This window comes from Sceloporus occidentalis, unplaced genomic scaffold (assembly GCF_023333645.1).
Source record: "Sceloporus occidentalis isolate IW3139 unplaced genomic scaffold, rSceOcc1.0.p SCAF_4, whole genome shotgun sequence".
Classification (NCBI taxonomy): domain Eukaryota; kingdom Metazoa; phylum Chordata; class Lepidosauria; order Squamata; family Phrynosomatidae; genus Sceloporus; species Sceloporus occidentalis.
Genome location: NW_028316984.1, coordinates 5,205,674 through 5,277,762, shown reverse-complemented (window position 1 = coordinate 5,277,762; position 72,089 = coordinate 5,205,674). Strand labels below are relative to the sequence as shown.

At 40.6% G+C, this 72,089-nt stretch overlaps 2 protein-coding genes across 2 annotated transcripts; both read left to right on the top strand.

Moving 5' to 3' along the window:
• The first annotated feature begins 14,520 nt into the window (after window positions 1-14,520).
• LOC149313453 (cysteine-rich venom protein triflin-like) lies at window positions 14,521-33,707 on the top strand. Its single transcript, XM_089522474.1, has 7 exons — window positions 14,521-14,580; window positions 15,501-15,611; window positions 16,170-16,260; window positions 18,331-18,476; window positions 19,968-20,062; window positions 20,260-20,348; window positions 33,583-33,707. The coding sequence occupies exons 1-7, from the start codon at window positions 14,521-14,523 to the stop codon at window positions 33,705-33,707; spliced, it is 717 nt and encodes a 238-aa protein (XP_089378600.1).
• Window positions 33,708-47,733: 14,026 nt separating this feature from the next.
• LOC149313452 (cysteine-rich venom protein-like) lies at window positions 47,734-65,381 on the top strand. The gene is made up of 7 exons (XM_089522467.1): window positions 47,734-47,793; window positions 48,730-48,840; window positions 50,690-50,780; window positions 58,228-58,373; window positions 60,324-60,415; window positions 60,979-61,067; window positions 65,248-65,381. The coding sequence occupies exons 1-7, from the start codon at window positions 47,734-47,736 to the stop codon at window positions 65,379-65,381; spliced, it is 723 nt and encodes a 240-aa protein (XP_089378593.1).
• Window positions 65,382-72,089: the final 6,708 nt, after the last annotated feature.

Here is a 72,089-nt window from a genome sequence, read left to right as displayed (position 1 = left end):
ATGTCAAGAATAGACATGTTCATAATATCAAAAGCATTTATTCCGGTTACAAAAGAGATAGAAATTCTGTCTAAAACACCCTCAGATCATAATCTGGTAGTTTTAAAACTAAATGAAAGAAAACAAGAATGGCTTTGGAAATTAAATGAAACATTGCTTAAGGATGAGGATGACATCATATATATTAGAGAAGAGTTAACCTGTTTTTTAAAAAGAAAATGAAACAAAACATTAAGATTAAAACTATTTGGGACACGTGTAAGGCAGTACTAAGAGATTTATTTATGAAAATAGGAGTAAAAAACAAGAAAATAAAAGAGGAAAAGAATTCAAAAAATGAAAAAAATAGAGAAACAGAAAGAAAACTAAGAGAAAAACTTACTGATAATAGAATAAGAACAGAAATTGCTTTATTGCAAAAAGATTTGAATGAGGAATTGAATAGTGAATTAGAAAAGAAGCTTACATTCTGTAAACAAATTTATTGAGGAAGCAAATAAACCAGGTAAATGGCTTGTGCAAAGATTTTAAAAAGGGGATAAAAGAAGGTTGATAATGGAACTAAGATATAAAGGAAAAACATATAAGGATCAAGGCTTGATAAAGAGAATATTAAATGGAGTCATCTTGTCCAACATGATATAGACATAGAGAATGGGAATTTTTTTTGGCAGAGAACAAATAAATTTACTTTAGCACAAAATCTAAAGGAGAATTACTACAAAATGATGTATATGTGGCATTTATTGTAACTGAGGCTATCAAAAATATATACAAAAGCAAATAAGATATGTGGATATGTAAAAAAGCTGAAGGCTCGTATTACCACATGTGGTGGACCTGCAAAAAAGTCAGACTATTCTGGGATATGACAGACAAAGCAACATCAGAAATATTAACAATTTTCAGAAGAATTTGAAGTTATATTTACTGAATATGACGCATAGCTTAGGTAAAGAGATGGGAAAAAATATTCAAAAATTGTATTATATATGGTAACGTCAGCTAGATTGCTTTACACACAAAGGTTGAAATCATGTCAAACCTCATTGTTAGATGATTGGTTGAGAAAACATTTAGACATGAGAGAGGCTGACAGATTAACAAGAAATTTATAAGAAGAGAATGAAATCAGAACAGAAGAAGATTGGGACTTAGTAATTAAATATTGGGGAAAAGAAATAGAAAAAGAATAGCTACCGAAGCAAGTAGTGAGGGGAAAGTAAGAAAAACAAATAGTTTAAGCTATAATAAGAGAAGGAGGAAGTAGTTAGAAAAAACCCCAAAACAAACAAAATTAAAATTAGAAAATGATTAGGAAAATTCAAAGACTAGGAAGAAGCATAGGCTTGAACAAATAAGTATTCACACATGAATTTAGATAAAAAGAAAAAGAAGAAAAGAAAGAAAGAAAGAACAAAAGAAAGAAAGAAAAGTTTGCCTATTAAAGGACAAACACACACACACACACACACACACACACACACACACACACATATATATATATATATATCTCTCTGTGGAATAAACTGTTAATAAATGTTGGATGAGAGTAAATATATTAAGTATAGTAAGTCTATATGCCATATGTTATAATTAGGTAGTAGTACATGTTCATTTTAGTAAGAGCGTTTAGTGTATATGTATGTTTTTGGTAATACTTTTTGTGATTTTTGTAATACGTGTATATTAAAAATAAAATTTTAAAAAATTGGGGTAGGTGGGATGTATTAAAAATAAATGTAGCTAAAAATCTACTTCATGCAAAAGTGTCAAATGTAATTAAACTATCAATAAAATTAAAAACAGTTAAAACATGACCCTTAAAAAGAAAACAACAAATAGACAAACAGTATGTAAGGCCCATTCAGCAATCAATCTTCAAAGGCCTGTTGGAACAAAAAGTCTTCACTTTTGAGAAAGATAGCAAGGTGCTAGCCTAAACTCCACAGTCTGGGACCAGCCACTGAGGAAGCCCTGGCCTGTATTCCTACCAGCTATCCCCAGGAGTTCTCAAAATACGGGCAGGTTGATAATGGAGAATATGGTCCATATATGTTTACAGGTCATAAGCAGAACTTTAAATTGCCAGTGTTCTCCCTGCAGCCAACTCAGTTAACAATCTGACCACCTCTCTTTGTACCAACTAAAGTTTTAAGTACTGTTCAAAAGTACAGTGTGTCACTAAACAAGATGTCACTAGGAAAGATTTGATACCCACAGTTTGCACAAAAGCACTTCTGGCCACTTCTGAAACTTGAACTTCCATGGTTAGAATTTTATCCACAGATAAATCTGTGTTTTCAGCTGGAATATAACCCCATCCAGAAGACAGAGAACATTACTGCACATGACTTTTAAACCATGAGTACACTGGGAAAGAAGTGGCTTTGGTAATATCCTGGTATCCCAGCCCATAGCTGCTCTGTCCCTGACATGTCCCTTTTCATTCACAGGTGAAACCTGTGAATGACCTGACAATTATGCAAAGTCACATGCGTGAAATGTCTCTCCCAGGGCAGTTGCACGATTGCTAGATACATGGTGCCAGGGTCCCCTCCTCCCCCCTCCCCTTCCCCTCCCCCTTGCTATTCCAAAGGACCCAGATTACCTTTATTATTCTTTTCTATTTCTTTTCTTTCCTTTTTCTACTTCTGAAGACATCACTCAGGACAGCGAAGCTCTAACACTAAAACAATAAAGGCATTCTGGGTAGGGCATAAAGCATGGAGGTGGGGTTAAGAATAAACAGAATAAAGTGGCAATATTACTTCCCTTGATCTAGACCCTATACTTTTATTGATACAGCCTAAAACTGCATAGGCCTTTTTAGCTGCCACATCACACTGTTGACTCATGTTCAACTTGTGGTCTACTTGGACTCCTATAGCGGAGGACCATAAAAGCCTCGTCACTTTCACTCCAACCATGGTCCCAGACAGGAGGAAAAGGAGGAAGAGTAAGAGGCCCTTTAACAACTCCAGGCTCCCCTCCTTCGCAGGACCAGCAGCGAGGCTACAGCTACCTCGGCGTGGGCGGAGGACCATAAAAGCCTCGTCACCTTGTGTGACATTTTGTTTTAGCTTTAACAAATTTGTATTCAGTCACTGCAAAAACAACAACACAATTTCAGCACCTCATTGGCAAGACAGCTTTCTATGTCACTTGCTAGACTTTTCCAGTGTGAAAATGTACACACTCCTGCTGTTGTTTTATTGCACTTATAAAGTAAAACAATAGCACTTTTAGAACAACAAATTTCAGAAGGAATTTCCTGCCCCTGATTGGAATGGGTGATTGCTGCCCCTTGTGAGGGATGAGACATTGTAATTATTTCACACTTCTTTCACAAGGAGAACAGTAATTTTGTTGACCATCATTTTTCAAGCATGAGAAGAAGAATTCTTTATTTCACATTCCTAGAAGGAGCTGATGTCTCAGGGAAAGAGGAGAGGGACAAAGGGTCTGCTTATTTGCTCTGCTGTTTTTGCAGAGGAAAGAGTTAATGTGGCAGAAACTTACTCCTTGAGCTGGAAAGCCCAAACTGAGAGAATAGATAATATCCATATAAATGTATATTCAAAATTTGGTCCTGAGCTATCTTGAAAATGGTACCATAATAGGTACCATAATAAAGGATGCCTTATTTTTAATTAATCTTATTGGTAATGACTCCTCTCATTAAGGAACTTAAGCAAGAACCTCTGGGAGATTCTAAGCTACAACATTCCCTAAAGTAGGATTAAAGTAGGTAATAAAGGCTAGTTTATTATATTAAGCCCATAAGGATGTAGAAAAACTGTAGAGGAATCCCTATCATCCTCATACTAATGGCACCAAATCCCAGTGGTTTTCTGTATTTGTTAGTAGCACGGGGGACAAAAGTGAGTCCTGAGTCCACAATCCAATGGCTAAGGAGTGGAGCATGCACGCCACAGCACCACCTTCTGGGTCCAGGAGGACTGGAGCCATAGAAAAAAACTTCAGATACGGCCTAGTCCATCTTCAATTAGACCAGCTCCAAATTTTCTGCCTATTTCATACTCCTCACTGCCTCACATGTTTCAGTACCATCAGCTTCCTGGAAAATCATGAGGCATGAACATAGAATTATGGCCATCCCTGATGTTGCAGTCCTACAGAGTCCAGACTCCTGAATGTCCAGCTTCTGATGAGGATTTGGATTATGAAAAGAGACTGTATATACACAATGTATAAACATAGGCGCATTACAGATGGGCCCATAGCGGTGCCGTCGTTACGCACAAGGGGCGGCGCTTCCTGACACACCTTGCCCCTCACACGTAACAAATACGTCAAAATGGCGGTGCCGCATACAGATGGGTGCTGCCATTTTGACGTCACGGACGCGCAGCATCCGGACATTGCGCAGTGGAAGTGGTGCCGCGAGTGTGCACTTCGCACCTTGCGGCATCTCTTCCGGGACCCAGGAAGAAGTGCCATTTTGGCGCTTCTTTGTTGCTGCGCCCGGGAACCGCATGGTTTGGCTGCTGTGGTTCCCGGACGCAGCAACCGGCAGTGGCGCAAGACTGCCCGTTTTGGGCGGTCTGTAACGCGCCAATGTCTTCCTTTTTGTACTCATCCACATTGATTCTCTGTAGTTATCAAAGCAGAGATCAAGTCCTGTTGAAAACTACCTACTCCCCTTGGATCAGTAAATCAGTGCTCTGTATTTGAACAGCAAACTTTATTTCAATAATCAAAGAAGTTAACAGTATGACTGCTGCGGACAGTATTACCACAATCACCAAATACCCACATAGAGTTAGCAGTGTGACTGCCTTATAAACTTCAGGCTTTTTTCCATTTGATCATAAACTAAAATATTTTTACAGCCAGTGTTATTCAGCTTCAGCTCCCACTTCCCTTCACATCTCTTTCAGGCTCTTTCAAGCCCTTTCAAGATGCTTACATGGCTGACCATGGTGGATCCTAGTGCTACCAGCTTCCCCTACACATCTAGCTAAGCAATTATTTTACTTAGCACAGGAACCACAAATCCCATAGATCTTACCAGTGAACCTTTCTTCCATTCTTATACTATTCTGCAGATCATAAACAATAACAGTACAAACAGTAATAAGCAAAAAGCCAAAACCAAAACAAATGACAACATAATTTCACGGCAAAATCTGTTAGATTCCTCCCAAGGGAAAAACCAGCAATCAGAGGCCTCCTCCCTGTTGTCAATTTTTTTTTGTTGTTGAGTGTGTTCAAGTAGTTTCCAAGTTATGGTGACCTATCACAGGGTTTTCTTGACGAGATTTGTTCAGAGAGAGTTTGACTTCGCTTTCTTCTGAGGCTGAGAGAGTGTGACTTGCCCAGGTCACCCAATGGGTTTCCATGGCTGGCTGGGGATTCACTTTCTTGCATTCCAGAGTCATAGTCCAATGCTTAAGCCACTACACCACACATTCACAGTGTGCTCTTCCATGGAACCTTTTTTTAAAATGAAAACACTAGGAAATTATTTTATTTTATATTTGTCAGAAATGAGTTGAACTTTACCCGCAGACTCAGAAATTCAATCTGCAGCAAGCTTTATTCAGAGGTCAAGGAGATGTAGCTAGCAAGATGTATTGGATAGAACTGAAACCTATCTATACATACATCAAACACGAGCCTATCAAAAGCAGTAGCTTCACCTCACAAAACTGGCAGACTCAATAATTTCACTGTTCTCAAATCAGCAGGTTCTTCTTCGGTTGTTTTCCCTTCTTTCCCAAGCCTGTCTTGCTTAGTTGTTCTAATTGTTGAAGCCTGACTGGATCCTTTTGGCAGTATCATAGATCAACAATGGATCTGTACCCATGCATATGTGAACCCTATATATTCTATAAGCAATAAAAGCTGTGCCCATTTTCCCCCACAAAACAAAATAAATATATACTGATATATTGGACATGCACATGTTTACATTGTTCTGATGGTAACTCGTTGGTTTGAGAGCTATAACTTCAAGTGTAGTATTTCAAATGATTTTATATTTTTAAAAATTAGAGAGCAGCTTGAAAAAACTAGACTAAATATTTTTTCATCATTAAATTACATGTTTGTCACAGGGATTTTCTAAAACTTTGTTGTTGTTGTTGTTGTTGTTGTGTGTCTTCAAGTTTCTTTTGACTTATGGCAACCCTAAAGTGAACCTATTATAGGGTTTTCTGAGGACAACAGTGTGTGACTCACCCGAGTGGGTTTTCATGGTTGAGCTTGGAATTGAACTTTGGTCTCCAGAGTAGTAGCCCAGTGTGCAAACCACTATCCCACGCTGGCTTTCTCAGTGGTGCTAGCTCACTTTAAAAAAGAAGTCTACCCCTAAACTTGTTCCAGACTTAATGTGTGAAATTAATATATATATATATATATATATATATATATATATTGATTTGCAATGTAATTGTTTTTGGTTTTGCAGACCAACCCACTTTCTTGCCTATGAATGGCCCTGTTTTGTTGCCCTGGGGTTATCAAGTTCACTATCAGAGAGAATGAAAAGATCTTAAGCATGGTTTATGAGTGCAGAAATAAGGATTTATATATACAAAATGAAGGAGGGTCATTACTTAAATCTAGATAAGAATATCCAAAATTGCATATGTAATATATTAGGGTAAATGTTAGCTGGAACAAATGGGACAGCTTAGGTTGATCAAAGCACTGCTGCCTTGAAATACTATGTTCCTATCAATATGTTTCATTGTACCTTACCACCATGTACCCAGCTTACAAATGTCTTTCATCTTTATATAACTAATGTAGCTATCCTAATTGGCCAAAAGCTCTGGCATCACAAAACAACACACAATACTGTCAGAAACTGCTAGTAAGTATTTTGCAGCTTATCAAGGAATCCTTTGTGTATATAATATGCCCGATACATCCTCCAATAATGAGAATTGAAAGTTCAACCTGGTCTTCAACTCTTGCAGTCCTGAAAAGAAGCAGAATTTCTTTATAATCAAAAGTGTATGAAATTAACCCAGAAATTCAAGGGTAAACAGTTGTATAAAATAGTATTTCACCCAAATTTATCTAGCATTTTACTGATTTGCCAGCCTGATTAACTTGCATTTGAGAATAGGTTCCAATGAACTTGATGGAGTTGATTTCTAATTAAACACAAAGACTTTGTATGACCTAAAGCCAACTGTTACCAAGAACTTGAGCAAACCATTTGAATCAATGGGAAGTGGTCAAAACTAGATTTCTATGGGCAAAAACTTCACATTAGGTTGTTGAGTGGCTTATATTCACCTCTGGACCAGGTCGTAATAGATTCTGGACCACTTTAAACAGATCCCAGACCAGTCAAAACAACTTAGTTGAATAGTACTGTGAACTTTAAGCCAGAAAACGTTCTGTTGCTACCTTTATTGTCCTACCATAGATTTTCAGGTAGAATCATAGAATCGTAGAGTTGGAAGAGACCGCAAGGGCCATCCAGTCCAACCCCCTGCCATGCAGGAAATCTCAATCAAAGCATCCCCGACAGCTGGCCATCCAGCTTCTGTTTAAAGACTTCCAAGGAAGGAGACTCCACTACACTCTGAGGGAGTGTGTTCCACTATTGAACAGCCCTTACTGTCAGGAAGTTACTCCTAATGTTGAGGTGGAATCTCTTTTCCTGCAGTTTGCATCCATTGTTCCTGGTCCTGTTCTCTGGAGCAGCAGAAAAAAAGCTTGCTCCCTCCTCAATATGACATTCCTTCACATGTTTAAACAGGGCTATCATATCACATCTTAACCTTATCTTCTCCAGGCTAAACATCCCCAGCTCCCTAAGTCGTTCCTCATAGGGCATGGTTTCCAGACATTTCACCATTTTAGTCGCCCTCCTTTGGACACGCTTGTTTCTCAACATCCTTTTTAAATTGTGCCCAGAACTGGACACAGTATTCCAGGTGGGGCCTGACCAGAGCAGAATACAGTGGCACTATTACTTCTCTTGATCTAGACACTATACTTTTATTGATGCAGCCTAAAATTGCATTGGCCTTTTTAGCTGCCGCATCGTACTGTTGACTCAAGTTCAACTTGTGGTCTCCTTGGACTCCCAGATCCCTTTCACATGTAGTTCCATTCAGCCAGGTGTCCCCTATCCTATATCTGTGCATTTTATTTTTCTGCCCTAAGTGCAGTACCTTACATTTCTCCATGTTGAATTTCGTTTTGTTAGCTTTGGCCCAGCTTTCTAGTCTATTCAGGTCATTCTGAATTTTGATCCTGTCCTCTGGAGTATTAGCTATTCCTCCTAATTTGGTGTCATCTGCAAATTTGATAAGTATGCCCCCAATTCTGTCATCCAAGTCATTGATAAAGATGTTGAATAGCACTGGGCCCAGGACAGAGCCCTGTGGGACCCCACTGGTCACTTCTCTTCAGGATGAAAAGGAGCCATTGTTGAGCACCCTTTGGGTTTGACCGGTCAACCAATTACAAATCCATGTAACAGTTACCTTGTTTAGCCCACCTTTTACAAGCTTGTTTGCAAGAATGCCATGGGAAACCTTGTCAAAGGCCTTACTGAAATCAAGATATATTATATCCACAGCATTCTCTTCATTTACCAAGCTCATAATTTTATCAAAGAAAGAGATTAGATTTATCTGGCATGACTTGTTTCTCTGAAACCCATGTTGACTTTTTGTGATTATGGCATTGCCTTCTAGATGTCCACAGACTCTTTGTTTAATGATCTGCTCTAGAATCTTATTAGAGTTTATTTCAGACTCATTCTGGGGTTTCTGCCACTTTTGCTCTAATCTCTGTCTTGTTTCATTGCTGCAAGCTTCTTAGAAAACCAAGGGGTTAGTTTAGCTTTCCTCTGTATGACAGGATGCTTAGGAGTGATTGAGTTATGGTTGTGGTGGGAGACTCCTTACTGAGGGATATAGAAACAGTGATTTGTAGGCCTGACAAGATGTCTCGAGAGGTGTGTTGTCTCCCTGGGGCAAATATCTGTGATGTGACGGAGAGGCTGCAAGACACTGCAAGACACAGCCTTCAGAATATCAGAAGGGATTTCAAGGCTCTGGGTAGGAAGCTGAAAGAAATGGATGCACAGATTGTCATCTTGTCTCTTCTGCCAGCTGAAGGGCATGGTCCAGGAAGGGAGATGAAAATAGCAGAGGTGAATAACTGGCTCCACAGATGGTGCCACTGAGAAACATTTAGATTCTTTGATCATGGTCTACAGTTCCATGAGGACGAACTTCTGACAAGGGATGGGTTACATCTCACACCATTTGGCAGAAATGTTTTTGGTTGTTTTTTTTTTTTGTTGTTGTTGGTTTTTTGCCAACAGTCTCAAGAATTTGGTCAGCAGGGCTTTAAACTGAGCTATGTGGGGGAGGAAAACAGTATTCTCGAAGGCAAAGGGGCTGGAGAAAATAGACAAACTGTCATAGAGGAAACAAGGCAAACACTGCAAGGACCCAACAGTGGGATAAAAAAATGTTTGCACAGGCAGCAAGTCAAGGGGACCCATGGTCTAAGATGACTCTACACTAATGCACAGGATATGGGAAATAAGCAAGATGAACTGCTAGTACAACAAAGCAAATATGATATATAAGAGGCATCATTGAAACTTCTTGGGATGAGTCTCATGATTGGGATGTATAAATAGAGGGGTATAACCTTTTTAAGAGATACAGGCCAAACAAGAAAGGATGAGGAATAGCATTATATATCAGGGATATTTACACCAGTGAAGAGATCCAGGACATCAATACTGGAAGCCAGGTGGAGAGCATCTGGATAAAAATTAAAGGGCAGGGAAACAACAAGGATGTTATTGTGGGAGTCTACTACAGACCTCCAAGTCAGACGGAGGAATTGGATGATGCCTTTCTAGAACAGATGACCACACACTCAGAAAGGAGAGATGTAGTAGTGATGGGTGATTTCAACTATCCTGATATTTGCTGGATGTCAAACTCAGCTAAATCTTCAAGGTGTAGCAAATTCCTCACTTGCCTTGAAGACAATGTCATTGTCCAAAAGGTGGAAGAGGCAACAAGGGGGTCAGCTACTTTAGATCTGATTCTAACCAACAGGGATGACTTGTTTAATGGGGTGCAAGTGATGGGATCATTAGGTAGGAGTGACCATGTTCTCCTGTAGTTTGTTATATGGTGAAAAGGAGAAGCCAGGCATAGTCAGAAACACCTTCTAGACTTTAGAAGACCAGATTTCATTAAATGTAGAAAAGTACTTGGGGTGATTTCATGGTCAGGAATACTAAAAGAGAAGGGGATTCAGGATGGATGGGAGTTTCTTTAAAGGGAGATACTGAAGCACAATTTCAAACAGTTCCAGTGAGGAAGAAAAATGGAAGGTATCTCAAGAAACCAGGAGGGATGACTAAGGAACTTTCAACTGAGCTAACTTTTAAATGGAACATGTAGAAGAAATGGAAAAATGGCAAAATCACCAAAGAGGAATTCAAACAAATAGCTAGCATGTGTAGGGGTAAAGTCAGAAAAGCTAAAGTGCAGAATGAACTCAGGCTTGCTAGAGAGGTTAAAAACAACAAAAAGGGCTTTTTGGGATATGTCCGCAGCAAAAGAAAGAAGAAGGAAATGATAGGGCCACTGCATGGAGAAGATGGCAAAATGCTAATAGAGGACAGAGAAAAGGCAGAATTACTCAACACCTTCTTTTGCCTCAGTCTTCTCAGAAAAGGCAAAGGGTGCTCAACCTGAGGAAAATGGAGCAAAGGACAGAATAGGGGAAATTAAGCAGAGAATAAGTAAAGAGATAGTACAGAAATATCTAGTTAATCTAAATGAATATAAGTCTCCAGGACCTGATGAACCACATCCAAAGGTATTAAAAGAACTGGCAAAAGTAATATCGGAGCCATTGGCAATAATCTTTGAAAACTCCTGGAGAACAGGAGAAGTCCCAGCAGACTGGAGAAGGGCAAATGTTGTCCCCATCTTCAAAAAGGGGGGGAAAGAGGATCCCAACAATTATCGTCCAGTTAGTCTGACATCAATACCAGGAAAGATTATGGAGCAGATCATTAAATAGAGAGTCTGTGAACATCTAGAAGGCAATTCCGTATTCACAAAAAGTCAACATGGATTTCAGAGAAACAAGTCATGCCAGGAAAATCTGATCTCTTTTTTGATAAAATTTCCAGCTTGTTAGATGAAGGGAATGCTGTGGATATAGTATATCTTGATTTCAGTAAGGCCTTTGACATTCTTGCAAAAAAGCTTGTAAAATGTGGGCTAGTCAAATGGATTTGTAATGTGGGCTGGACAATGTAACTATTACATAGATTTGTAATTGGTTGACTGACCGAACCCAAAGGGTGCTCAACAATGGCACCTTTTCATCCTGGAGAGAAGTGACCAGTGGGGTCTTTATCTTTATCTTTATCTTTATCAATGACCTGGATGACAGAATTGGGAGCATACTTATCAAATTTGCAGATGACACCAAATTAGGAGAAATAGCTAATACTCCAGAGGACAGGATCAAAATTCAGAATGACCTGAATAGACTAGAAAGCTGGGCCAAAGCTAACAAAATTAACTTCAACAGGGAAAAATGTAAGGTCCTGCACTTATAGTGGAAAAATGAAATGCAGAGATGGGGGACACCTGGCTGAATGAAACTACATATGAAAGGGATCTAGGAGCCCAAGTAGACCATAAGTTGAAAATGAGTCAACAGTGCGATGCAGCAGCTAAAAAGACCTATGCAATTTTAGGCTGCATCAATAAAAGTATAGTGTCTAGATCAAGGGAAGTAATAGTGTCACTCTATTCTGCTTTGGTCAGGCTCCACCTGGAATACTGTGTCCAGTTCTGGGCACCACAATTTAAAAAGGATGTTGAGAAACAAGCGTCTCCAAAGGAGGGCGACTAAAATAGTGAAGGGTCTGGAAACCATGCCCTATGAGGAACGACTTAGGGAGCTGGGGATGTTTAGCCTGGAGAAGATAAGGTTAAGATGTGATATGATAGCCCTGTTTAAACATGTGAAGGAATGTCATATTGAGGAGGGAGCAAGCTTTTTTTCTGCTGCTCCAGAGAACAGGACCAGGAACAATGGATGCAAACTGCAGGAAAAGAGATTCCACCTCAACATTAGGAGTAACTTCCTGACAGTAAGGGCTGTTGAATAGTGGAACACACTCCCTCAGAGTGTAGTGGAGTCTCCTTCCTTGGAAGTCTTTAAACAGAAGCTGGATGGCCATCTGTCGGGAATGCACTGATTGAGATTTCCTGCATGGCAGGGGGTTGGACTGGATGGCCCTTGCGGTCTCTTCCAACTCTATGATTCTATGAATTACCACCCTGGTCATTTCCCAGTCCCAAAGATCAGAGTCACCTTCACAGGAGCCCTCAGAAATCCATGTGGGTCCATAAACCTTCTGGGTTGGACCATTTCAAGGGTCCCTCACCTCTATAGAGTTTCTGAGTCACAGCAAGTCTACGTCTGACCAATGACCTGTACATGACAATGATTTGTCCATGAGAATACCACATTAGAAAGCACCACCATTCTCAGATCATCACCCTTTCCTCCTGCACAGAAAACAAGATCTAGCTTGTGTCCAGCAGTGTGAGTAGGGCCAGATATCAGTTCAGACAAACTAATGGTTGTCATGCTGGCTGTGAACTTGGGTTATGGATGCAACAATATTTCATTTTTAAAAAAAAAATACTTTTTATTCATAATTCTTACAGGATGCTGTTTATATAAACATCTACTCAGTACAGCTTCTGTACAGTCCTTACAATCAGGCCATATTCCCATTATGGGAAACTAGGCAACCAGGGTCATGTGGACTGAGGACAAGTAGCTCTGCCCCACGTGGAATCTCAAGCTTGAGGCTTGATGGCCATCTGTTTGGGATGCTTTGATGGAGATTTCCTGCATAGCAGGGGGTTGGATTGGATGGCCCTTGTGGTCTCTTCCAACTCTAAGATTCTATGATTCTAAGTGTCCCCAGTGAGTGAAATTGGCCAGTTAATTTCCAGATTGGCTGACTAATGCTGACATCCAGATCCAGATGCCTCTTCAGCTGCAAAAAATAAAGGTGTGCCCAGTTTTATCCCAATAAATTGTGGTTTGTGTCATTGTTGCTAAGCCAATCAATTCCCACTGGATCCACAAATCACAATTAAACCTGTAGATTTACAGATAGATTTTCTGTGGAACTCCCTGTTATTTTAACAAAAAACAGTTTTGTGCTGATTTCAATCTATTCATTTACAAAGCAGGAAGTGTTTCTGTGATATAAATACCTCCTCAGTGCAGCTTCTGTACAATCACTACAGTTCCACAGAAAAGAAGATAGTGGAGGAAGAAATGGAGAAAGGTAACTTACTGGGGCCAAACCTATGTTCCCCAAGGCAATTCCAGCCAATGTCTGTGAATAGCACCTAAATTAATTTGTTAAGCCTTATATAATATAATAATAACTATAGGGAGCTGCATTTGAATTAACTGTCAAAAGGAAAAGTCTAAGGATGGTGGGCAATGACACCTGGAATGAATGAATGAATGAATGAGTGAATGAGTGAGTGAATGAGTGAATGAATGAATATTAGATTTCAAGTGTCAGAAGGGTGGTTACTGGAAACTAAGGGCCTGAACAGACAGGTCAAATGAAAGCTGCTTCAGGTCACTTTGGAGATATGCTGTTTGAATGACACACACATCTTAAGAGGCCAGAACCTGCGCCAAAGCTGCATTCCAGTCCTTAGGACTTGAGCATGGCTTTGGCGTGGCTTTTGGACTCTTAGGGTGCATGCATCATTTAAACAGCATACCTCCCAAGTGACCTGAAGCAGATTTATTTTGGCCTGTCTGTTTGGGCCTTAACTGTCTAATGGAAGTTTTTTCTTGACATTAGAAGGTTTTCTGGCACCTGGGACCCTGTTTTAATATTACTTTTAAAAATTTACTTTATATGACTGTACTTTACCAGCCTAGTACCTTTTTAAAATCTAGTGGATGTAGGAAGAAAAAGTACGCCTACATTGTTCTAAGTAGGCCTGAAATTTTAATTGTCCTCAGCTTTAGCCCTCCTTGCATTGAGCTGAATGCCTCATCAAGCTAGAGTATTTTTCTGCATGATTGCAGTGTTAGATTGCATAATAATAATAATAATAATAATAATATAATTAGGCAAAAAGTCCTATACTCCGTCCTCATACATGGCTTACATTTGACTAAAATCCTTAAAGTACAGGCTCATAGAAATGGGAAAGGACCCAAGAACTAAGTAGTACAATTCCCTGCCAGCACAGGAACCCACAGCTAAAGTATTCTTGATAAGTGGCCATCCAATCTCTATTCAAGCACTTTTGTCCACCACTCTCCAAGGTATTCTACTGTAGTGCCAGAGTGGCATTCTCACTTGCATAGTTACTTCTGTATGCAGTATGGGGAAATATGAGTCAAATGTGCAGGATTTTGTTGTTTCAAAAAAAAAAAAAAATCTAATCAAAGTTCCTCTTTGTTTCTTCAGAAATGTCTCTTCAGATCATGTTCCTACTGCTAGCTGTGGTGCTGCAGCAATCCCCAGGAAAGGTATGAGCACCAGAATAGGTCCAGAACATCTGTCAGGCATGGCTTGGCCACAAAACAACAATTCACAGTGGTTTCTCTGAGATGTAATTAATCTACAGTGATGAAATATTATCTACCCCTGCTTTCTAAGTTGATTCTTGGGCTTGAAACACTTATATCTGGCCCCTGGCAGTGCTCGTTTAGGACCATGATGGTGGGCTGCTTTTGGAGCAGGCGGTACGGTCACCGTGGTCCCAGCCAAATCTCAGCCAGAGTGGCCTCCAGACATCTTTACCAACCTGTCCTTTGACCCATTTCTTCTGGAAGATACCTATTAATGCTGGAGGATCCCTTAGAGCTCCCTCTTTCTTTTCCACCTGGGAAGTAAATTATCAGAAGCCATTTTCAGCTCTTTCAAACCTTGGTGAATCTGCAGATAGCCAAGCTGAAGATCTGGTCCTCAATTTTCATCTCATTTTCTGGGTTGCACAGCCTCTCTCCTTTTGGACACCATTACTGGCCGGATACTCTGTAGGAAAGGTAGAGACTGATCTTTCACTGACATTTGGTTGTTGTTGTTGCTTTTCCATTTCTGTTTTGATTTCTGTTTTATTTTATTAGCCCCTTTGATTTCTTGTTGGAAAAGGCAGCTGAGATGGAAAGTAGTAAGTTGTGGGTGAATGGGAAAATGAAAAGTACCAGCATCCAAGGAAGGCAGTAGAGGGATCCATTTTCACTCATGCATTAACATTATGCCCAAATGGTTTCTGAATTTGGAAATTTATAAGATGAATCAGAGTTTATGTTGGTAACTTGAGGCAATGTTAAAGATGAAAATTTCAGCAACCTCTGGCAATGTAATGTAATATAAACATGATTATTGTTTACTAGAATCACAATTGGTGAAAATCATATAAATAGCCATTTTTTTTAATCCTTAGGCAGACATTTTGCTAAGTGAAATTTCTGAAATGCAGAAGGAGGAAATTGTTGACAAACACAATTCTATAAGGAGACAGGTGCAACCAACTGCTAGCAATATGATGAAAATGGTAAGAGACAATAAAGTTGGGCTGACACCATACGGGAAAGGGGATTGTGTGGCGCTTGGTGTGTAAACAGCTGGCTTGGCCTGATTTGGGCCTGATACAGCTGTTTGTATCCACAAAGCCCTGCTTACTTTGGGTTTGGGGTGAAACTCCAGGGAAAAGTTGAGTTAATGGGGAAAGTCTGCAGTATTCCACCATAAGTCATTGTGCATTGTATAAACAGGCAGCAGTGGCCTTGGGGTAGAAACAAAGTTTTTCACCTGTGTGAAACCCCTTTGTCCTCAGGACTAAATTCTCAGACACTGATCTAGATAAGAGCAATTTGTACATGGAGTTTCCACACATGTACTTGCACGTCTACTGATGTGCAATTAGGGTTGCAATTGGGTTTTCCTTTGCTAATCAATCAGCTGGAATCCCTTTTCAAAAAAGCAACATGGTTGTTTTTTAAAAAGCCATATGTATGGGTTGGGACACTAAGGATCTGAATTTTAAGCAGCTCCCTACATCCCATCCCACCCCACCCTACCCACTTATTGTTTCTTTGCTTGCTTTGCCAAGATGTGGAATGAGAAAGCTGCCATGAATGCTGGAAGATGGGTTAGTAAATGTCAAGCAATATCTAGCTCCAGAGAAGAACGAATGGTGGATGGTAAGTGAAGGCAATAGACTGCAGCCCCTTTCACATATTATAGAGTGGGGTGGGGATGGAAGCACATCTTTGCTTATTTTGAATGGAAAATCACTGTGGAGCACAGCCATTTGGTTATAAAAATTCTCACTCACTGAGAATTCAATCAGAAAACTTCTTACTCAAGCATAGTGGTAGCTTCTTGAACCCCATCTGAATCCTTTGGGAGATCCTTTCATGTGCTTGCCCTATAATTTGGTCTATTGTTCAGTAAGAAATAATCACCTTTTGACATTCTTTGTTCTGACCAAGAAGGACAAGATCTCTTTTTAGTGTCACCCTGTGTGTATGTGCCTTTAATTTGACTTTGAATCTATGGCAGCCCCATTGATTTCATAAGGTTTTTTTAGGCAAGGAACAGTCAGAGGTGGTTTTGCCTGTTGCTTCCTCTGGAATGTAGCCGGTAGCACCTAGTATTCATTGGTGGTTTTCCATCAAAGTCTGACCTTCCAAGATCAGACAGATCTGGTGCCTTTAGGCCTCTATTTAGTATTACTAGTAGTGAAAATGTATACAGTTAATCTTATTCAATCTCCCCTCAGGGCAATCCACTAGCACCAAATGTTTGTCTTTGGTGATAGGAATATTGTGAAGTCGAAGGCTTTCATGGCTGGCATCCATAGTTTTTTGGGGGGGTTTCGGGCTATGTGGCCATGTTCTAGAAGAGTTTCTTCCTGATGTTTCGCCAGCATCTGTGGCTGGCATCTTCAGAGAATGCTTGCCTGGAAAAAGTGTGTGTGTGTGTGTGTGTGCGCACACACACACACTGTGTGAGCATGGGAATGCAGGAGTGATTTGCATGTGTATTGTTCTGTGCTGATGGTGGGCCTCAGGCTGGGAGGCTAATGCAGGATTAGTGTCTGCTAATTGGTGATCATTATCTACTGGGAAAGCCTCTGACTCTGAATGGTTTCACATTTGCATTTGCTGAGTCCTTATTTTGCTATTCCTCAGGACTGGTAGCCAAATTTTGTTCACTTTAAGGGTTTCTTCTTTCCGGTTGAAATTTTCCAGGTGTTTGTGGATTTCAATGGCATCCCTGTGCATCCTGACATGGTAGTGGTTGGCATGGTCCAGAATTTCAGTGTTTTCAAACAGTATTTTATGCCCAGGATGGTTTGTGGCATGTTCTGCTACTGCTGATTTTTCTGGCTGGTCCGGTCTGCAGTGTCTCTCGTGTTCCTTGATTCTTGTTTGCCTCGTTCCCATTGGCAGCCCAGCCAGGGGAGGGGGGGCAGCTGGCCTGGCCTGGCCCATCCCGGCCCCCAAATCCTCAGCCCAGCCTCCTTACTGGCTTCTTGGCCACTGACCAGCTTCCCTGAACCTTCCCTGCAATGGAAGCCTTGCAGTCTTCTTCCTGGCTCCCCCCTGGCTTCTCTGCAACTTCCTTCCAGGAAATTTAAAAAAAGGTTGCAGAGAAGCTGGTTAGTGGTCAAAGCAGGTAAGGAGGCTGGGCTGGGGATTTGGGGCCAGGGAGGCCAGTGATGGGCCATGCCAACAAGCTGTCCCCCACCACTTGCCAATTCCTGAACTGATTCCTGAAATCGGCACAAACATAATGGGAACTACGTTTTTTTCTGAACCAGTTTCAAGAATCGGTTCAGGAAACAGATTTTCTGGTAAGTGGGAACAGGGTCAATAAGTTCAAGAATTCATTTCTAAATTTTTGGTGTATATATGATTGTCTGCTATTGTTCTACTGCACTAAATGCAATAAACTGAAAAGCAGGGGCAGCTGATGACCAGAGGAACTGATTAGAGCAAGGAAAACTGAGCCATTCCCTTTAGTGAAAATATCCGAGGTGAAAAGTTAAGGCAGGATGAGTTTGAGGGTTAAAAATTACTCCAAACTCCAAAGTGAGAATAAAAAATGAACACAATTCATTAAAATTGAATAGAAAAAAACCAAACAAGAATGTCTATACTGCTGCAACTAATGAAATCCTTTTCATGGCTAATCTTACTGTAAATTAATTGGGTGAATTTGAGCACCCAACCTTTGATAATGCATCCACATTTTGTTGAATGCAGGCAGCGTATGTGGTGAGATTACTCTGCAAACAAATTATCCTACTTCGTGGAATGAGGCAATTGAAACTTTTGCAAGTGGACAGACTTACTTCCAGTATAGTACTGGGTCAACTGACCCAACAAAAAATGTTTATGGCTATACACAGGTATGAAGAGAAACACCATTTATTTGTGGTAAGGTATCTGGGTGACTAATGATATAATTTTCAAAATACTTACTTCTTTATACCAGCCCTTGTGTTAGGAGTCTATAGGTTAGATTCCAAAGGGGTGCTTACTTGGAAGGATGTCAGATGTGATTGGATGAAGGGCACACTCCTCCCTTCATTTTGAGAGCAAGATTGAGTTGAAAGCTGAAATCATTCACCTGAAACCAACTGAGGTGCAGAGTATGCTCCAGGTTTTAGTCCTAAGTTAAAAGGATGTGTTCACCTTATTTTGGGATATATCTGGCACTGTGAATAATACTTCAAAAGTTGAGAGCAAGGTCCAAAGGAGCTTAACTGCTCTACAGCTATTGTATTTACCGACTTCTTCTGCAGCAAGGGCTTCAGACACTCTTATTCTCTCTCTCTCTTCCACTCTCTCCCCCCTCCCTCACTCTGTGTATGAAAAGAGCTCATTCTCCTGTCACAGGGACAGGTGTTGTTGAGACTTCCAACATCTCTGGTAGGAAAGTGACATTGCCTGTCCCACTCCTCCTTCAGAAACAGCACCTGTGGGGTTGTTTTCCATTGTCATGATGAGATATAGTTCCAACCTGCTGCAGGAGCTACAGAGAAGCAACTCCTCCTCCTCCTCCTCCTCCGCATTTCTCTCTGTCTGCACAAGACCGAGTTTATTATGTTTTTAGTGCAAGTGCTTTTCATTCTGTGTGCACTGGCCTGGAACAAACCCACATGTTTGCCATTTTGTTAGCACAGCAGTGCTTGGCCATACCTACCATATATACTCAACTTAAATTGACCTCATGTATAAGTCCAGGGCAGGTTTTGAGGTCAAAATTATGTATTTTGATATGACCCATGGATAAGTCAAGGGTAAAATTTAGGGGCATGTAATGAAGGATGTCAAGGACAAAGCAAAGGAAAACAATGCCAAAGAACTTACAAAATTCCATCAGACATAACTATTTACCCCCATAAGGTTAGATGGATGAGAGAGCAGAAGAGAGTCGATGCTTCCAGGGCAGATTAAACTGTTGCCTTTCACCAGGGGATGGTTATGTGTGTGTGTGTGTGATTTAAAGTACAACACTTACATTGACCTGTGGATAAGTCGACTCAGGTTTTTGGGGTCAATTTTTTAACCTCAATTTGTAGACTTATACATGAGTATATAAAGCAATTATTGCAGCCACATTTACAAGCAATTCTGTACAAACATTAGGATTTTTTTCTCCTCATTTCTCCTTCATAGAAAACATATGCAATACGTGTGCCATGTGTATGAAGCCGCATATGGAATGGTAGAAAAATATTTGCTTCTTATTTCTTTACAAATGTTGCCATTTTTTGGTTGATTTATTACCATTTTTGTCAAAATCAGAACTATCCAATTTATGTTCAAACCACAACTTGTGTTTTATGCTTCTGAAGACACCATAGTTTTAACGTGCACCCACTTTATGTTCTTAGATTATCTGGCACAATTCAAAGCAGGTTGGATGTGCACTTGGCTTCTGCCCTAAAGCAACCAACAGATTCTTATATGTTTGTCATTACTGTCCCAGGTGAGTTGGCTGCTGCAACTGTATTTTAAATACTTTTTTCACTTGTGAACTGTGTTACCCTTCCTTTACTATGTTAGCTTTTTGCTTACAGCTCCCCCCTCCCCAATTTGAATGGTAAGATCTATTATATAAGCTTATTTGTTTCTTAAAAGTTGCACTCTGATGAGAAATGTTATTACGTTGATTTGTAATTTCAGTGGAAACATAGACGGACAACTGAACACACCATACAAATCAGGTCCACCATGTAGCGACTGTCCTGGGAGCTGTGAGGATAAACTCTGTAGTAAGTTATTGATGATACTATGTATTTATTTATTTTCCCCCAGTTCAGGACTCAAAGTGTCTTACAACAGTTAAAACAAAGCTAAAAATTTACAACAATTTGCAAGGCCTATTCTCCTGAAAGTCTTCATCTGCTTTTAAAAAATAGCAGGGAGGGTCACAGTTTAGCTTCTCTGGGAAGGGAGTTCCAGAGCCTGGGAGCAGCCACTGAGAAGGCTCTCATCCAGTTGTGTCTATGAGGGTAGTGTCCTTCCAAAAGACCTCAAAGCTTGGGCAGGTTAATAAGGGAGAATGTAGTCCTTCAGATTACCTGAGCCTGAGCTAGATAGGGCTTTATAGGTCATAACCAGAAAGCATTTCCTCTGAATAATCCTCTTTCTCCTGCAATTTCATCATTTTAATTTGCCCACAATATATAGTCCATTTGTATCCAGAGGGATTTGGTTCCAGGACCTGCCACTGATAACAAAACCCAGGGATGATTACATCCCCTGTTATTAAATGGCTACATCACTTGTTATTAAATGGTAATGATATGTGTGTGGATGCTTCAGCATATGTGACTTCACATTGCTGCCATTTTAAGTGTTAGACAAAATGATCCAAGGTCACTCAAAATCATGGATCCAGAGCCTGTAGATCAGGAGAACTCATTGGGAAGCATCCATTACAGATATTTTACTGCTGGAAAACTGAAATAATCGAAGCAAACCTGGCTGACTAAATAGTACCATGTGTCAGTGTCAGTGCTGCTGCCAACTTTCTCTTTTTCCTTCAAGCAAAAGGCAGGACACTATAATGACAGGATGGTCAGGCCTGTTGAGTAAATTAATGGTGCTTGTTCAATTAATTACAATGGGCCCTCGGTATCCATGGGTTTGATATTTGTAGATCTGAGCAACTGTGGATTGAAGAGAAGAAACATCTACTTTTTTAAAACCTGCAATGGCCAGGCTGAGACATAGTCATCTTTTTCCTGATTATAGGGCTAGCCCTAAGGGGATGGCCTATGGTGCTCAAATATATAAACAAGCCTCCAAGGGCCTCCCCTTCCGCTACCCATACCCATATTCCTAAAGTATTTCATGTTCCTGAATCCCTTAACATAGCGGCTGTGCACACTGGCCTTAAAGGCCAGCCTGGGGGAAGAGTCATGACACATGCCCTGACTCCACCCCTAGGGTGGTGTGATGCTGTGTGAGGCTCCACATGGCATGTGGCATCATGGCACTTCTCTGGTGTTGTGTCTACACGACATAGCGCCAAAGGAGTGCCTTTAAAGCTGCAGCTCAATGACTATTGTGCCCTTTCCAGGGCGCAAAAGGGAGCTACTTTTGGTGGCTTCTTTTTGCACCCTGGAAAGTTGCCACGGTCCTGATCCAGCACAGCTGGAGGCAGCTTCAGGCCACCCCCTAGGAGTGCACAGCCTCTTAATTTCCCACTTGTGACATAAAATCATCCAGAAAGCTGTCCAGTCATATCTACAGTCACAGTTTCACAGAGCTGCCTTAACATTCTTCCACTTATTCCTATTCCCCTTCTCTAGGGAAGACAATAAATGTCATACTGATACACAAAAATTCCTTCCTGACCTCCGAGGATGACTGGCAACAGTCTTGGGATACTTAAATGGATGTGGTGGGTGTGTGCCAGTCCTAGCTGAGAAGGCTAATATGTAGCCTGCTCAAATCTTGTGAAAGGAAACCCTCGTACATTACCAAATGTCACAAGACGAACTGAACTCATGAAATTACACCATCTGCAACATAATGCCATAGCTGCAAATTGCAGGCATCATGAGATCTCCTCCCCCCTGCAGTGCTGATTGCCTGGCCAAGTAAGCAGTTCAGCTGAGCACAGGGTGCCAGCCACTATGCTGCAATGATCTCCCATCACTTAAGGGATGTTCAGGGGGCCAGACCATTAACTGTTATATTTCAAAATTTCATTTAAAAAAGAAAAGAAAAAAGAAAAAGCCAATGGCTATTTCTTGTAGAAGTTGAAGTACTGGACAAAATGTCCTGTCCCCTTTCTATCCAATTGTTTTACAATTGGTGTGTTAAAGCAATGAGTGAAATCTCACACCTATGATTGACCTTTTCAATGATATATAACCCATGCTTTTGATCTATATTTTCCGAGTTCCAATTCCCAGTTAGAATTTACCAAGTGAAAGTTAATCTTTTTTCCTTTTTCCTTTCCTTTTTTTGTTTGTTTTTGTTTTGTTTTTTGTGAGTAGTGGTGGTGGTAAATCAGCTGAGGTTTGTTTTGCGGAATTCCCTGAAAGACTGTATTGAAAGCAACGTAGACATTGGAATGAAGGGGGTGTGTGTGCAATAAAGCAGGGTAAAAACGACTGTATTGTATCACAATACTGTTATTGGTATTTAAGGAGCCATGGAAGAACACGTTGGTTACTTGCAACTGTGGCTGTTCAAGTGGTCATCTGTGCCCTCACACAAATGGGGTTGTGCCTGTGCAGAGATCACCAATTGAACATTCTAGAGCTGAGTAACTTGCCAGGAATATCCTGTGTCTACCACGCATGTCCCAACCCACCAAGCTACCATCTCCTCAGTTTCTTTCATTATAATAATATAAAAATACATATGTAATCTTATAACACATTTTACAGCACTTTTATATCTGTAGCACTATAATATAATTGGTATTGCTGTCTTGTTTTCTTATTAAATTTTGCTATCCCTCCCCTTCCACCATTTTGGATTGGTTTTTTTTGGTTTGGTATCTACTGAGCTTAGTTTATGCAGAATTATTCTTTCTTAACTCTATTACATTTTAATCCATTTTTCCTGTATTATTGTTATAGTAATGTATCTGTGCGGTTCAATGATAATTGTACACCATCTTATAATTCTTTTTTAGTATGTTTAACCATCTTTACTACCAATGCATAAATTAACCGTTTATCTTCAATATTAGATCTTATTTACATTATTATTGATAGACAGAGGGGGAAAAACACCAAATAGTATATATAAATCATATGCTCATATAAAAATCTCTCTTTTACTCACAAATCAGAATAATAAAATGTTATTAAAATAGACCATTTTACTTTACACAAATTTATTAGTACAGTCGGCCCTTCTTATACATGGATTTTTTATACACGGATTCAAGCATACACGGTTTGAAAATGTTCAAAAAAAGTATAAATTTCAAAGATCAAACTTTGATTTTCCATTTTTATAAGGGACACCATTTTGCTATGTCATATTTAATGGGACTTCAGCATACATGGATTTTGTTATACACGGGGGATCTTGGAACCAAACCCCAGTGTATAACAAGGGTCCACTGTAATTCCCAGTCTTTGTCCCATCCTGTTTTCAAATTCTTTTTTAATGATCAGCCTATCCAGTTCCATCATGTCTAGCCATTTACGTAACCCATCATCATGTTGGTATCTTGTCATCTTTCCAGTTTTGTGCATATGAGAGTCTGGCGGTTGTCACCGAATATAAAATAAAATTTAATTGTCTTCTTTCTCTACTACAGTGTTTAATAAAAAAACACTCAGGTGTCATTTTAATTGAAATTTGAAGTATTGTCTGTAGTATATACTGAATTTCTTTCCAGAATTTTACTGCTGCTGGGCAGGTCCACCATATATGAAAAAGAGATCCTTCATTTACACCACATTTCCAATATTTTCCTTTTTCATGTCCACAAATTTTTGCCAACTTATTCAGGGTGAGATACCACCTGTGTACCATTTTATAATTTTTTTTTTATTTTGGGTCCATACATAATGTGTATTTCAAATTTTGTCCCTATGCTCTTTCCCAACTTTCCATTTGAATAGAGTGTCCAATATTTTTCGGCGATTTGATGGTACATTATTTTACTGTTTCGGCTTCTAATTCAGTTTTCAATAAGATTTTATATAATTTAGGTTTTTTAGATTTTTGTGGCTTCAGTAAACTTTTGTCTAATTCTGTTTCTTTCTCTTTTTTTGAAATCCCTTCTAACTTTAAATCTTTAAATCCATTTTAAATCTTTCATTACATTGTCGGTGAGTAAACCAATGACATATATGGAGCCCTGGTGGCGCAGTGGTTAAATGCCTGTACTGCAGCCATTCACTCAAAACCACAAGGTTGCGAGTTCAAGACCAGCAAAAGGGCCCAAGCTCGACTCAGGCTTGCATCCTTCCGAGGTCGCTAAAATGATACCCAGACTGTTGGGGCAAATTAGCTTACTTGCTAATTAGCTTACTTGCTGTTCACCGCTATGATCTTTGGAATAGCGGTATATAAATAAAACAAAAAAATTAATTATTATTATATATGTCCCTCTTCTTGTAATTCATTACTCGATTTAAGTTTTGGTTTTTCACTTTCCCATTTTAATAGTGTCTGATATTTTAAACATACATTTTTTTGTGTCTTATGTCCAATCATCCAAACTTCTTGGGGGGATAACCATACTGGTAGTTTTGTATAAAAATTCTGTTTAATTTTGTTCCAAACTGTTATTAAAGATTTTCTAATTATGTGGTCATTAAGTTATCTGTTAACTTCTTTTATACCATAAATATCCGTGCCAACCATATCTTTTATTAAATCCTTCTAAATTTAGTAATCTTACATCTTTGAAAGTTATCCAAAAATTGATCCAATCTAAGTCACAGGAATAAAAGTATGTTTTAAGATCAGGAGTTCCCAGACTGCCATGTTATCTCACATCTTTCATTATCTTCCATTTTATTTGTGGTTTTTTACCTGCCCAAATGAATTTTGAAATTTCAATCTCGCATAATTTGAAGGGTTTATCATTATTTAGAACTGATAGGTTCTGAAATAGAAACATGAATTTAGGCAAAATGTTCATCTTGATCATGGAAATTCTGCCCATTAATGATAGATTTAAATTAGTCCATCTTCTCAAATCTTTTTTGACTTATATCCATAAAATTGCATAATTATTGTCAGAGTTCTGAATTTTTCTTTGATAATGTTATGCCAAGATATTTTACTTTTTTACTGATTTGACATCCAGTCTTTGTGATTCATTATTTTCATCTTTTGACATGTTCATAGTTATGATCTTGGATTTTGTTTTATTAATTTTAAAGCCCACATATCTTCAATTTTTTTCTGAATATTTCAAATTAATTTATATTTTCTTTTTGATCTTCCAAGTTGATCACTAAATCATCAGCATATGCTCTAATTTTATAGGTATGCTCTTTTATTTGAGCCCATTAATCTGTTCGTTATTTCATATCTGGTTGATTAAGATTTTTAGAGTTATGATGAACAATAGAGGAGATAAAAAGCATCTTTGTCTAGTACCCTTTGAAATTTGGCATTCTTTCTATCCCCCCCCCCCCCCCCATTCATTATGATTTGAGCAGATTGGTTTTTGTAGATTGCTTTGATCCAGTGTATGAAAACTTCACCTAGGTCCATCGTTTTCATGTTCTCTATCATAAAATCTACTTTGTCAAATGCTTTTTCTGCATCCAGGAATATTATTGTTGCCTTCTTTCCTGGATTTTTATCATAGTTTTCTATTAAATTTGTCATTATGTTTTGTTTCATATATCTTTGGGGTAGAAATCCACATTGGTCCTCTTGTATAATGTCCTGTAAGATCTTCTTTAATCTTTTGGCTAGAATCGAAGCAAATAATTTGTAGTCCAAATTTAATAGGGAGATTGCTCTATAATTTTGTGGGAGGGATGGGTCTTTATCTGCTTTTCAGATAAGAGTGATAAATACTTTTGTCCAAGATGCTGATATTCCATTGTGTTTTACCTCATTGAGCAATAAATATAAAAGATAACTAAATTGATTTTGTAAAATTTTATAATATATTGCTGAGAACCCATCTGGTCCAGGAGCTTTATCACATTTCATCTCTTTTATTGATTCAATTATTTCCATCACTGATATATTGGAGTTTAATTTTTTTCTGATGTTCTTGTATTTTATTTAAACTATCTTGTTTTACATAATTTTCAAGATCTTGTTTTATTTTTCTCCTTTTGGTTCTTTATTAAAGAAATGTGTGTACTATTTTTCAAATATTATTTGATTTTTTTAATATTTGTGGTTCTCTTATTACCATCATTCATCTCAAGAATTAATCTTTTTTCTTTCATTTATGCGCTAATAGCTTCCCAGTTTTATTACCTAGTTCAAAATGTTTTTGTTTCACCAATTTTATCTTTTTGTCTATTTCTTTTGTCGTTAACATGGCTAGTTGACTTTGTAATAATTTGATTTCATTAATAATTTCTTTCTTATATGTTTTTTGAGATAGTCCTTGTTCTTTAATCCTGATTTTTTAAAAGTTATTTCTTCCAGTCTTTGATTTCAAACATCTGGATAATTTCAACTAGAAAGAAGAAACCCTTAAAGTGAACAAAATTTGGCTACCAGTCATGAGGAATAGCAAAATAAGGACTCAACAAATCCAAATGGAAAATCACTCAGAGTCAGAGGCTTTTCCAGCAGATAATGATCACCAATTAGCAGACACTAATCCTCTTTGCATTAGCCTCCCAGCCTGAGGCCCACCATCAGCACAAAACAATACACATGCAAATCACGCCTGCTTTCCCAGACTCACAACCAAGAATGGAAGGGAAGCTCCAAAACAACAAGTAACGACCCAGAGATGGCAGAGAGAAACACTGTGTTGACACTCGACTCCCCAGACATTGTGGCTTCAAAATGGAAGGTGCTGCCAGAAACTGGGATAGACTGGATCTCCCAAAGAGAGAACACAGTAAACCTAAGATCACAGCAACACCCAGAGGGAACCCCAGAACCAGAAAAGGTTTTCAAAAGGGCGTCTCTGCAGGAAGGCTCAGAACTGGTGACTGCCAGTTGGGACCAGCCTTCACAGATGAACAGAGACACTAGCCCCCAACTTTCTATCCGGGGAGGAGAGAGTTGTTTGGCGGAGGCTACTACCATGAACTGAAGAATCATGAAAAACCCAGGAGAAAGATAGACAATTCCTAAGTCTAACTCCAAACGGGGAGTTCAGCTTTCCAAAACGAAGGAGGGGGGCTCTGACCAAAAGAGTCCAGACTTAACCAAAAAGGCTGAAGAAAGAAAGGAACAAGAGAAAGACGCCTTTGAAGACTTCAATGCTTCACCGGAATGTACACCGGAGCCTTATGGATTACCCCACTGGACCAGACAGCAGAAAACCTGTCTAGAACTTAGGGAGGGAGGACTCTCTCCCTTGACTCCAAAACAGGAACCAGATACTTTGAGACTCCAATTCTGCTCAGCAGAGAAAATAGTGGATCCTGAGGAAGGCAGTCCTTCGGTTGGATCCAAAGACAAAGTTGGAGAGTTACCAAAAGGGAGAAATTCAGACAGAGACAAACCTAGCCCAATGAGTCCAGAAGCAAAGGGGGGGGGGGGGGACAACCAGCCAGAAAAGTTGCCAAACCACCCATACCCATCCCTCCAAGACACAGGACTAACTCAGAACCTAGCCCAGGAGGGAGAAGGGAACCTTTTACGCAGTCTGGGGGGAGGGAAACCACATCTGATTCCCCCCCCCAAGGGTTGAACCCTATGGAGAGGAAGCTCCAAAAAAGACTAATTCAGGAGCTTTTAAAAATGAAGGAGGTCTAGACCCCAACAGGTCTACACCCTACTTGAGAACAAGTCATGTCATAGAATTAGGAGGGTTGGAACAAAGTCCCTCCCTACCAAAGGATCAGACCCATTTGCAGGAAGTCAAAGACCAGAGAAATTTAAATCCCAGTTTGAGGGAGATTGGAAATGCTAGTGGGGGAGAATTGCCTCAACATCAGAAACCCCCCCCCCCCCCCAAAAAAAAGAAAGTATTACCAAGACCAATGGGTTGAATGCCTCCCACGGCTGGGAAGAAAGAAAGAAAGATAGAAATCTTCAAATACGAAAGAACTGGCCAAAAGGGAAAGACTCGGACTGCCCAGATTCAAAGAGGAGAGAACTTTCCCCATACTCAAAAGAAACTAATGCAGGCGGGTTACAAACCGCCATAAAGTACACGCAGAGCGTGTACTAGGGTTAGGAAGGTGCAGTGCTTCTGCACCCCCTAACCCTAGTATGTGCAGAGCGCGTACAAAATGACGGCGTCCAGATGTGTCGTGGCAGAAGTGATGCCGCGAAAGTGCGCCTTGCGCTTTGCGCTGCCACTTCCGGGGCCCAGGAAGTGGCCCCTTTCTCCTCCTCCCCTGCCGCTTGAAGCCCCAAGGACACCCCTTTCCAGGCTGTGGGGAAGTGGCCCTTTGCCGCTTCCCTGCGGCCTGGAAAGTGGCGGATCGGGGCCTCAGCGGCTGCCGCTCTAACCACTGAGGCCCAGATCTGGCAGGGAAAGGGGCGGGTACAGGCCGCCGCTTTTCGGCGGTCTGTAAGCTGCCGCACTCCCCAAGACTCCAACCTGGGTGGGGATTGGAACAAACTTGTAGTACCTGGGGAAAGGGGGGGGGGGCAAGCCTTGCCCTGGTTGCAACAGTTTAAAGAGTTTTTACAACACCCCATACCCGCGATTATGCCTTTGCCGCAAAAGTTTTTAGTTTAGACTTCTGTTCTGAAATTTGACTTTGTTGATGAAGACTTTGTTGGACCAGATTCTGACAAGTTCTTATTAATTTTAAACCTCAAAACTTCTCCATGTTATTTAAAAATAGTCAATAGTTTTTATACTTTCCAGTGGATTTGCTATGGACAACATTAAATCATCTGCAAATGCTCTTAATTTACATTCAAAATCTTTAACTTTCACCCCTTCCATTCCTTTATCTTCCTGTATTTTGTTATTCAATATCACTACTGATAAAATAAATATCCACAGCATTCCCTTCATCTACCAAGCTGGTAATTTTATCAAAGAAAGAGATTAGATTTGTCCGGCATGACTTGTTTCTCTTCTAGATGTTCACAGACGCTCTGTTTAATGATCTGCTCCATAATATTTCCTGGTATTGATGTCAGACTAACTGGACGATAATTGTTGGGATCCCCTTTTTTCTCTTTTTTGAAGATGGGGACAACGCTTGCCCTCCTCCAGTCTGCTGGGATTTCTCCTGTTCTCCAGGAGTTTTCAAAGATTATTGCCAATCGCTCCGATATTACATTTCCCAGTACGTTTAATACTCTTGGATGTAGTTCATCAGGTCCTGGAGACTTATATTCATTTAGATTAACCAGATATTTCTGTACTTTCTCTTTACTTATTCTGTGCTTCATTTCCCCTATTCTGTCCTCTGCTCCATTTTCCTCAGGTTGAGCACCCTTTGCCTTTGCTGAGAAGACTGAAGCAAAGAAGGTGTTGAGTAATTCTACCTTTTCTCTGTCCTCTATTAGCATTTTGCCATCTTCTCCACACAGTGGCCCTATCATTTCCTTCTTCTTTCTTTTGCTACGGACATATCCAAAAAAGCCCTTTTTGTTGTTTTTAACCTCTCTAGCAAGCCTGAGTTCATTGTGCACTTTAGCTTTTCTGACTTTACCCCTACAAGTGCTAGCTATTTCTTTGAATTCCTCTTTTGTGATTTCCCTCTTTTTCCATTTCTTCTACATGTTCCATTTAAAAGTTAGCTCAGCTGAACGTTCCTTAGTCATCCATCGTGGTTTCTTGAGATTCCTTCCATTTTTCTTCCTCACTGGAACTGTTTTAAATTGTGCCTTCAGTATCTCCCTTTTGAAAAACTCCCATCCATCCTGAACTCCCTTCTCTTTTAGTATTCCTGACCATGGGATCACCCCCAGTATTTCTTTAACTTTACTGAAATCAGCTTTCCTAATGTCTAGAATGCTTGTCTGACTATGTCTGGTTTCTCCTTTCCGCTGTATAACAAACTCTAGGAGAACATGGTCACTTCCACCTAAGGATCCCACCACTTACACTCCATTAACCAAGTCATCCTTCTTAGTTAGTATCAGATCTAAAATAGCTGACCCCCTTGTTGCCTCTTCCACCTTTTGGACAATGAAATTGTCTTCGAGATAAGTGAGGAATTTACTAGATCTTGAGTATTTGGCTGAGTTTGACTTCCAGCAAATATCAGGACAGTTGAAGTCGCCCATCACAACTACATCTCTCCTTTCTGAGTGTATGATCATCTGTTCTAAAAAGGCATCATCCAATTCCTCCATCTGACTTCAACAAATTTAGTTGCATATCCTCAAAGAAAAAGGAATGGAGAAAAGGCAGTGATTCTGAGCGGGTTGGAGTGACAACCAAGCTCTGAACTGAGGGGACCAGAAAGAGAAACAGAGAATCGGAAAGAACATGATAGATGCAGAGGTAGAAGCAGAGAGCAGTTGGTGAGCATTGTTACTGCAGCCACCAAATGGCGTGGCAACGATGCTCTCCTTCCCGGGAGCAAAAAGAAGCTCTCTAAAGCAGCTTTCTGGAAGAGGTGCGCCCCAATTGTGTCACTTCCTGCCACCATCATTTGGGCACTGCGCAACGCTCACACCATCATGGCACCGCCTTTGTGGAGGGTGGCCAACCATGATGGTTGCCATCCTCGTGGACTAGGGCTGCTGGACATCTAAATGACCAGCCTCATCTAGCCCTAGTTCGCAGTGAGGATGCCGTAAACTGCCCGTCTGTACAAGGACTGAGAAAGAGATAGAGGAGGAAGGCTGAGAAGCTGAAGATCAGGAAACTGAGGCGCGTTACAGACCGCCCCTTTGGGGTGGCCTGTAGGCACTCCTTTCCCCGCTGGATCAGGGCCTCAGCTGCCACAGCAGCAGCCCTGAGGCCCCAATCCGCTGCTTTCCAGGCTGTGGGAAAGCGGCAAAAGGCCGCTTCCCCGCAGCCTGGAAAGGGGTGTCCTTGGGGCTTCAAGCCCCAAGGACCCCTGGTGACAGCAGGGAGGAGGAGAAAGGGGCTGCTTGGCCCCTTTCTGCTTTGCATCGCTGGCGCAGCCATGTAAAGGCTGCGCCCAGTGATGCAAAGGTGGAAGGAGCTCTGAAATGGAGCTCCTTCCGGAGCTGCGGAAAGGGCGCCCCAGGCGCCCTTGCGCAGCCCCACTACGTCACTTTCGTGACGCCCCATTTGGAGGCAGCGTGGTTGTGACGTAGTCATGGTGGCGCCCATGCGTATACGGCGCCGCCATTTTCTACGTGCTCCGTGCGTATTAGGGTTATGGGTGTCCAAAAAGGACGCCCCTTTCTAACCTTAGTATGCGCTCGTCATGTACTAGGGTGCCCGTGTGTAAAGGGCCTGAGATAGCAAGGACTGAGACAGGAGACTGATAAGGAGAAGGAGATTTGAGAGCAGCAAAGTGATAATGGTTGTTGGTGGCAGTGGAATTTATGGCAAATGGTTGGCGAGCATACATGTAGTAGATGGACAGAAAATTAGAGGATGAAAAGTTGGAGTGGAAGGCAACAGGAGAAAGAAGACTGAGAGAGTGGAGAGGAGATCAGACTTAACAGAGATATATATATATATAAAAACTCAATTAAAACTATAAAAACTATAAAGACGTTTTGAGGAATAATTGACACTAATTGGAAATAGACATGATAGCAAGAGAGTCCTGATAGATAAAGACTAGTAGTGCTTTAGAATTTTAGAGTTTAAGTTGCGTTGAATTATGTGGAGAACAGAGATGGTGGATGGCACAAAAAGAGACGACTTGAAGAATTAAGGAGCGGATAGACCAACAGATTATTGGAATGTGTGGAAAACAGAGGAGAGTGGGGTTTTGGGGGGGGGTAAAGAGGTTATATTGAAAGGGTAACTGTCTATTAAATTGATCTAGTTAGTTAAATTTCATTTAAAATTTTCAAGAAAAGAATCAAAAAAGGGAAGCTGGGTAAATGATTCTGTATTAAGTAATATTTACAAATGTATACGTCTTAGATAATGATTTACAAACTTACTTATTACAAATAGTTAGTTAACACAGATATAAGTGTGTTTTTTTTGTTTTGTTTGATATTTTGGACTGGAGAAATTAAATGATAAGTTATGATTATAAATAATCATTAAGATAGAAAATGCATTACTATAGACTACCAGAACTGAATTAAACTGCATATATAATTTATTTACAAATAAGTGTTAATTTATATTTAAAATAGAATCTGTGTGATATAGAATATTTACATATTTGGATATTATTTGGTTGAATAAGAATTTAATTCTGAACATTCTGTGACCACTGAAAATAACTTTGAACACCTGAATTTTATACTGCGTGGGTCCAAATCAAGGTGCAGAAATAATCCAGTTTGAGACCATTTTAACTGCCCCAGCTCTGTGCTAGGGAATCCTGGAAATTGTAGTTTATTGTGGCACCATAGCTCTCTGACAGAGAAGGCTAAATGTCTCACAAAACTAAAGTTCCCAGAATTCCCTAGCATTCAGCCAGGGCAGTTGAAGTGGTCTCAAACTGGATTATTTCTGCAGTGTGTTTTGGACTAAGGTTTCTTTCTATTTCATTTGTAAACATCAATAGGTAGGGATATTCATCCCCCAATCTCATTTAGATATGTGGAAAGATCTATCTCTATCTCACTCTTTCTTTTGGATGATGATTTTTGTCTTATTCTGTGGATATTAATTTAACTCCAAATCACTGAATATGGTATATTGTACTGATTACTACTTTTCCTTTGGTTAAGTTTATATTATATAAAATAATGAAAATAAATAAAAATATTTTCTTTAAAATACAAGAAATAATTATATTGCAAATGAGAAGAGTAACCAGAATTATTTGTATAATGTGCACTATTCCAAATTTGAGGAGCATGGAAATGGCAATCCTCTCATTATGGCTTTCCATAAAAATGTTTGGATTCTGGCTGTATTAGCCTTTGCTCTAATAAACAGCTCTTTCATGCAAAAAACAGAAGTAAAATGGGGTTTGCAAGTTTACTATGAAATAAGTAAATAAATAAAAATGTATATAGTTTTTTTGTAAATGTATATATAATTCACATATACATCATTTCCTCAAATTCTGCATGTGCTCCAGCTTCTGGAAACTTTCAAGGACAGCACTAAATCATGTGTATAGAAATATTTTTTAAAACCTTAACAAGGCCTAAATGACAATGGCAAGAATCCTGTTTTCGAGGACAGAATGCTTTCATAATCAAACAAGTGCTTTGCCTCCTTAGCTTGACTGTAGGTAGTACAATAAAATAATACAAACCCAAGGGAGTATAAAAAAAATTAAGCAATGGGTCATTTCTTCTCTAATTTCATTTTGGATTTATTTTTTTCAGACAGCTCTTGCCAGTTTACAGATAAAAATAACGACTGTGAAAACCTAATAGGAAGTTTCACGTGTACATATCCATTTGTTCAAGAAAGATGTCCAGCCTCCTGTAAATGCCCCAAAGACAAATAATATAAACACAAGAATTACAAGGTAACTGTTCTTTATTGGAAGAAAATGAAAATTAAGTATGAAAAATGATTTTTCCCTTGAAAAATTTAAAATTTGGAATTTGTAGTGTAAAAATAAAGTATGTTAAAAGTCACTTGCAAAGAGCATTCTCTTTATTTTAATCATTTGCCAATCTATTTATTCTTTGTTGTTCTGCTTCAGAAAATGATCTGTACACTTCCAACATAAATCTTCGAATATTGCAAAATGGCAATTACGTTTGTTTCAATTTTTCCACTCCTTTCTCATTCACATTCCAAACAAAGCACAACCAGAAATGACCGTCCAAAGCTTTTTATGCTAGGCTCTAACTAAGCAAATAATATCTCAGATTGGTACAAATGTTTATGGCACTGAGGATGATCAACTCAGAATAAGGTGAAGATATAAGCCCAAATGTTATATCTAGAATATCCTAGATCGCATTGACCTCTGTTTGATCTAAGGATTTTGTTTACTTAGGAACTGAATAAAATAATAAAGAACTGAAGCTCTGCACTGCAGAGCAATTTGGGACCCTGGTCTTTTGAACAATCTTCTATTATATTCAAGAAAGTATGGCGCGGTGTCATGCCCAAGTTTGAAAGGGCAACTTGTTTAACCTGAGAGCGTGTAATGAAAATTTCTCTTTCTGTGGACTTATTCAGTGCAGGGCTGATACAGAGAGTGAGACACCAAATTGGTTTTAAACACTATGCATGTAACATTTATTAAATCACAAAAGTAATACAGACATTGATTATCAAGAGCTCTTTCATTCACTCACACATTCATACAATACTCACACACACCTTCCTTCTGCTGGACAATAATCAGTTGTCCTGGAAGGCTGGGGATGACACTGTAGCCGCGTGGTTGATGCCAACAAAATTAGAGTGAAAACCAAGGGTCTTTATACTTTTCTTCTCTCTCTGGCTTCTTAGCTGCTGGAATTTGCAATAATGCAGCCCATTACTCAACTTCTTCTTTCTGGAGAAGACATGCTGTTCAAAGCGGTCCATGCTGTTCAAAGCAGTCTTTTGTCCTGTCAGTTTCACTTCATTGCAGCTCAGGAAAACTCGCTGGCCATTGTTGTTCATCAGCACCTTGCTTCAACTGAACTGAACTGAACAGCACCTCGCTTCAACTTCCAGCTTCCTCAGCATTCTCTGCTTTGGCTGCCAAACTCCACCTTCACATCAATGCTCTGCGTAGAACCATCTTCTTTTGTTCTCTAGTTTGTTTTGAAACCCCATTCCTTGGTTCTTTGGTTCTTCAGCTCTGTGTTTAAGTCAGAACTCACTCATTCGTCTTACAGAGGTACAGAGCGCCAAAAAAAGGCACCGGCAAGGCGCCTCTCCTTGCTTGGCAGTAGCAAACAAATTGTGTAGCACTGTTGCTTAGTCAGAAAGGAGCGCATGAAAGTGGCTCCTTTTTAGTGGCGCACTTGTGCTGCACCAAAGCGCCAGCAACGGCACGATGACATACCAGTGGTGCAGCCCCGTTTGGATGCTGTGCTGCTAGCATGTCTTCTCTGCACACATCATTTGGATAGTGCCGCACAGCTGCAGTGCACCCATGATGTGCTAACGTTGCAGGGTGTGTGCACGCCCCACCCCCAAGCAAGCCTAGCACATGTGTACCAGGCCTATGTTATATTGATCCAAAGTTTTATGCTCAAGCTGCTGCCAGTTGTGGAAACCCAGGCTAATTGAAGCAAAAACACATTTTAAAGAATGAGGGTCTGAACTCTTAACTAACAAATGTACCTTAAAGGACCACAGGCTGAACCTAACTCAGCAATGTGATGCAGCAGCTAAGAAAGCTAATGAAATTCTAGGCTGCGTCAATAGAAGTATAGTGTCTAGATCGAGGGAAGCAATACTACCTCTCTATTCTGCTTTGGTCAAACCTCACCTGGAATATTGTGTCCAGTTCTGATCACCACAATTCAAGAAGGATGTTGACAAGCTGGAGCATGTCTGAGGAGTGAGATTAAAATGGTGAAAGATCTGGAAACGATGCCCTATGAGGAATGGCTTAGAGCTGGGTATATTTAACTTGGAAAAGAGAAGGTTTAGGGGTGATGTGATACTATGGGGCTGTACAGACCTCCCCAAAGGTGTGGGACTGTGCCACCCCTTTTTGCACTGGATTGGGGCCAGGGCAGCCTCACCAGAAGCCCTGTGGCCCCAATCTGGCGTTTTTCTGGGCCACAGAGAAGCAGCAAAATGCCGCTTCTCCATGGCCCACAAAAGGCATGTCCTTGGGACAGCCCTTTCTCCTCTGGATCATTGGTACGACCGTTTGGTTGCCATGCCAATGATGCATGTGCCCTAAAGGAGCTCTGAAACAGAGCTTCTTTTCGCATCACTGGAAAGGAGTGACAAGCGTCCTCCAGTGGTCTGGTAACATGTCCTGTGTGATGTACCATTTGGACACATCGCACAGGACACGTCATGGATGTGCACCCCATGTGGGCAGGGCTGTGCAATCATGGAGGCACCCACATGCACTAGGGTTCGGGAGCGTGTAGTTACTGGTGCTCCTGAACCCTAGTATTGGCAGTGGTATGCTGCTTTGTGCCCGTTTGAAGGTATGTCATATTTGAAGGTATGTCACACTGAGGATGGAGCAAGCTTTTTTTCTGTTGTTCTAGAGACAGCAGTGGAAGTGAAATAACATATCCCACCCACTTGGAGGAACGGGAAGAAAATTAGCTATCAACCAGTCTGGAATCCCAATGTCAATTCCTGGAAAAGAACAAACCAACGAGCAGCAAGCTTACACTATAATTGTCAAGGAAGGAGGGAAACAAGGGTAGATAATGAAAATAATTAGAATAACTGAAACAGGGACATATCTAATTTATAAAATATATGCATGTGTATTAACAATATTGAATCTCAGTATTTAAGAAGTCGAGCAACAGTATACAAATAGAAAAAACTATGCTGTATCCTTATGAATATCAATGATAGTCCAAACCAATGAGATAAATGTCCAAAGTGCTGGCAGTAAAATTAATCTGCTGTCTCACCAAACATATCCATTCCAAAGTCTGGGGAAAATCATTGATGGTACTTGCAGTATGGTAGCATGAAGATAAATAATGTAACTTTTACTGGTAGCAATGTCCTTTAATAGTTATACTCTTTCAATAATAGAGGCTTTCAAAAGTGGAAAGATGGCTACCTCCGGAGTACTATGTGGCCGTTTCGACTCACAAGAAGTCTTCATCAGCAATATTGAAACATTCTATGCCAGATTAATATTTCAATCTGAACATTCCATGCTTCTAAATATACAAGGTTAACAACAATTAGTAAAGTAATATACACAAGCTACAGAGTACGCAATTGTAAAAAACTTCAAGCAGACAACATTATTGCTTACCCAAACCATAAATCAGCTTGACGTCGCAAATAGGAAGGTTTCTGGGGAGAAATTACAGGGATTGTATGTTGTAATATACTCTACCTATACAATAGGCTACAGGTGATTACCTGGTACATTTAATCTCTTAAAGGTATAACTTTCAGAGCTGTAATGCCCTGTATGTCCCAAAACTTAAGCCTGTGGCTGAATGTACTGTTCATACACACATTTGCCATACTTATATGTTATGAATGAAACCATACTAACATATTCTGTGAAAACCAACATGTCATGAATCAATCCTAGTGCTTATGGTTATATAAAACAAAAGTTTTCCATACTTATGTTCCAGTTCCTCATTTATACATATACTTCATAAGTAAATAAGTAAAGTTTAGGATCCATCTGAATTTTAATTGGAATAATATTTGTTACAACACTATGAATGGCTTTCCAAAATTTCTTGGCCCACTTACAATGCCACCAAACATGGTAGAATGTGCTAGCACTTGTTTGAAACACCTTTATGTATTCTTGCTAATTTAGCAGGAGTTAGGTACCACCTAAACTGCATCTTGAAGAAATTATCCCTCATTTCATTGCATAAGGTATATCTTAGCCTACTTTTCCAGGACTTTTCCCATTGATCTAGGCAAATATTTTGGCCTGTTACAGACAGCCAAAATAAAGCTGCTTCGAGTCACAGTGGAGGTATGGTGTTTCAATGATGCATGCGTCCTAAGAGTCCAGAAGTTGCACCAAAGCCACGCTCCAGCCCAGTGTGGCTTTGGTGCGGCTTCTGGACTCTTAGGATGGTGCATCATTGAAACACCATACCTCCACTGTGACTTGAAGCAGCTTTATTTTGGCTGTCTGTAACAGGCCATGGTTTTACATCCTGGGACCATTTAACCATTTGTTCTTTAATCACCTGTTCTTTCATATCCCATTCTAATATACAATTATAAAATGAAGCAATTTTATGAGGGTTATCTGAGACCAAAATTTCTTCGAATTTAGGGTTAACTGATTTAGTACCCTTTGATCTACTATCCGCCAAAAATCTTTCTTTAAGCTGATGGTAGAGTAGCCAGTGACATGAAAAGCCTTCTTTTAACAATTGATCTAATGGCTTAAATTCCAATTTCTTATCAGTTGTGTTTTTACTTATCAATCAGCATATGTGATCCATCTCTCATGTACTATGTTTTCCACTTTGTGGAATGCTTCATGGATTGAGGTCCACTCCGGCAATCCTGGACATAATCCTGGTTTATATTTTAATCAAACCACCTGTCAGAATCCTCCTTCATTCAGTGATTCAGTGAGGGTTCTGCCATGAGGATTGTATAAGTAGTGAGATAAGTAGAGATAGCTTCTAGACACATAATCATAATCTTTAATGGACTGTCATGAATGGGTGGTATGCTGGTGTGGACAAGGATTGGAGGGAGGTTGCAGAGGGGAAGTCCAGTGGGTTAAACTCTCACATATGGACAGTTATATACATGGGTAGATAGATATATAGATAGATAGACATGATGGATCTTATGTCAACAACACCTGTATCTAACACTCTCAGGGAAAGGCATTCTGGGAAGGAGTTGCTGCCACCATGGGCTATGATCAGGATGATCACGTCCGGAACTTTCAGCTGAGAGCAGCAATCAATTCGCACCAGTCAGGCAGTTTTATAACGCGGTGATGTTTAACAGATACCCTCTATTCCGGTATCCATAGAGCTCTCAAGGCAGAAGAGACTATGAACCAAATGGTGCTTTTGTTAGGACTGCTTTGATGTAGAATCCCCTCCTTAGCTGAGACTGACCCCTCCCAGCAGAAGCAATAGCTAAAACCCCAAGCTTGTCTACTCCAACCCCCAGCCAAAAGCGGCCGGAAGAAAATCCCCACCTCTTTCTCACCGTTATTCATCCCCCCATCTCTCCCCCCTCATCTTCTAACTCTGTCTGCTCAAAGCTGCATTCCAAGCCTCTGAGAGAGAGACCTTCAAGGACACTGGATAATTACCACCTGACACTGCTCAGGTCCTACATGCTTTAACTAACCTAGCCCTAGCAAAAGCATCCCAACCCCATCATTCCCACCAACAGAACATAAAGCATATCTGGTAGAATACAACCAGGATTCTAAAAAAACTAAACCCCCAACAGCAAGAAAAGAAATGCTCAAACAGTGGATAATGAAGGCTTTTCAGGATGGTGTCGATGAAACTGAGCCAAAAGGTCAGAGGCTTTCAAATGCTTATGGGAAACCCACTCATCGTGGTCTGCAGAAAAGTGTTTCCAGCAAACCAAATATTGTAATTTGCCCCATGAACCCTAGAGTCCAAAATCTTCGAAACTTCAAAATGTTGTTCCCCCTCAACCATCATAGGGAGAGGCGGCGGGTCGTCCCGTTTCCACGGTCCAGTGCTCAGGTCCGGTTTCAGCAAGCTAAAATGAAAAACAGGGTGCAAATGTCTATAGGATTTGGGGAAGTCCAATTCAGCAGTAATATCACTGACCAATCTTTTTACTACAAAAGGCCCAATGTACTTAGGTCCCAACTTTTTAGAAGGGTATCGAGTGCTGAGGTGTTTAGTTGACAAATACACCTTGTCTCCAGGTTTTATGTCCCACCCCAAAGTCCTTTTTCTGTTGGCAAATTTTTTATAATCCTTCTTGGCCTCTTCTAAAGCTGATACAATCTTTGGCCAAGCTCCCCTCATTTTGGCTACCCACTGGGACACAGTCACAGGGTCCAAAGGGTCGGCAGTTAGAGCTGGCAGAGTTTTAGGTTCATAGCCATAGATAATTTCAAATGGAGAGTGACCAGTACTTCTGTGTGTGGCACTATTGAAAGCCACTTTTGGATTCACGGTTTGGGTGGCAAGCGTACCTATGGTACAACAAGGCTGCCATGAATAAAGATTTTTTTAACAACCCAATCCGTACAGCTTTGTTAGAAACGTCTAATATAATAGAAAAGAAATACTACTGTAAAATACCAGGATGGGTATCAACCCAGGAGGCCTTCGTTAACAGGTGGGATACAGGAAATTACTGGATTAGATACACAGATTTAATAAAAACAAATGGAAAGTTTGAAATCTCCATGAAATCTAGGGAAGAATTAATCAGGGAAAAAAAGAAATCAATTGGTATAGTTACTGTCAAATTAAGCACAGATTTAATGAAGACTTTAAGACACTGGGAATTGAGATAAAACCAACAGAAATAGATGACGTGATTATGAAATCTGACGAAAAGAAAATAGACAAATATTATAAATTTTTCAGGGAGAGAGAATTAGAAAAAGAACCAATAAAACAATATATGATTGACTGGGCAAAAGACATAGGGCATGTAATTCCATTAGAAGCATGGGGAAAAGCCTGGAAAAAGACAAACTCCTTTACCAGATCTCAAGACTTAAAGGAAAACTTCCTTAAAATCAGTAATAGGTGGTATTATACTCTGGTCAGAATGAATAAAATGTTTAGAAAAGATTTAGACAAGTGTTGGAATTGTCATAAAGAAAGAGGTACGATGATCCACATATGGTGGAAATGTGAAAAAGTGGCAAAAGTGGCATTTTGGGATGAGATACACAAGATAATACAGCAAATATATGGTATAAAGTATTTAAAAAGACCGGAACTGTACCTGTTAAACATGACATATTTTTTGAATGGAAGACGAGAAAAAGTTATGGTGAGTATTATTATATCTGATTACATTAGCAAGAGTGTTGATAGCCAAAAAATTGGAAATCAGATCAGGAATTACAGGTAAATGATTAATCTCGTTAATCTTTAACAGAGAGATTGATAAACTTTCATGTATGTTGGAGGAGAAGAAAAGAGACAATATAGAGAAAGAATGGATGTAAATTATGACGTATTGTGAGAAGAGATGGGGCATTGACAAAAACTGGTTTAGTTCTAGTTAGGAATATTTGTGAATTAATGAGAAATGGATTTTATAGAGATATGAACTAAAACAAAGAATATTTTCGAGGAGACCAAAGTTATGAGGAATTATACTTTGTAGAATACATTTAGACCTACATTCTTTTTTTAATTTTAGTTTATTTCTCCTTTGTTAAGAAAGAAGCATTATAATTTAATAAGGAGGTTTATTGGAGAAGGTTATATGAGAAAGGTATATTAATTAATAATGGAATGTAGGATATATTTGCAAGGAAAAAAAAGGAAAAGGGTGATAAGCAACACAAAAAAGGAACTTAGATTGGGAAGTGGAAAGAGGAGGAGGAGAAAAAAGGCTATGTAGGAATGTTTTCATAAATTGTATGTGATATGTATTGTTGTGAACATGGATTTTAATTATTTAATAAAGATATAAGTAAATAATTGTTGCAGTCTGGCTGTATCCTTTGATCAGCAATGGCTTGAATGCCTGTATCTGAACACATGCATAAGCCAACCCTATAAACAATAAAACTGTGTCCATTTATTTTCACAAAAGAAAAAACACATACATACTGGTATATTGGACATGCAAATGTTTACATTGCGTTGATGGTAACTACCGCATTTTCTGGCGTATAAGACGACTTTTCAACCCTGGAAAATCTTCTCAAAAGTCGTGGGTCATCTTATGTGCCAGATAGATATATATATATATATATATATATATATATATATATATACACAAACACACACACATATAGGATACAGATAGATAATCTTGGGCTTTTTATTTTCTTGATGCCGTGAGAGGAGTACATTATGCCACAAAACTTGCCCCTTTCCCTTTGGCCGAGAGTCAAGCAAAATTGCAGAAGCCAACCCCGCCATCCCCGCTCTGCCTCTTCTTCACACAAAAAGGGAATTGCTACACTACAATTCCCAAGAAGCCTTGCACACCGCAAATAGTACAGCAGAGGATGAGGCTGCCTGGGCTGCTTTGGTAGGCGCCTTTGAAAAAAAATCAGGGTATCAGCTCACAATGATGGTGGATCTACCGGGCGCCTCCCTCCCTCCCTCGCTTCTTCCTTCCCTCTGGGAGCCTCGCCTCTTTGTCTCCTCCATTCCCCTCAGGGCCTTCTTCAAATGGCGCTCCTAAGGGAGTTGGTTGGGAATGTTCTCAAAGAGGAATTGTGAGAGAGAGGTTAGTGGAGGCTCGAAATGATGATATATATATTTAAGTGGTCCCCAAACTGTGCTCTTTTAAGTGGTTTTGGACTTCAGCTCCCAGAGTCCCAGGCTACTGGCCAACATAGCTGATGCTTCTGGAAGATGAAGTCCAACATCTCTTCAAGGGCACAGTCTGGGGACCACTGCATAGGACAAAGGATAACCTCTTGGGATCTTCAGTCAGGTCTTTTAAGAATTAATTTTAAAAAAAACACTTCACACGATTCCTTTTGGTTCAGGGACTCAACAGTTCCACAGTATTTTATCCTCTCAGCATTCCTGTCAGGTAGATCAGGCTGGTGCAGTGGCTTGAGTGCTGGACTATGGTTCAAAACACACTGCAGAAATAATCCACTTTGAGACTGCTTTGACTGCCCTGGCTCAGTGCTGGCTAAGTGACAGTTTTCCTGCTAAGCACCTGCATGTCATAACCATTTGAATTAAAATTACTACCATATTGAAATCAAATCTGATGTTTTTTTAATTTTTATTTGGTGTGCGTTGGAAGAAGGGTAGTCTTATACGGTGAGTATAGCCCAAACTCTATATTTTAACTGGAAAACTTGGGGGTCGTCTTATAAGCCCAGTCGTTTTATACGCCGAAAAATGCGGTAGTTGATTTGTGAGGCATAATTTCAAGTGTAGTATTTCAACTGATTTTATATTTTAAAATTTTTGGAGAGCACTCCAAAAAACTTGTTCGTTTATTTTTCATTGTTAAATTGCATGTTTGTCACAAGGACTTTCTAAAGCTTTAATGATACTATTTGATGTTGTTGTTGTGTGCCTTTAAGTTGCTTTTGACTTATGTCAACCCTAAGGTGAACCTATCATAGGGTTTTCTGAGGACAACAATGTGTGACTCACCCAAGGTCAACCAGTGGGTTTTTATGGGTGAGCTTGGAATTGAACTTGGTCTCCAGAGTCATAGATCAATGTGTAACCTACTATCCCACGCTGGCTCTCTCAGCTTTTATCACACAGAGGTTTTTGGAGCTTTTTGCAGCTCAGATCTGACGTAACTGCAGATCCAACGATGAGAATTCACGTCATGTGAATGTGTTATCAGATGCGATTCCTTTCTATGGGAGCTCCTTCCGTGATGCAGTGATTCCAAAGTGACTCCTCATTTTGATGAATTCGGAAACTAGCGAATTCACCAAAATCTGCTTCTAACTTCGATTTCACTTTGAATTGCTCTGGTGTGGAAGATCACTCCGATGTCACCCCCCTTGGCATCCTGCTTCCTGCTCCTTCATCCCCCTCCTCCTCCTTCATGTCATCTCATCCTTTCTGCCACCCTGCCACCCATCCCATCATCCCCTGACTGCTCCTTCATCCCGATCTTGGCCCCAGTGACCCCCTACGACCTATCCCATCATCCCCTGACTGCTCCTTCACCCCAATCCTGGTCCCAGTTACCCCCTGCGACCTATCCCATCATCCCCTGACTGCTCCTTCATCCTGATCCTGCCCCCAGTGATGCCCTGCGACCCATCCTATCACCCCCTGACTGCTCCTTCATCTCGATGAAGGATGACAGCTAAGGAGGGGGCAAGGAAAGAAGACAGCATCCAGAGCCCCACTGAGCATGTTCAAGAGTGACGATTCGAATCGTTGAACCCTCAAAGTACATTCCAGTGTGGTAATAAAATGTGTACTCACCACGCTTTACTTGAAGCCATATCACGTGACTTGTCTGGAATCGAACTGACCCCACTTCCCCCTCAATTCGGAAGGGCAACGGAAAGACAACCGGGTGTTGTAAAACATCACGTTTCGCATTGCTAGACAGGAGTGACTCCAGATCTGGTGTGAAAAAACATCACGTTTCGCATTGCTAGAACAGGAGTTACTGCGGATATGAGCTGCAAACCCCCCACGTGTGATAAGGCCCTCAGTGAAGCTAGTTCACTTTAAAAAAGAAGTCTACCCCTAAACATGTTCCACACTTATGGTGTAAATTTTAAAAAAAATTGATTTGCAATGTACAGTCATTGTTTTTGGTTTTGCAGACCAATCCACTTTCTTGCCTATGAATCGCCCTGTTTTGTTGCCCTGGGGTTATCAAGTTCACTATCTGAGAGAATGAAAAGATCTTAAGCATGGTTTATGAGTGCAGAAATTATTTATATTTACAAAATGAAGTAAGGCCATTACTTAGATCTAGATAAGAATATCCAATATTGCAGCTGTAATATATTAGGGTAAATGTTATCTGGAACAAATGGGACAGCTTAGGTTGATCAAAGCACTGCTGCCTATCTAAATACTATGTTCCTATCAATATGTTTCATTGTACTTTACCACCATGTACCGAGTTTACAAATGTCTTTCATCTTTATATAACTAATGTAGTTATCCTAATTGGCCAAAAGCTTTGGCATCACAAAACAGAACATGATGCTGACAGACACTGCTAGCAAGTATTTTGCAGCTTATTAAGGCACCTTTTGTATATGTAATATGCCTAGTAAGTCCTCCAATAATGAGAATTGGAATGTCAACCTGAAAAGAAATAGAATTTCTTTTTTATGAAATTAACCCAGAGATTCAAGGGCAAACAGTTGTATAAAATAGTCTTTCCTCGAAGTTTATCCAGAATTTTACTGATTTGCCAACCTATTTAACTTGGATTTGAGAATAAGTTACATTGATCTTGATGGAGCTGATTTCTAATTAAACACATATAGTATTGTATGGTATTGTTGTTTAAACCCTGGAAACTGACTTCAGATAATGCCTCTTGCAGTGTTACAAAATATTCTTATTTTGAGTTAAGAATAAATTTCCTATTATTTTCAGTTTAAGGGAGAGTTGTAATGACTATCAGAGCATGACTTTGTATGACCTAAAGCCAACTGTTACTGTGAAATTGAGCAAACCATTTGAATCAGTGGGAAAGAGTGCTTCCGGGCGTTCCTTTTTTGCTCCTCAGCAGCATTGCACAATTTGGTTGCTGCGGCACTCCTGCAAAGAGAGGTGCCAGGGAGGTGCCTCTTTCTGGTGGTCTGTACCCCGCCTAAATTTCTATGGGCAAATTCTTCACATCATGTTGTTGAGTGGCTTATATTCTCCTCTGGACCCCAGATCACTCAAAACAGCTCAGCTGAATAGTACTATGAACCTGCAATGGTTTTAGCCAGAAAATTCTTGTTTGCTGCTTTTATTGCCCCACCATAGGCTTTTAGGTAGATTTTATTTCAGACTCACTCTGGGTTTTCTGCCACATTCGGTCTAGTCTCTGTCTTGTTTATTTCATTGCTACAAGCTTTTTAGAAAATCAAGGGGCTGGTTTAGCTTTCATGGGACAGGATGCTTAGGAGTGATTGAATCTACAACCCTGGCCATTTCCCAGTTCCAAAGAGCAGAGTCACCTTCCAAAGAGCCCCCAGGAATCCATGCGGGTCCATAAGCCACCTGGGCTGAACCATTATAAGGATCCCCCACCCTATAGAGTTTCTGAGTCACAGCAAGTCTACGTCTGACCAATGATCTGCTCATGACAATGATCTGTCCATGACAACAGAACAATAGAAAGCTCCACCATTCCCAGATCATCACTCTCTCCTCCTGCACAAAAAACAAGGTCTAGCTTGTGTCCAGCAGTGCGAAGGGGCTAGATACCAGTTCGGACAGACTAATGGTTGTCATGCGGGCTGTAAACTTGGGTGATGGATGCAACTGTATCTCATTTTTTTTAACAACAAAATTAGTTTTACTCATAATTCTTACAGGATTCTGTTTATATAAACATCTACTCAAGCTGCACTTCCATTATGGGAAACAGGGCTTGTGGGCAACCAGTATCATGTAGATTGGGGAAAGGTAGCTCTGCCCCATGTGGAATCCCAAGCTTTCATTCTGAAAGTATTCCCTGTGAGTGAGATTAGTGAGTTAGGGGCCCGACAGATGGGCAGCTCTGTGCTGCGCCTGTTTGCCCTACATCATTGCCACTCCCTCCCGGGAACAAAAAGAAGCTGCTCAAAGCAGCTTCCTGGAAGGGGTGCGATTGGTGTGTGCACCCTAATCACATCACTTCCTGCCAGCACTGTTTGGGCACTATGCAATGCTCACACCATCATGGCGCCGCCTGTGTGGACGGCGGCGAGCCATAATGGCAGGGTCCACGCAAACTAGGGCTGCTAGGCATGTAAATGCCCAGCCTCATCTAACCCTATTTCACCAGGAGGATGCTACAAAATGCCCATCTGTACTGAGCCTTAATTTCTAGATTGGCTGACTAATGCTGACATCCAAATCCAGATGCCTCTTCAACTGTAACAAATAAAGGTGTGTCCAGTTTTATCTCAACAAATGTAGTTTGTGTCATTGTTGTTAAACCAATTCATTCGCATTAGATCCACAAATCACAGTTAGATAGATTTCCTGTGAAACTCCTTTTTATTTTAATAGAAACCAGTTTTGTGCTGATTTCGATCTATTCATTTACAAAGCAGGAAGTGTTCTTGTGATATAAACACCTCCTCAATGCAGCTTCTGTACAATCACTACAGCTCCTCAAAAACACAGAAAAGACAACACTGGAAGAGGTAATGGAGAAAGGTAACTTACTAGGGGCAAACCTATGCTCCCCAAGGCAATAAGAAGACATTCAAGCTGGTGTCTGCAAATAGCACCTAAATTAATTCATTAAGCCCTATATAATATAATAAAAACTATAGGGAGCTGTCTTTGAATTAATTGTCAAAAGGGAAAGTTTAGGAATGGTGGGCAATGACATCTGAAATGAATGAATGAATGAATGAATGAATGATTAGATTTCAAGTGTTACTAGAGACAAACTGTCTAATGGAAGTTTTTCCTTAACTGGCAATGGCACTAGAAGGTTTTCTGGCACCTGGGACCCTGTTTTAATATTACTTTTAAACATCTGCTTTATATGACTGTACTTTACCAGCCTAGTACCTTTTTAAAATCTAGTGGATGTAGGAAGAAAAAGTACCCCTACATTGTTCTAACTAGGCTTGAAATTTTAATTGTCCTCAGCTTTAGCCCTCCTTGCATTGGGCTGAATGCCTCATCAAGCTAGAGTAATTTTCTGCATGATTGCAGTGTTAGATTGCATAATTAGGCACAAAGTGAAAAGTCCTATACTTTGTCCTCATACATGGCTTACATTTAATATCCTCTATTAAGGCTACAGTAAAGGCTACAGGCTCATAGAAATGGAAAAGTCCCCAAGGACTAAGTAGTACAATTCCCTGCCAGTACAGGAATCCACAGCTAAAGTATTCTTGATAAGTTGCCATCCATTCTCTATTCAAGTACTTTTTAATGAATGAGAGTCCACCACTCTGCAAGGTATTCTCCTGCAATGCCAGGGTGGCAATCTCACTTGCATAGTTCGTTCTGTATGCAATATGGGGAAATATGAGTCAAATGTGCAGGATTTTGTTGGCTTTGGGGGGGAAAGGATTCTAATCAAAGTTCCTCTTTGTTTCTTCAGAAATGTCTCTTCAGATCATGTTCCTACTGCTAGCTGTGGTGCTGCAGCAATCTCCAGGAAAGGTATGAGTACCAGAATAGGTCCAGAACATCTGTCAGGCATGGTTTGGCCACAAAACAACAATTCACAGTGGTATCTCTGTGGCGTAATTAATCTACAGTAATTAAATGTGTATAGTCAAGTTATCTACTGCTGCTTTCTATCAGCAGCAGCAGTTGACTCTTGCACTTGAAACACTTATATCTAGCCCCTGGCAGTGCTTGTTTAGGACCATGATGGTGGTCTGCTTTTGGAGTAGGCGGTGCAGTCACCGTGGTCCCAGCCAGATTGGGCTCCAGCCATCTTTACCAACCTGTCCTTTGGCCCATTTCTTCTGGAGGATAGACATTAATGCTGGAGGATCCCTTACAGTGCTCTCTCTTTTTTTACTTCCACCTGGGAAGTAAATTATCAGAAGCTGTTTTCAGCTGCTTCATACCTTGGTGAATCTGCAGATAGCCAAGCCGAAGCTCTAGTCCTCAATTTTCATCTCATTTTCTGGGTTGCACAGCCTCTCTCCTTTTGGACGCCATTACTGGCCTGATACCCTGTAGGAAAGGTAGAGACTGATCTTTCACTGACATTTGGTTGTTGTTGTTGCTTTTCCATTTCTGTTTTGATTTCTGTTTTATTTTATTAGCCCCTTTGATTTCTTGTTGGAAAAGGCAGCTGAGATGGAAAGTAGTAAGTTGTGGGTGAACGAGAAAAGGAAAAGTACCAGCATCCAAGGAAGGCAGTAGAGGGATCCATTTTCACTCATGCATTAACATTATGCCCAAATGGTTTCTGAATTTAGAAATTTATAAGATGAACCAGAGTTTATGTTGGTAACTTGAGGCAATGTTAAAGATGAAAATTTCAGCAACCTCTGGCAATGTAATGTAATATAAACATGATTATTGTTTACTAGAATCACAATTGGTGAAAATCATATAAATAGCCATTTTTTTAATTCTTAGGCAGACGTCTTGCTAAGTAAAATTTCTGACATGCAGAAGGAGGAAATTGTTGACAAACACAATTCTATAAGGAGACAGGTGCAACCAACTGCTAGCAATATGATGAAAATGGTAAGAGACAATAAAGTTGAGCTGACACCATACGGGAAAGGGGATTGTGTGGCGCTTGGTGTGTAAACAGCTGGCTTGGCCTGATTTGAGGGAAAAAAACTGGGAGGTGAATCCCTAAACAAACACAAGCAGGTGAATGAGCAAAAAGTTTAGGGGAGATGGACACTCGGCAATTTTATTTAAACAGTGTGTTGCACTCAAATGCAATGAATGTATTTTAAAAAATGTTAAAATATAAAGCATGCGATCTATAAAAGGTAATTCAAGCCTGTGGGCCACGCCCTACAGACATAAACATAAAATGAACAATCAGTACTGGGATTTGCAGTTTTCTGGCCCAGTACTGATTGTTCATTTTATGTTTATGTCTGTAGGGCGTGAATTACCTTTTATAGATCGCATGCTTTGTATTTTAATATTTTTTTTAAATACATTCATTGCATTTGAGTGCAACACACTGTTTAAATAAAATTGCCGAGTGTCCATCTCCCCTAAACTTTTTGCTCATTGGCCTGATTTGAGCCTGATCCAGCTGTTTGATCCACAAATCCCTGCTTACTTTGGGTTTGGGGTGAAACTCCAGGGAAAAGTTGAGTTAATGGGGAAAGTCTGCAGTATTCCACCATAACAAGGGATCTAGGAGTCCAAGTAGACCACAAGTTGAACATGAGTGAACAGTGTGATGCGGCAGCTAAAAAGGCCAATGCTATTTTAGGCTGCATCAATAGAAGTATAGTGTCTAGATCAAGAGAAGTAATAGTGCCACTGTATTCTGCTTTGGTCAGGCCCCACCTAGAATATTGTGTTCAGTTCTGGGCGCCACAATTCAAAAAGGACATTGAGAAACTGGAGCGTGTCCAAAGGAGGGCGACAAAAATGGTGAAGGGTCTGGAGACCATGCCCTATGAGGAACGACTTAGGGAGCTGGGGATGTTTAGCCTGGAGAAAAGTAGGTTAAGAGGTGATATGATAGCCCTGTTTAAATATTTGAAAGGATGTCATATTGAGGAGGGAGCAAGCTTGTTTTCTGCTGCTCCAGAGAACAGGACCCGGAACAATGGATGCAAGCTACAGGAAAAGAGATTCCACCTGAACATTAGGAGGAACTTCCTGACAGTAAGGGCTGTTCGGCAGTGGAATGCACTTCCTCGGAAGGTGATAGAGTCTCCTTCCTTGGAGGTCTTTAAACAGAGGCTGGATGGCCATCTGTCAGGGATGCTTTGATTTGGATTTCCTGCATGGCAGGGGGTTGGACTGGATGGCCCTAGTGGTCTCTTCCAACTCTAAGATTCTATGATTCTATGATTCTAACTCATTGTGCATTGTATAAACAGGCAGTAGTGGCCTTGGGGTAGAAACAAGGTTTTTCACCTGTGTGAAACCCCTTTGTCCTCAGGATTAAATTCTCAGACACTGATCTAGATAAGAGCAATTTGTACATGGAGTTTCCACACATGTGCTTGCATGTCTACTGATGTGCAATTGGGTTTTCCTTTGCTAACCAATCAGCTGAAATTTTTTTTAAGCCATATGTATGGGTTGGGACACTAAGGATCTGAATTTAAATCTACATCCCACCCCACCCTACTCTACCCATCCATCCATCCATCAACCTTTATTAGGCATCTCAATAGTCAATATACAACAAACAATACAATACAAAATTAAACTAAAATAGTTTACATGAGTACTTTAAAAATTTATCATCCTTAAAATCATCTAACACTAAACTCTAACCATTATTTAATTTGTGCCAGATTTTTGTTGCCTCCATTAGAAAATTGGCCATCAATCGTGTAATCTGTACATTACTCTACCCATTTATTATTCTTTTGCTTACTTTGCTAAGGTGTGGAATGAGAAAGCTGCCATGAGTGCGGGAAGATGGGCTAGTAAATGTCAAGCAATATCTAGTCCCAATGAAGAGCGAATGGTGGATGGTAAGTTAAGGCAATACACTTCAGCCCCTTTCACACATTATAGAGTGGGGTGGGGAAGCACACCTGCTTATTTTGAATGAGAAATCACTATGGAGCATAACCATTTGGTTATAAAATTTCTCATTCACTTTACTCAAGCATAGTGATAGCTTCTGGAGCCCCATCTGAATCCTTTGGAAGGTCATTTCATGTGCTTACCCTATCTTTTGGTGTATTGATCACCTTCTGACATCTGGCTACAATGATAAATGTCTTGATTATATTCCATTTTGATTACTCTACATAGGGCTGTCTTCTCAACTCATAAAAGAGATAAAACCTTGTTCTCTTGTCATACACTTTGCTGAAATTCTAAAGCTTAAGATTTTCTTAAGTGCAGTGTGATTTTAATCTGCTTTCTGGTAAATGCTCTTGTTTACAAAGTTCAGAACTCAGTGATCAAAATAACTGAGAGAAAGGCAAGAGATAAAAAAATTAGATGATCATAATATTGATGCCCTAGAAGGGACAAATGGCAGGGTGACCCCAAGTAGAATTCATAGGAAAAAATTGAGATAGGTCTCCAAGTGCTCAAATCAAAAGGACAGCACATATTATATAATGATATCTACACAAACCATTACAATACATTTATGTAGACTTCTTAAAAGAAGCCAGTGTGGTGTAGTGGTTTGAACATTGGACTATAACTCTGGAGACCAGGGCTCAAATTCCTGCTCTTCCATGGAAACTCCTAGGTGACAAGACACACACTCTTAACCTTTGAAACCTCCTAGTTGTCAGAAATGACAAGTCACACAACAGCAACAACATTAAGAACTGTTCTTAATGCCTTTTTTAGTTTCGGAAAACTTTCTGACACTCTGTTGTCCGACTTATTTTGTCAAGTGAGCTTTTCTTGGTCAATTGTTAATGGTGCAGCTACAGAACTGAAGTCTGGGATAAATTTTCTGTAATGATGTAGTCTTCTGTGATAATATAGTATTTGTGTGATGTAGTATTTTGAGTGTTGTAATACAACCCTGGAGACCAGGGTTTAATTCCCTGCTTGGCTATGAAAACCATTGGGTGACCTTTGGCAAGTTACATGCTCTCAGCCTCATAGGAAGGAAATAGCAAACCTCCCCTGAGCAAATTTTGCCAAGAAAACTCCATGATAGGTTGACCTTAGTGTCACCATAACTCTGAAATGACTTGAAGGTACAAAGCAATAAGAACAACAGCAATGCCCTGCTAATCCAAGAAATGCTATCAATTTGTTTTGGATTGCATTGGCCTGTTATAAAGAGGACAATTATTAATTATCTCCACCTTAGATATCTCTGGTTTAATTCTTCCACTTCCCACTGACAGTTCAGGGCTTTATTTGTCAACCCCATATTCAAAGGGGTTTACCGCACTACACACTTATAGTGCTGCTATTTCACTTTTACTGCTCTGGCTGCCTCCTATTGCATTCTGGGATTTGGCTGAAAATTCTGAACGCCTTTCCGTAAACTGCAAATCCCATATTGCTACAGTAGGCAGCCAGAGCAGTAAAAGTGGAATAGTAGCACAATAAGAGGGTAGTGCAGTAAGCCAATACATTTTCTTCAGCATTGGGTCTAAATGCTGTAGGAGGTCCTTCCATGTATAGTTGAATATCCCAATATCATCAATGTAGGCCACCGAGAAATTATTTAATCCCTGTTAGGTGTTATCAACTAATATCGGGAAGGGGCATTTCTAAGTCCAAAAGGCAGGACCATGAAACCTTACATGAGTGATAAAGGCAGTCTTGGACTGGTCCTCTGGGCTACATGGGACCTGCCAGTATCCCTTTCTTAGATCCAAGTTGGTAATGCATTTAGCAATCCCAGTGCTCTTTCTCAGGTCATCCAAGTGAGGCATCAGTTTGTGCTGGTATAATCCTTTGCTTCAGCATTTCCTTTGTTTTCCTAGCCACACTATCTGTATCTTTCTATGACTCTATATGGGGAAGTAGCTATAGGTGAAGCATCTCCTGTTCTAATAAAATGATGAACCCCTTGTTTGGGCCCTAGGAGGTCAGAAAACAAACCTTAATAATTTTGTAATACCTGATGTACCTTCCCTGCCTGTTCCTGAATAAGAGATCCTTCAATATTTACTTCCTTGACCTCACTATCCTTTAGCCACCACTTTCTCCCAGTAAGGTAATTGTGTCTCCTCCCTAATTTCAGAAATGGTGTACAAAATCAAATTCTCCCTTCTATAATATAGTTTTAACATATTGGTATGCACCATCTTAGATTGATTTTGTTCCCCCAAATTAACCAGATAATGGACATCATTTAGCTGAGTCTGAATCTTAACATTTATTTATCATGAAAACTGCAACTTATTTCCTTTCTCAATAAACACTTCATCATCACAAACATACACTTTTGCTTTCTGGTCACACAAGTTCTTTTGTTTCAGTTGGGCTTTTTGAAGATTCTTTTGAGCCATGCACATAGCTTTTCTTAACAATGTTTGCACATTGTCTATATACATGATAATTGATTCTGGCAGTTGATCTATTTCTCCTTCTCAGCCTTGCTGAACTAAATCCAAACGTCATCCCACCTTTCTCCCATACAATAGCTTAAAGGAACTAAATCCTAAACTTTTTTCTGGATTAGCAAGCAAGAGATGTTGTGGTTTGATGTCCACATCATTCTGATTCTCAGCTACCAATGCTTTCACCATCTCACTCAAGGTTCCATTAAATCTTTCTCCAAACCCTTTGTCTCAGGATGGTAAGGTGTAGAGGTGAGATGCTGGATGCCACACACTTCCCATAGTCTCTTCATCAACTTTGAAGGAAATGATGTTTCCAAACTTCACTAGAAAATCCTAATCTACAAATCACATTCACTAAAGCATTAGCAACAGTTGATGTTTCAGTGTTTGATAAAACAATGGCTTCAGGGAACCTAATAGCATAGTCCACCATAGTTAGAATTGTTGGGGCATACAGATGAGCTGTGTCTTGCATGCACACATTCAGAGTTGGTGCATGTAGGCAGGCCACCTAAAAGATCTTTGTGAAGAGTCTGCGAAGGCTGTGAGCTGCACAGAAAACTTCCTCCCACACACAGGTTGCAGCGTTGAGCTTCCAGCTTGGAAGGATATATCTCTGGACAGTGAGATTTCACCCAACAGGAAGGCATTTAATCTTTGTGCAGAGGTGTTTACAAAGATTACACTGAGTACCAGACAGCCATCTTGAATACTCACTACTATACAGACCAACAAAGTGCTTCGCCAACCACCAAACACAACAACCCATCAACAGAGATAGTCAACTTCTCCTTTATACGGGTGGTCTTCTTGGAAGCCATGTGACAGCCATGCCACCAATGAAACCTGGCTGGTTTCATACCTAGTACCTGTTGCATCAGAATACTACTCATGATGCACTGCTGGCTGACTTCACCTACAGTGCATGTTGCATCGGACTTCCCTTGATGCACAACTCACCAAATGCTGACTCATGCACCTGCCACTTGAACTGTAGTAACCTCTGCTCCAGTTCCACCTAATGGCCACATCCATGTCATTTTCCAGACCGGGGTGCCACATAGTCCTGACAATCCCCTGCTGTTATGCTGGCATCATGCAGTGTGTTCCATGTGTCCTTGCATTTGTCTTATGTGTGATGTAGATCTGATTGTGTGTACCATCCCTGCTAGCTACCCACGTGTGATGTCCCGCAGGTATTGGCTGTGTGCAAATGTTATCCATGTTGTTCCCAGAACCAACATACTGCAGCCTAAGCTCCCCATTCTGCACAAGCCTCCTGACTCCTAGGATCCTCTTTTTTCCCCTTTTTGAAGATGGGGACAACGTTTGCCCTCCTCCATTCTGCTGGGATCTCTCCTGTTTTCCAGGAGTTTTCAAAGATTATTGCCAATGGCTCCGATATTACATTTGCCAGTTCTTTTAATACCCTTGGATGGAGTTCATCTGGTTTCCATTCTTGAGGGTTCCGTGCTGTCGCTCCTGCCTCAACGGTCCCTGCAGCACATGAGTGGCTCCAGGAACTCCAGTCCACACAGTCCCTGTTGTAAGAACAGCTCAAGGTGGCCAAGGAGGTGTACAAGAAGGGAGCAGATTGGTGAAGCCAGGAAGGTCCTCCTTTGCCGGTGGGGGATCCAGTTTGGCTCTCGACGCAGCACCTTCCTCTTTAGTGACTGTGTCAGTTGTTGGATGCCCAGTTTGTGGGGCTTTACAAGATTATGGCCCAGGTCAATCCAATGGCTTTCTGGCTCCAGTTTCCATGGAAGTGGTAGATCCACCTGGTCTTCCACCTCCCTTGGTTGCTCCCCACTACAGGGCTTCGGTCTGTTGTCTCCTTAAGCCAGGTGTCCCCCATCCTATATCTGTGCATTTCATTTTTCCACCCTTAGTGCAGTACCTTACATTTCTCCCTGATGAAGTTCATTTTGTTAGCTGTGGCCCAGCTTTCTAGTCTATTCAGGTCATTTTGAATTTTGATCCTGTCCTCTAGAGTATTAGCTATTCCTCCTAATTTGGTGTCATCTGCAAATTTGATAGAGAATATCTTTGTTACTATACAGTAGCAATATGTATATTGAAGAAAGCTTTCTTCTTGGCACCTATTGCGTCTGTGAATTCGCATCCAGCTGAACTGTTCAGGGGGGTGAGAGTTTAACTCAAGCACACTCCCCACAAATCCAATTCTAGAATCTTCAGCAATTCACTGGGATGCTTTTAATGATCACTTCACAGATAAAATCTCTTGGATAAGAAGATAAATTTAAGGTCCTGGATGGTTGTCCAGGGAGGAAATGCAGTTAGGCTTCAACTATTATTAATGCATCTCTCAGAGAGGAAAGTTTTCCATCCTGTTTAAAAGAAGTGATGGTATGACCACTTCTAAAAATTTCTTCCTAGATTCCCTGGACTTAAACACTATAGACCAGTTTCAAATCTCCCTTTTCTGGAGAAGGTGCTCGAGAGGACAGTTGCCATCCAACTCCAGGCAGTCTTGGATGATACCAATTATCTAGGCCCATTTCAAACTGGCTTCAGACCAGGATACGGACTGCTCTGATTGAGACTGCATGCCTTAGCGGATGCTGTTTGTTTGAGCATTGTCAGGAGGAGTATGTCTCTGCTGATGCTTTTGGATCTCTCAGTGGTGTTCAATATCATCAACCATGGTATCCCTCTGGAATGCCTGGGGGATTTGGACATTGGCAACACTGTGCTTCAGTGGTTCTGGTCCTATCTTTCAGGCAGGTTCCAGATGGTAGTACTTTGGGATAGCTGCTCCTCTGAAAATGAGCTCTTATATGGCATGCCACAAGGTGCCAATCCTAGCCTAAATGCTATTCAACATCTACATGAAACTGCTGGGAGAGATCATCGAGAGGCATGGGGCAAGGTACTATCAGTATGCTGATGACATGGATAATGTGTCTCCTCTGAATGAATGCCTGGAGGCTGGATGAGGAGAAACAAATTGAAACTGAATCCAGACAAGACAGAGATGCTGACTGTCAAAGGTCCTAGCCTGGGTTTGGAGATATGTCAACCAGTCCCGGATGGAGTTACACTCTCCCTGATAGACTTATGTTTGCAGCTTGGGGGTACTTCTGGATCCAGCATTTCAAATGACAGCTGAGATAGATGTGATGGCCAGATGGTTACTATCAGCTTTGGGTGATAAGCCAGCTGTGCCCCTACCTAAAGTTAGAGGAGCTAAAAATGGTAGTGTATATGCTAATAACCTTAATACTGTACTTCTGCAATGAGCTGTACATTGGGATACCTGTGTACCAAGTTTGGAACTTCAGCTAGTTCAAAACATGACAGTCAGATTGATTACTTAGACATCTAGGAGTGATCACATTACACCAATATTAAAATGGTTCCACTGGTTGCCAGTTAGTTAGTACAAAGTGCCTTGGACCCTACATGGTCTCAGTCCAGGTCACCTACAGCATTGCCTCCTGCCGTATAATCTGTCCCGTAGCCTGAGGTACCCAAGTCAGTCAGGGCTAGGTTGGCAACAGTCAGCCAGGGGTCTTTTTCTTCAGCTGCTCCTAGACTGTGGAATGACCTGAATACACTGTCTGAATTTATAGGGCATTAAAGATCAATCTCTTATGGCAGGCTTATCCACATATTTTAAATTGTTAATTTTAAATGAGGAATTTTAAATGTGGATTGTTTTAATATGTGTATATCTTATTTGTCTTTTTAAATTGATGTGTATTTTACCTGATGTGTTTTAACTGATATTGTTAGTTGATTGTTGTTGCTCCCCACACTGTCATATCCCTCCAACTGTCTGTCTCCTGTGTATGTGAACTGACCTCCTCTCCCAGGACTGTCTGCTGTGCTCTGCCCAAGAAATCCTCCTATTTCCTAATATGCTGTAGAGTGGATAAATGATCCTCAAGTTGCTATACCTTGTCTTCCAACAGGGCAACCAACTTGTATTTGGTGTAGATCAAGTTCCCCATATCCTTTAATAAGAACACAAACATACCACAGCTGTTGCAGATGACTGCAGCAGCTCCCCCACATTCATATTTAGTAGTGTTAAATAGGCACTAAAACAGAACTCAGGGCCTACCCCTCAAACTCCCCCAGTAAACATCATTTTAAAACACCTCCGCTGTGAGCCCAGCACTATTCACGAAGCTCCAGGGACTGGGGCTGCAGCTATATAGAAAGCTACTGGTTGCTCTTCCTGCCATGAAGTCTTTGATTCACTTCCTGTCTTCCTGAGACCAGATAGTAAGGAAGAGGATCTGGGGTTTCGCACAATAGAGTACTAATGAGCATGATTGTGCAACCACACTTCCACTCAGCTTACACAAACAATCAGCCCTGACCTAACAAACACAAGGTCACCAAACTACAATAGAAAAATAGATGCTAATGTGCATACTAGGAAGTCTCCACTAAATCCAAACAAATAAAATAGACTTACCTCAACAGACCCTCATCCTTGACCCAACAAACTCTCCCAAAAGACTCTGTGGGGCTGGGGAGATTTCACCCAACCAGCTCACTTTATGCTGCCTCTTCCACCACACCAAAGGAAAAGAACCCTGTTGGTGTCACCTGTTAGCCAAGCTCTCTTTATCAAGCTCCAGGAACTGGGGCTGAAGCTATATAGAGAACCAGTGGCTACTCGCTCCTTTCTTCACCAAGTCTCTGACTCGCTTCCTTTGAGCAGAAGCTCCACTTCTCTCAATCAAGTAGCTGATTATCCACCTGCTTGTCTCTTTTGCATACTTAGGGCTTGGCTTTCTACCTGCTTCTGACTATACCACTGATTCTGAACCCTCAAATTCACTAGATTAAGCACACCTCAAATCTAACCACTGGTGCACATGTTGGCATCCATTAAGATTATCTTACTACAAATTTGTTAGGTGATAATACAATACTATTTCTGTTGCAGACGTCCTATGTGGTGAGCTTATACTAGAAACAAATTATGGCACCTTGTGGTCTGATGCAATTGAATCACTTTCAAGTGGAAAGAATTACTTCCAGTACCGCACTGGGGCAACTGACCCAACCAAAAATATCCATGGCTATACTCAGGTATGAAGGCAAACACCATTTATTTGTGGCAAGGTATCTGGGTGACTAATGATGTAATCTTCAAAATACTTACTTCTTTACACCTGCCCTTGTGTATCACATAAAGCTTAGACCTCAAAGGTATGCTTACTTGGAGGGATGCCAGATATGATTGGATCAAGGGCACGCTCCTCCCTTCATTTTGAGAGCAAGATTGAGTTGAAAGTTGAGAGTCATCAGCTGAAACCAACTGGTGGCTTAGATACTACTGAGGTGGAGAATATGCTTCAGGTTTTAGTCCAAAGTTCAAAGGATGTGTTCACCTTATTTTGAGGATATGTCTGGCACTGTGAATAATACTTCAAAACTTGAGAGCAAGGTCCAGAGGAAATTAACTGCTTCACAACTATTAGATTTGCTGACTTCCTGTGCAGCAGGGGCTTCAGACTCTCTCTCTCCTTCCTTCCTCTCTGTGTGTATGAAAAGAGCTCATTCTCTTGTCAAAAGGACAGTTGCTGAGACTTCCAACATCCCTGGCAGGAAAGTGACATTGTCTGTGCCATTATTCGTCCAGGAACAGCATGTGTGGAGTTACTTTCCATTGTCATGATGGGATATAGTTCCAATTTGCTACAGGAGCTAGGGAGAAGCGGCTCCTCCTCCTCTGCATTTCCCTCTGGACGTTATCGAATGGGGCAAAATTGGAAGTTTAAAGTGGGGCCAATGCAGGGTCATCCAGGGCTTAGGGACAAATTAGCAGCTGTTTTTCACATGATGCTGCAGACAATCAGAAGAGAATCCATGGAGAATGTAAGGTCAATCAGGAAATAAGTATATTCACAAAACTACCGGATTTACGTTTCTATTTTGCTTGTGAATTGACTCTACTCACGTAATGTCTGCTGTGTGAAAAACCAAGGCTCCAGGTGCATCCAATTTGCTGCTTTGTTTTTGTCTGTTTTGTATGGTGTGTATGTGTTGTTTCAATTTGTTGGTTTTAATTATAATTGATTTAATAACTTTTTAAGGGGGGGGGGAGGGAAGTAGATTTTGATATATATTGTATTGTATTTTATTATTGTTAGCCGCCCCGATTGACCTCAAAGGGGTGGGATATAAATAAAGTTTTATTATTATTATTATTTGTTTCCTGATTTCCCAAGCTACCTTTCTGTACCAAAGAGGGAGAATCTTAAAGGAATACACACACACTTCCCTTGCCCAGCCTCTTTGTGTCTGGTTTTAGGAATTTGCAAAAGGCAGCCTCATTCTGCCTTCCTCTGAAACACCTTTTGGGGCTTCTGTGACAAAGAGGAGTCCCCCCCCCGGTATGCCCCCCTCCCCTCCCTGGAGCATGTGTGTGTGTGTGTACTTGTGGAAATGACACTTTGGAGCATGCTCAGATAAGGTATTTCTAAGTAGGCAACGAGGATTTGTTTGTCTTCTTTTGACAGCCCAATTCGCATTGGGCCCACTTTAATGTGTTTTTAACCCATTGTTGTGCTCTGTGTGTGATAACCAATAGCAAATAGGATTGCTTTTCTGAGATGCCACCACTTTAACCATCTTTGGGTTGGAAGCACATAGGACCTACGTGTAATAAGTCCCTTTTTAGTTCAAGTGTTTCTCACTTTGCATGCACTGGCTTAGAACAAGCTCACACTTTTGCCGTCTTGTTAGCACAGCAATGCCACATTTACAAAGAATTCTGTACAGACATTAGTATTTTTCCGCTCCTCATTTCTCCTTCTTAGAGAGCATATACATACCTGTGCCATGCGTATGAAGCCACACATGGAATGTTAGAAAAATATTTGCTTCTTATTTCTTTACAAATGTTGTGATTCCTTTGTTGGGTTATTATAATTTTTGTCAAAATTGGAACTATCCAGTTTATATCCAAACAACAAATTGTACTTTATGCTTCTGAAAACGCCCTAGTTTTAACATGCACCCACTTTATGGTCTTAGATTGTCTGGCATAATTCAGACCAGGTTGGATGTGCACTTGCCTTCTGTCCTGAAGGAACCAAGTTCATATATGTTTGCCGTTACTGTCCTGCGTAAGTATTGCTTTGGCTGCTCCAACAGTATTTTAAATACTTTCTCACGTAATCTAGTTCCTATATGCTGAGAGTAGTTTATAAGAATGAGGGGACTGTCACTGTTTTTTTAAAATATATCTTTATTAAAGTTCATGTATATTTTTTCTATAAAGCAAAAATAAGACAAGTCCATTTAACAATACAGTAATTCAATAAAACATATCATCAAATAGACTGAATAACTAGACTGGTTCTATATACAGATGTACCTTGAAAATTGCATTTGATAAATCAATTAACGTCTCAGATCCTTATGCTTCCAGAAGAAATTTCCATTTTTGTTCGCATTGCTGCAGTGATCTGCCATTTGCTAACATAGATAAATTATCCATTAATGCAAATTCATGTATTTTGGTTTCCCATTCTTTGACTGGAGGACTATGGGATTTCTTCCAATACTGTTTTTTGCATACAGTTCCCCACCCCAAAATTTGAACTATAAGATCCATTATATAATCTTATTTGTTTCTTAAAAGTTGCACTCTCATGAGAAATTTTATTACATTGATTTGTAATTTCAGTGGAAACATAAAAGGACAACTGAACACACCATACAAAGCAGGCCCACCATGTGGAGACTGCCTTGGGAGCTGTGAGGATAATCTCTGTTGTAAGTTATTGGTGATACTCTCTATTTATTTATTTATTTATTTATTTATTTATTTATTTCCCCCCCAGTTCAGGACTCAAAGTGCCTTACAACACTTAAAACAAAAGCTAAAAATTCACAACATACCAAAGATAAAATTGCAATTAATTATTCAAAAGAAAACCAGTTAAAACATAAATCCTTGTAAAAGAAAACCAAACACAGTGTGCAATACCTGTTCTTCCTATGAAATCAACCCTGAAGATCTTCATCTTTCTGTGAAAAATAACAGGGAGAGTCCTATCTTAGAGCCTTATCACACGTGGGGGATTTGCAGCTCAGATCTGCAGTCACTCCTGTTCTAGCAACGCAAAATGTGATGTTTTTTCACACCAGATCTGCAGTCACTCCTGTCTAGCAATGTGAATTCACGTTAAAACGTGATGCTTTACCACACCTGGTTGCCTTTCTGTTGCCCTTCTGAATTGAGGGGGAAGCGGAGTCAGTTCAATTCCAGACAAGTCACATGATGCAGATTCAAGAAAGGCGTGGTGGGTGCACATTGTATTACCACACCAGAATGTACTTTGAGGGTTCAGTGATTCGAATTGGCGCCCTTACACATGGTCAGTGGGTCTTTGGATGCTGTCCTGCTTCCCTGCCCCCTCCTTAGCGGTCTTCCTTCATCAGGATACAGGAGCAGTCAGGGGATGATGAGATAGGTCGCAGGGGTCACTGGAGCCAGGATCGGGCTGAAGGAGCAGACAGGGAATGATGAGATAGGCCGCAGGGGGTCACTGGGGCCAGGATCGGGCTGAAGGAGCAGGCAGGGGATGATGGGATAGGTTGCAGGGGATCACTGGGACCAGGATCGGACTGAAGGAGCAGCCAGGGGATGATGGGATAGGTCGCAGGAGGTCACTGGGGCAAAGATTGGGCTGAAGCAGCAGTCAGGGGATGATGGGATGGGTGGCAGGGTGACAGAGAGTATGAAATGGCATGAAGGAGAAGGAGGGGGATGATGGAGCAGGATGCAGGGTGCCAAGGGGGGTGACATCGGAGTGATCTTCCACACCAGACCAATTCGAGATGAGATTGAAGTGTGCTTGAAAGCGAATTCTGTGAATTCACTTTTTTTCTGATTTCACCAAAATGAGGGGTCACTTTGGAATCACTACGGAAGCACCACGGAAGGCGCGCCCATAGAAAGGAATCTTGTCTGATAACACATTTACGTTATGATGTGAATTCGCATCGTTGGACCCACAGTCAGCCCAGATCTGAGCCCGCAAAATCTCCAAAAAGCTTTGTGTGATAAACACATTAGCCTTTCTGAGAAGGTCCCCAGATATAGCCAATGGCAAGACCCCTGATCTCAGAGCAAATAACTAGTGGCAGCTATGGATGCACTCTGCAGCTCAGTGGGATGTGCAAGTAGTCAGCTGCCTAGCTTCAGAGCAGAGAGATCCAGATCTTTTGGGAAGATCTGGAGTTAACAGGTAATTTGAAAAAAACTCATGGTAAAAGGGGTAAATCCTGGTTTTGGTGCTGAGTGGGCTGGCTGTCATCCAGCCTGATCATACCAGAACTGTGCTTAGGGTTGTGCATCGTCTGGTCTCCCCACTGGTGGAATGGGGCTAGGCTGTTGTATTTAGTTCATATAGACAGGGTCATTTTTTTTTACACTTTTATACCTATTTAATTTCTAAAAGAAAATTATTAGTTCTTAGGTATAGAGACAAGAAAAGTAGTAGTGATCTCATTACAAAGTAAACAAAACCTATTCACTTTGCAACACTGATATTGTTTATAAGCATTTAAACAGGACTGCTTGCTTTCTGCTAATGTCACCATGTGAATTTTATGACATCTCAGTAAACAGAGAAGTGATTGTGGCAGGAAGCATTTCCTAAAGTTGTCTGGGGCCAGGCCATAGAGGCCTCCCTAATACAGATATATCTTAGTTAATGAAGTAGATGTATTCCTCAGCATTACATATTTAATAGAAAAATTGATAGCAGAGGCAGATATAACATGGAAAGAACAGGGGTAGGTTTCTGCATCATAAAACAGATGAGTAGTTCATAGAACCATAGAATCTTGTGATCCAATTATTATTATTATTATTATTATTATTATTCCCCTTTCATAGAATTGGATGAGGCCACAAGGGCCATCCAGTCCAACTCTGTGCCATGCACAATCAAATCACTCCCAACAGATGACTTGTTTAAAAAACCCCAAAGAAGGATACTCCACCACTCTCTGAGGAAGCATGTTTTAGCAAACTCTTTATATAAAACTAACAATCGGGATACACACCGCCATTTAGTACGTATAGAATACGTACTAGGGTTAGGAAGGGGCGGTGCTTCCGCACCCCCCTAACCCTAGTACGTATTCTATACGTACAAGATGGCAGCGCCCCTTTCACATGGGTGCCGCCATCTTTGCGTATCGGACGCTGAGCGTCCATACGCGTCGCGCCGCTTGTGACGTAGCGAGCGCGCCCCTGGCGCCTCGCTACGTCGCAAACGCGACGGTAAAAGTGACCATTTTGGAGCTTCTTTTTCGGTCCGCGCGGGAGTCGGGCCGTCTGAAGGCTCCGGCTCCCCCGCGGACCTACTGGCGGTGGCGGCAGACCGCCGCAAATCGGCGGTATGTACCCCGCCAATGTATACACATGAAATGAAACAATTCAGTCACATAAGCCTTGCATAAGTGAATAAACATATTTAGACCCTCCTAGAGGCCACTTGAAAACATATTCCAAAATGTATCCAGGAATGATATTTTCTTCCATATGTCTTACAATTCCCGTTTTGGTGGCCAAATGTACAGATTTATATTTTTAAATATATATATAAATGCTGAGGCTAGCTGGTGAAGCTGTTTTTTTCTGATTTCCTCTTTTCTACCATTTTGCAGTCCACACATTCTCAGTAAGGTATTCTGAATGCAGCTGCTGTTTACCTTGCCTGCTACAGGGAGGACACACAACTAGACTAGGATTGGCTACTGTAGGCTGTGCTTCCTAGCTGAAGCATTGCATTGTTTACTGCAGACACCTGCAGTATAATCTGTCACTGAAAGTCTGTATTTCAGTTAAATGAGGTACTACTGTGAATATCACTAGCACTGAAGTAACTTGCACCTTATGAATGCTATGTCTGGTACTAATAAGTAAGACATTGGGCCTATACAGACTAGCACTTTGTTCCATCCTGTGGGTGGCGTTAGGGTGCAGCCTCTGCACGCTGGACACCCTAACTCTTCCCATGATGCCATTTTTGCGCACGCCAGTCTACACGGTGTGTGTCATCATGGTGCAACTCCGGCGCTGCATGTACATGATGCAGCCCGAAGGGGCATCATAAAGTCATGCTGCCGTGGCTATGGCACCCCTTGGAGGGCACAAAAAGGAGCTGCTTTTTATGGCTCCATTTTGCACTCTCCAGATACCGGATTGGGGCTGCAACATGAGGTTGACATGTCCCTCGATCTGGGGCGAAAAGGGCGGCATCTTGACGCGCTTTTGGAGCAATTTGTAAAGCCTCATTAGCCCAAAACACACTGCAGAAATAATCCAGTTTGAGACCACTTTAACTACCATGGCTCAATACAGGTAACTGTAGTTTTGTGAGACATTCTGCCATCCCTGTCAGAGAGCTCTGGTGCCACAATAAACTACAATTTCCAGCATTCCCTAGCACTGATCCAGAGCAGTTGATGCAACCTTGAACTGGATTATTTCTGCAATTTGTTTTGGACCCTAGTCTCTGCTGCTCTAGCTTTTGGTTTCATTCAAGGAGAGCTCTAAATGAAACATGTATACATCTATGTATATAAATCTTTTAAACTGCCAGATCTAAATAACAATGGTGGGTTCCCTGTGTTTTGAAATAGAATGCTTCAAAATCAGGACGACAAACATTTTTGCTCTTTAGAGTAAACCACATTGACTGTTAGAAGAATAAGATAATACAAGTTAAACTAAGCCTCTTTGCAATTGTTTTTCTAAAAAAGAGAATAGATGGCCATCTATTGGGAGTGATTTGCTTATATGTTCCTGCATAGCAGGGGGGTTGGACTGGATGGCTGAGTCTTCTTGTATCTTCTTGTATCTTGTATCTGTGAGAGAAGGAGTAATAAACAGCTGATCACTTTCTCTGTCTTGCAACTAATTTCATTTTTGTTTCAGTGCTTTCAGATAGCTCATGCCCATATAGAGATACATATGAGGATTGTGATGACCTAGTAGAGTCTTTCACGTGCGGACAGAAGTTTGTTGAAGAACAATGTCTAGCCTCCTGCAAATGCCCCAGAGATAAATAATATATACACAAAAATTACAAGATTCATCCTCAGAGAATACTTAACTGAAGAATAATGTAATTGAACATTAAAAATGTTTTTTGAAAACTGACCAAAAATTAGCAGTTGAAATCAGAAGTGTAAAAATAAAGCAGGTCAAAGAGGAATTTATCAGTCTATGTTCTCCCTCTCTTCTTTGCTGATTGTTCTGTTTTACAAAATATTTTCAGTACTTTTACAGATAAAGACAAATCTTTAAAGCTAAAGATAAATCTCAGAATACAGTATATAACATGGCTGCTACTTATTTTTAAGTTTTTGTTCTCCACCTCTAATCCTAACTTCACCATGAATTTAAATCCTGGTTAGAATAGCAGTTAAGATGTCATTTGTACTATATGTTGTTCAGTAAGCTCTTTATAATACTTTTATAACTACTTTGAGTTGCACATAGGTGTGATGGTAATTATTAATTGTCTTTCAAAAAGTTTCTGATATTAATTTAATTTAGAAAAGAACCAGGAAATGTTATGCAAAACTGTTTAGTTCCCCATTGGATACTGATTATTAAATGCCAATTCACAATTCCTTTCTTCATGGATCACCACAAATATATTACAATTATATTTTCTTCTTAAGTGCTTTGGAGAATATTACATTCATCCATTCAGTATGTAGTACAGAAAGTCGACCTTTTTACTATCTGAAGAAGACTATATTTTGAGGGACTTTACATTTGTTTTGGCGACCATGAATCATGACAGAGTTAGGCTTCAAAGGCTTCTAGTGGTCTACCTCTTAATTTCTAGATTTGGTTAGTATAAAACTGTTAAGTTTGTCTTTATTATTAATCTGATTTATTAATTTATATCTTGCATTTCTTTCAATATGTGATCCAAGCAGGAACACAACATAACACAAAACAAAACAAAACAAAAAGCAAGCATAAAAGGGCCAATCCTTTGCCAAGCATTTGCGTCTCCAGCAGTGAGTACAACTCTGCATAACAAAACACCAACATGCCAAATTTAGAAAGAAGAAAATGGGCACAGCTATTTATTAATTACAGATGTAGATGGGTTGGCACATGTATGGGACTGGATCCAGGCATCGAGCAACCTGACTGTTGTTTGATGAGCCAGATATTCTGGTTTATTTCTTCTACCGGAACCAGAAATAAACCAGAAGAGCATTCACCTGAGCAATAGTCTTTGCATGATTCCCCTGCACCTTGAATGGCGGTGCCTGAAATGCATCTGCCCATGCCTTGGAAGTACCATTTCCACTCCAGCCCTCCTAACTTCATAAGGGGACCACTGTACAGAGAGGTGAAGTAATAAATATCCTGGCTCTAGGACCTATGCCAATGACACCAATATTGTGACAATGGCATAATAACATACAATGGCAATGAATATAAGCATAGCAGTACTCAAAACACATGTAGCCTAGTAACAGAGGATGGTTGGGAGGGATGATGGTGCAAATGGAACTGCCTCACAGGTGAGAGAGAAGCTAAATACATACCCGCACATGACCAAGATGAAAACTGCAACCAATTCACTCTGATCAGTCTGTCAGCTAATGAGTTCAAATTGCTACCTGAACCCAATGGCAGACATTTCTTGCCACTTCCCAGTAGGGCCAGGTCTCTTGGAAAGGAGAAGCCAACATATGATTGTGAAGGAGAGCTGCTAAAGCTATGCTTTTACCCTGGACCTGTAAAAAAAGCAGCTATGCAGGTGAGTAATACAGCCTATTTAGTAGACAGAGTGACTGCAAGCAATGCTAAAAAAAGAAAATAAATACTCTCAACTTTAGGATACATTACTAATGATTTTTTTTTGTAAAGTACAACTGTATCAGTAAAATTAATTTCAGAAGAGATTAAGCAAGTAGTAGGAATGCTTATGCTACAAGAAGGGAAAAAATGAATGAGCTTGTTGATGAAAGTAAATATGACACTTAGGAAATAAATGATATGTGGTGATTTTTATTTACTCTTTGGCATCTGTGCTTACAAAAATACCATTTGATTTTAAATTGTACTTCTAAAGCTAAATCATAAGTGGTACAAACTTGAAATATTTCACTCAGTTCTTCAAGATTTCAACTATTTATTTAAAACATTACATGAGGTTCCAGAACAACATAGCTAGGCCTTTAGAGGCCCTGGGACAGAAAGTACTTTCGGGGCCTTAATGTCCCAAGTCCTACCACGTGCCATGGGTGCCACTGTAGGACGTTCAAGAAAAATGGAGGACACAACCACCTAAAAGCCAAAAACATTAATAAAAAACAATATAAATTCATGTTTCTCAGTCATGCTCAAAATGGAGGACATTTTGACATTCTTCCTGGATAGAAGGTTAGGATGTAGCTTTGTGTGGTTTGTGTGTTGGACTAGGACTCTGGAGACCAGGATTTGATTCCCTGTCTATTGGGTGACCTCAAGCAAGTCATACTCTCTCAGCCTCCTCAGCGGAAAGCGATGGCAAACCTCCTCTGAACAAATCTTGCCAAGCAAACCCAGGATAGGATTGATTTAGGGTCTCCATAAGGTGGAAAACAACTTGAAGGTACACAATAACAAATAATAACCGAGTACTGCACCTTTAAGTGGAGGTACAGCATGGTGTAGTGGTCTGAGTATTGGACTAGGACAATGGGAGGCCAGGGTTCAAATCCCATCTTGGCCATGCAAACCCACTGGGTGGCTTTGGGCAAGTCACACTCTCTCAGTCTCTCAAGAGAAGGTAAAAGCAACCCCTCCCCCCGAAGAAACTTACCAAGGAAACTCTTTAGGGTTGCCATGTGTTGAAAAGGAGTTGAACAACAACAACAACAACAGAAGAGGAAGATGCGGAAGGGGGAGGAGAAGGAGTGAAGTGGGTGGATTTTAATTATTAATATCCCCACAATAGATATATAGATATATAGCAATGAGCTTTTGGAGTTAAGGCTTTGTGAGAGAGAGAAACGCTCAACAGGATTTGCAGTAGGAATATTTAGCGAACCAGTTGACCTTTGGAGGCTGAGCGAGGCGTCAAGTTGCTTTGAAAGCCAAAACAATTAGGAGCAGCATCCTTGGGTGAGGAAACAACACATAGGTGATAAGGAGTGATGGAATGTTCCAAATGTGCCTAAAGTGTATTTTAATATTCAAAAATCTGTGCTCTGATTGTAAGAGAGTTTTGTACGTTTGCAGTTTGAACCAGCCAATAGAATGTATGTTAGGAACCTCCTTGTTTGAATTACTATATGAACAACTATTTTCTTTTGTTCTTTGACTCAGTATTTGGAAAAGTTTATTTCCACTGGGGACTTTGCCAGCAAATAAACAGTTTTGGATTCTCAGCATTATGGGTCCTATTGTCCCTCTGCTCTGTTAATCTGGTGAATTTAGTGAGAGAAAGTACAGGCTTTTAAAGATCCCACAAGAAGAACAGGAGAAGGTGGAAGAGGGGAAGAGGAGGAGGAGGATAAAGAAGAAAAGGAAGAGAAAGAAGAAAAGGAGAAAGAAGGAGAAGAGGAGAAATAAGATAAAAAAGAAGAGGAGGAAGAGGGGAGGAAGAAGAGGAGGTGGAGGAAGAGGAGGAGGAAGAAGACAGGAGGAAGAAGAGGAGGGGGAGAAGGAAGAGGGGAGGAGGGGGAAGAGGATGAGGAAGAAGAGGTGAAGATGATGGGGAAGAAGGGAAGAAGAAAAGGGGAGGAAGAGCAGAGGAAGAAGAGGAGGAGGAAGATGAGGTGAGGAAGAAGAGGTGAGGAAGATGAGGGGGAAGAAGGGAAGAAGAAAAGAAGGAGGAGGAGAAAGAAGAAGAGGGAAGGAGGAAGAGGGGAGGAAGAAGAAGAGTGGAGGAAGAAGAGAAGGAGCAGGAGGAAGAGAAATAAGAAGGGCCCAGGAGACCAGCAACAAACCCCAACTCCCAGGAGACGCAGGGGAGGGCGGGCGCACCAGAGAGAGAGGGGCTGCATCCACACAGGTGAAATTACCTGGTTTGGCTTCTCTGGCTCTAGGTTATGGAATTCTGGGAGTTGGAGTATGTTGTGGGGCCCAGAGTGAAAGAGGAGGAGGAGGAAGAGGAGGAAAAAGAAGAGGAGAAGAAAGAGGGGAGGAAGGAGGAGGAAGAGGGGAGGAAGAAGAGGAGGACGAGGAAAAAGAGGGATCTAATTCAGATCCAAAGGTCTTCCTTTGTGTGTATGTGCCCAGTACCACAACAAACTCCAACTGCTAGGAGGGGCAGGGGAGCACGCAGACGCATGTGCGACAAATAGAGAGCGAGACTTAGGCTGCATCTACAATGGAGAAATCACCTGATCTGGCACTGCTTTGAAGCATCTTGGCACAAGGCTATGGCATTCTGGGAACTGGACTTTGTTGTGGTCCCAACTCCCAGAATTCCATAGCCTAGAGCCAGGAAAGAGTGAAAGTGGTGCCAAACCAAGTGATTTCTCTAGTGTAGATACAGCCTAAGTCTCTCGAGACACCTCTCTTTGGGGCCCCCTTTGGCTAGGGGAAGCGGGGTGAAGCATTATTGTGGGACACGCTGAAAGCAGTGCTCAGAGGTCTGTCTATACAGGAGGGCTCCAAACAAAAGAAAATTAAAGAAAAGAAATGGCAGGAATTGATTAAAGAAACTAAATTCTTGTCAAACTCCCACAAGAAGTCCCAAAACTCAGACATACTAAAAACTTTATTAGAAAAAAAGCTCAAATTGAAGAAATAGACCTACACTCAGTTCAAATTAAATTGCAGTACACAAAAGCCTACTTCTATGAAAATAATAATGCAAACTCTAAATTACTAGCTAGATTAGCAAAATAGAAAGCAAAAAAAAGAAGAAGAAGAAGAAGAAGAAGAAGAAGAATTGTTGCAGCTATCGCTTCCCCAAATGGCAATATCAAAATCTCTCTAGTTGACTTAGTAGTAGAGGAATTCCGATAGTTCTACTCTGACCTCTATGCTAAAGAATCGGCACCCCTAGATAAACTTAATTCATTCCTTCATTCTTTCAAAATTTTGAAAATCAAGGAACCACACACCACTCTACTCAACCAACCCATATCATTAGAAGAAATCAAACCGGCAACCTCAAACCAGGGAAATCTCCTAGATTATATGGATTTACAAGAGAATTTTACAAGTTATGCTATAATAAAATTGCCCCACACTTACAAGATCTATTCAATGAGCTAATGCCACAAGGTCTATGTTCCTAGTATTGACACACTTCCAGAATTGAACCCATCCCCCAAACAAGTTACTGTCAACCTCCCACCTCAGCATTTAGACTGATAGTATTAATAAACCAGCAAAAAGGATTAATAGCTTCATCACTGAGTATATCTCTATTCACCACACTGGCTTTATGCGGAATAGAAAACTATCTAATGGAGTGTGTCCAAAGGAGGGCAACTAAAATGGTGAAGGGCCTGGAAACCATGCCCTATGAGGAACAACTTAGGGAGCTGGGCATGTTTAATCTGGAGAAGAGAAGGTTAAGAGGTGATATGATAGCCTTGTTTAAATATTTCAAGGGATGTCATATTGAGGGGGGAGCAAGCTTGTTTTCTGCTGCTCCAGGGAACAGAACCTGGAACAATGAATACAAGCTACAGGATAACATTAGGAGGAACTTCCTGACAGTAAGGGCTGTTTGACAGTGGAACACACTCCATCCCTCGGAGAGTGGTGGAGTCCTTTGAGGTCTTTAAGTAGAGACTGGATGGCCATCAGTCGTTGATGCTTTGATTGAGAGTTCTACATGGCAGGGGTTGGACTGGATGATCCTTGTGGTCTCTTCCAACTCTATGATTCTATGATCTATGATTCTATTATTCTAATGCCATTAGGCGAGTTATCATGCCTCAAAATCTAAAAACCCAATTGTCCCTTATGTCCCTAGATGCCATGAAAGCTTTTGAAAGAATGAACTGGCAATATTTGGAGTACTGAGAAAGATGAACTTTGGAGATAAATTTATTAGTATGGTAGAAAACCTATACACAAATTCATCCATCATGTTTCAAAATCTAGTGACAGTCAATAGAATAAACTTCTCTATCTTTAGGCTCCAAAGGGGAACTAAATAAGGATGTCCCTTATCCCTGATGGTATTTGCTATTGCAATCGAGCATTTGGCCACCTCAGTCAGAGAAAATGAAAACATAAGGGGACCCAAAAAGGAGGAACCTGGAAAGGGAGGTTATGCGGAACAATCTCCAGTCCAGGGAAGATCTGGTGAAAACTATAGCCGAGGAAGGTGAGTCCTTCAGGAACACAGTGGAGAAGCTTAACAGTTCTCTCCCAGACCCAGATCCTGAAGTATACGTTCAACCTAATGTCGTCCCAGGGGCTTCAAAGCAATGGCAGTGGCATGCTGAAGAAGAGGTGGCTGAAACGTGCCCAGGCCTCTATACCACAGCCCTCAAATAATGTGTCTGCTAGACCTGGCAATGTGGAAGAGTCTCAAGGAGGGTCCGCCGCCTCATCTGGTGGAGGGGTTCCCAGACCAAGTTCCTGGCCAATTTAGAAAATTAAAAAAACAGTCACACTGTCCCCATGATGGCAGGTGCAACCAACACCCCCTTTCCTAGCATTGAGGGATGTGTGTAAGCGTTGCTAACAGATTTTCTGAACCTGCAGTTTAAGGGTTGGACCCGTGTGACATAATAGTTCTGTTTTAATAGTTTAGTTGTTGTAATGGTCTTACATTACAAATGGTTCTG

Bases quoted from the DNA above. Each gene is read 5' to 3' on its own strand.
- LOC149313452 (XM_089522467.1), top strand. From the start codon at position 47,734: ATGTCTCTTCAGATCATGTTCCTACTGCTAGCTGTGGTGCTGCAGCAA. The intron at 60,416-60,978 runs GTAAGTATTGCT...TTGTAATTTCAG, and splicing joins GTTTGCCGTTACTGTCCTGC to TGGAAACATAAAAGGACAAC. The intron at 61,068-65,247 runs GTAAGTTATTGG...TTTTTGTTTCAG, and splicing joins CTGTGAGGATAATCTCTGTT to TGCTTTCAGATAGCTCATGC.
- LOC149313453 (XM_089522474.1), top strand. From the start codon at position 14,521: ATGTCTCTTCAGATCATGTTCCTACTGCTAGCTGTGGTGCTGCAGCAA. The intron at 16,261-18,330 runs GTAAGTGAAGGC...TGTTGAATGCAG, and splicing joins AGAAGAACGAATGGTGGATG to GCAGCGTATGTGGTGAGATT. The intron at 20,349-33,582 runs GTAAGTTATTGA...TATTTTTTTCAG, and splicing joins CTGTGAGGATAAACTCTGTA to ACAGCTCTTGCCAGTTTACA.